The 71,926-nt window shown below is 31.9% G+C and overlaps 7 protein-coding genes and 1 non-coding gene across 12 annotated transcripts; 4 read left to right on the forward strand and 4 right to left on the reverse strand.

Annotated features, from left to right (window-relative positions):
• Positions 1–3,933: 3,933 nt before the first annotated feature.
• Positions 3,934–5,056, reverse strand: LOC100784896 (F-box/kelch-repeat protein SKIP4). Its single transcript, XM_026128063.1, has 2 exons — positions 4,920–5,056; positions 3,934–4,534 (listed from the first exon to the last, which is right to left on the reverse strand). The coding sequence occupies exons 1-2, from the start codon at positions 5,054–5,056 to the stop codon at positions 3,934–3,936; spliced, it is 738 nt and encodes a 245-aa protein (XP_025983848.1).
• Positions 5,057–10,739: 5,683 nt separating this feature from the next.
• LOC100785431 (putative ripening-related protein 1) lies at positions 10,740–30,222 on the forward strand. Its single transcript, XM_003521844.4, has 2 exons — positions 10,740–11,298; positions 29,735–30,222. Exons 1-2 carry the CDS (start codon positions 10,740–10,742, stop codon positions 30,220–30,222), a joined length of 1,047 nt encoding a protein of 348 aa, XP_003521892.2.
• LOC100787554 (putative ripening-related protein 1) lies at positions 15,056–21,926 on the reverse strand. Its single transcript, XM_003521846.3, has 2 exons — positions 21,367–21,926; positions 15,056–15,542 (listed from the first exon to the last, which is right to left on the reverse strand). The coding sequence occupies exons 1-2, from the start codon at positions 21,924–21,926 to the stop codon at positions 15,056–15,058; spliced, it is 1,047 nt and encodes a 348-aa protein (XP_003521894.3).
• Positions 30,223–41,581: 11,359 nt separating the features above from the next.
• On the forward strand, positions 41,582–41,655 carry TRNAV-CAC (transfer RNA valine (anticodon CAC)). The gene has a single exon. It is a non-coding gene; the product is annotated as a tRNA-Val (tRNA).
• A 2,026-nt stretch (positions 41,656–43,681) lies between these two features.
• LOC100789675 (riboflavin biosynthesis protein PYRD, chloroplastic) lies at positions 43,682–46,234 on the forward strand. 2 transcript variants are annotated; one of them, XM_003521850.5, is made up of 3 exons: positions 43,682–44,307; positions 44,996–45,294; positions 45,458–46,234. In XM_003521850.5, exons 1-3 carry the CDS (start codon positions 43,945–43,947, stop codon positions 46,071–46,073), a joined length of 1,278 nt encoding a protein of 425 aa, XP_003521898.1. In that variant the 5' UTR covers positions 43,682–43,944; the 3' UTR covers positions 46,074–46,234. The 2 variants fall into 2 exon arrangements, with proteins under 2 accessions (XP_003521898.1, XP_014628905.1); XM_014773419.3 differs by having other exon boundaries at positions 43,683–44,307; positions 45,079–45,294.
• A 2,875-nt stretch (positions 46,235–49,109) lies between these two features.
• Positions 49,110–52,417, reverse strand: LOC100790216 (UPF0187 protein At3g61320, chloroplastic). Of its 2 annotated transcripts, XM_014773420.3 has the most exons (5): positions 51,620–52,417; positions 50,449–50,616; positions 50,011–50,217; positions 49,484–49,668; positions 49,110–49,350 (listed from the first exon to the last, which is right to left on the reverse strand). In XM_014773420.3, exons 1-4 carry the CDS (start codon positions 52,406–52,408, stop codon positions 49,492–49,494), a joined length of 1,341 nt encoding a protein of 446 aa, XP_014628906.1. In that variant the 5' UTR covers positions 52,409–52,417; the 3' UTR covers positions 49,110–49,350; positions 49,484–49,491. The 2 variants fall into 2 exon arrangements, with proteins under 2 accessions (XP_014628906.1, XP_040870248.1); XM_041014314.1 differs by having other exon boundaries at positions 49,110–49,668.
• Positions 52,418–54,036: 1,619 nt separating this feature from the next.
• Positions 54,037–57,434, forward strand: LOC100306571 (uncharacterized). The gene is made up of 2 exons (XM_003520998.5): positions 54,037–54,340; positions 57,013–57,434. The coding sequence occupies exons 1-2, from the start codon at positions 54,218–54,220 to the stop codon at positions 57,127–57,129; spliced, it is 240 nt and encodes a 79-aa protein (XP_003521046.1). The 5' UTR covers positions 54,037–54,217; the 3' UTR covers positions 57,130–57,434.
• A 1,861-nt stretch (positions 57,435–59,295) lies between these two features.
• LOC100781311 (serine/threonine-protein kinase BSK3) lies at positions 59,296–66,533 on the reverse strand. 3 transcript variants are annotated; one of them, XM_006576274.3, is made up of 11 exons: positions 66,402–66,533; positions 65,101–65,372; positions 64,792–65,012; positions 64,180–64,315; positions 63,100–63,233; positions 62,918–63,023; positions 62,670–62,755; positions 61,905–62,093; positions 60,785–60,937; positions 60,475–60,588; positions 59,296–60,036 (listed from the first exon to the last, which is right to left on the reverse strand). In XM_006576274.3, the coding sequence occupies exons 2-11, from the start codon at positions 65,180–65,182 to the stop codon at positions 59,782–59,784; spliced, it is 1,476 nt and encodes a 491-aa protein (XP_006576337.1). In that variant the 5' UTR covers positions 65,183–65,372; positions 66,402–66,533; the 3' UTR covers positions 59,296–59,781. The 3 variants fall into 3 exon arrangements, with proteins under 3 accessions (XP_006576337.1, XP_006576336.1, XP_003521048.1); XM_006576273.4 differs by having other exon boundaries at positions 66,116–66,525; XM_003521000.5 differs by having other exon boundaries at positions 66,063–66,525.
• Positions 66,534–71,926: the final 5,393 nt, after the last annotated feature.

Below are 71,926 nucleotides of genomic sequence, written 5' to 3' on the forward strand. Positions count from 1 at the left end.
TTTTTAAATCAATTTAAAAACACTTTTTTATTCATTTTCAAAATAAAGAAAAAATAATTGTGAATTTGATATTTAATTTTAGAAATACACACTATTGCTACATTTGACAATTGCCCTCTCCTTTTACCATCAAAACTATTATTATTATCACCACAACCACCTTATTCATTGTTGTCATCACTTTTGATACCATGACACGATGACCATAGTAGTTGTCACTACTACCTTTGCTGCTTAATCAATCATGGTATCTCCATGGAGCATATATTGTCATTTGATTAAGTGAATATGTTAGACAAGAAGAAATGTGAGTATCCGTAATCAAACAAATGTAATTGTTTATGAACTACAAGTCTATCTCAACCTAAATGTACACACTATATTCTCCCCTTTCTCCTTTGTTATCAAAACATAGTTGTGAGCAATTCTTTCACTTTTCTGCAATAATAACAAATTTAGGATACGTACAGTGACTTTCCAAAATCCAATTAATATGACAACTCCTCATAAGACTTCCGTCAATGTTCTGCTGTGTGAGAAGAGGATAAAAAACAGATATTAATTAACAAAGATAAATCTCTCCAAGTTTTTTTTGGTCAGCCATCAAAACTTGTATATTAATGAAGGGCACAAGAGATACCCTTAAATTCTTAATTACCAGACAGAGAAAGGAAATCTTACATTCTCCCTATAACTAAGACCAGAAGAAACAAAAAGAAAGCTAACCAAAAGTAATAACATCAGACCATAATAAAATGAGCTGTCCAAGTGCTCACCTCGTGCTGCATGGGTATTTGAATAGCTCCCGATTAAGGAGATATTATGTTCCCTTAAACACCAATTACAGTTACACAAATTAAGCAATAACGATTTGTTACATAGAGGACTACATGTTTTTTTTAGCAGATTTTGCATATATTTTAGATACAGTGTAATTATATATACTTGAGCCTAAAAATAGAACTAGGAAATATCAGAAGAAAATTGAGAACATAAATGTTGTCATAGGCAAACAAATATAACTGAAACATGTGTTTTTGAGCACTAGATCAGCAATTCCAAGTTGATTAATTAGAGCTGAAACATAAATTATTATATTTATTTTTCACTTTTTTATAACAAATATTTATTTTTAACTTTGAACCTTCAAAATTTTTTGCCCCATGAAAATAGTTTTTGGTTCCACCCCTGCCAACATGTTGCATGCCAAAAGATGTTTTTATAGTGTGTTTGGTTTTGTAGAGAGCTCTCTCACTTCATGTTTTATAGCACGTTTGGTTCAATATAATGGAGAACCCTTTCCGGTGTCTCTTGTAGCATGTTTGGAGAACTTTTCTCTCTCTCTACATGTCTTAAAGAATGTTTCGTTCAGTGGAGAACCATCTCTTTGTCAGCACCCTACTCACTGCATACATACCCTATAACACAAGAGTTGAGTTTAGTTTCTACGTTTCTATCAATTGTAGAGTAGACTTTACTCTTTGCTTTCTTGATTTGTGGTATACCACGTCAAGAGTTTGACCATTCTTTTTTTCCTTGCTTGCATTTCAACATGACCATTCTTCTCACTATTGTTGGCAGATTTACAAGTAGTGTTCTTCCTTTTGAATCAAAGATTTCTCGCTTTTCAAGTCTTGTGTCCTCTTTATCATAGTTAAGGTAGGTTTTAAGATTAATATTTTTTAGCATTTCTTTCTAAGCTTGTTACCAGTGAGGCAGAGGTTGTATTGTTCTTCCATTTCAATAAGAGATCCTGATTGTTCTATGTTGGTTTTCTATTTTACATACGAAAATAAGGTCTTTCTTGCATATCTATTAACACCATGCTAATTTTGTTTCCTGCTTAATTGTGGTTCTCTAGGGCAGTATTTTCAGAATAGGACTGGACTGATCAATTAAACCAGAAAAATCGAACATAGAACCACTTTGGAGAAAAATTAGACAAAGAACCGAAAAACAAATCAAACCAGTTGAAAACTAGTTAAAAAAATCACAGCGGGTTGATAAAAAATGCTTAATACTACATCATTTTGATTGTTTTCTTAAAAAATGAAAAATCAATTTAGGGATGGGTTGATAAAAGATGCTTAATACTACATCATTTTGATTCTTTTCTTAAAAAATGAAAAATCAATTTAGGAATGTATTAAATTAGGATTTTAAAAGTCTCATCATATTCAATCAGAATTTTTAAATGATATAGATAAGTCTTGTGGTATTCAATTAAGACTTTTAGAATTTTTTTAAGGATTGCAACAAAATCTAATGACATTCAATTAGAATTTTTTTAACTTAAAAAAGTTTTTTTATTAAAAAGTATACAAATTTTGATGGATTATTTTTTAAGATGGATTTCAATGTATTTCATCTTAACTTTTTAGTATAAAATATCTATCAAACAATTTTACTTAAACCCTTGAGATTTTGTTTGATTTTTTATTTCTTTTTTTATTGGTTACCATACTTTCTTTCCTCTCATCAAACATACTTTTTTCTCTCTTCAATACTCAACACAAAAACGAGATCTACTCAATTAAAAGAGATACTGAACAGTCAAAAAATAATATTCTCTTCAAGATGTATGTGTTATATATGTTTTTTCTATTCTTTTGGAACAAAAAAAATATCAAATATACTCCTTCCTTTTGCATTTTCTTGTTTGCTTTCTAAATTAAATTAATGTTTGTCTTATGTGTCAAGACTAATCATGTTTTTCTTATACGGATTATGTCCATCAACTGCTCAACGCAATGTTTTTGTGACTGTCATTTTTAATTTGTCTTCCTCATAACTCATTAATCTTTCTACAAAATTTTTCACCCTCATTACTCGTTTTTAGTATATGTTTATTATTGCATCCATTTAAATATGTCATTGAATTTATCATTAAATATTTGTAGTAATTGAAAAAAATAAAAAAAATAATGTATAATTTTAAATTTATTATTCAAATCCAAAAACAAGAATGAGAAGATACTATTACGAAGGGTAAGAATGAGAAGATACTATTACGAAGGGTTAGTATAGAAGTACCTAAAGTTAGAATCAATTTAGCTATTAAAAGATTAAGAAATTATATCGGTTTTACTTTTTGTTTTTTATCCAAATCTCATCATTTTTTATTACTTTTTTCACTAACTCTTTTAATTTTAAATGTATTTTTAAAAATTTACAAAATACTTTTAAATTTCATAAATCTATAAAGTCTTTTCAAATCCTTTTAATTCTTATGATATAAATCAATTAAAATTCAAACTATGATAAAAATCTTGTAAAAAAATTTGATAAGTCATAATATTTTTACATAATTTTTAAAATTCACAAGATTTTTTTATATTAAATAGTCTTTTAAAATCATAATTCAATACACCTCTTAAATTATTTGTCATTTACTTTTTTATTCTAAATATAAAGTTGTTATTATTATATAGAGCCTCATAAAATATTATGTCAAGATTGCAAAGCCAAGTGAGTAAAGGAGATAGTGCAGGAAACTGTTGTAACACAATTTATGAGATTATTAACATTCATATTTTTGGGCAATCGAAAGTCGTTGGCAATGGCGATTGATCCTCAAATTGGAAATGAAGTTGTGACTAGAAATACCATGTTATCCTAAAGTGGACCGACCTGATAAGTTTGATATTAGTTAGGTGCCAACTAGAAGTCCCCACATACCTTTTGGTTATACTTTAAAAATATTTTGGATAACTGTGTAACAAGAAATGCATAGTAGTCAAACAGAGCAACCCACAGAAATAAGTATAAACAGACAACCCAAATTATACAACATACCACTAGGATTGGCAATGTAAAAGCCAGATTTGAGTAATTTACATATAAGTCACAAGTTCAAATTTCAGTACTATCATTGTAATAAGAAAAGAAAAAAAGTATCATGCAACATTGATACATGTATCTTAATATAATGCTTCAGATTGACAAACATTTAACACTTATCACATTGACATCAAATAATAATCCGGGTAGAGCAGAACCCACAATCATTTGATCCTCATTCCCCAAATCACCAACATCAACAACCACAGTGCTAAGCACTCTCCCAACAATAAAAATGCTTTTACCAACTGCAACAAGTTGAAAGGGTGGTCTAGCATTCGAAGGTAATAGCCTTCCAACGGGTATCCACTCGCGTCTCTCTTTAAGCGACATCATTAACCTAGTTCTTCCCAAACTCTGATCCAAGACATAAAGGGTACCATCAACAACAACTACAGGACCTCTCCATCCTGAAACCATGTCATCATCTGCATACTGCCATGTCCCACTAGATGGCTTATATACAACAGCAGATACATGAGGAGTTACAGGATATTTGCTGGTACATCGGACGTATATATTCCGATCAAGAACCACTGAATGTTTAATTTCAGAAACAATTTTAGGATCTGTCTGAGATGTCCAACAATTTGTCAAAGGGTCAAAAGTCTCCCAAGAATGATCACTTGAATTTGAACCTCCTCCCCCGATAACATACAGTTTTTCATCTGAAACTTCACAAGCAAAGTTGTACCTGAAATCTTATGTAGAAGAAAATAGTGATCTCTACAGTGCAGTAGGGGCTAAAATTAAGACTGAGTAGGACAACATGCAGTTTTGTTTTTAATAGCAAAATATAGACAGCTAAAATTGACAGAGATTTTCTTTGACCATATTATGAAAGCATGATGCCATATTAGTTCTTGATACATCCATCAGTTTCCTTCCTCCTTAATCCCACTTCCCATTTTTATTCATAAAAGAACACAAGACAGATAGATATAAAACTTTTTAATTCTGAAAATAATACTATGTTTGTGGCTTAGTTTCTAGTTTGCTGGTATCGTCGATTCGATCTCAAAGGTTCATGTAACTGCAATAACTACCTAAAATCTATGAATAGAAATAAGGATACTTACCTAGCAGTTGACAAGGAAGTAGCTTGAGCCCAACATTTTGAGGAGGCATCATATGAATAAACCTCGTCAGTAGAATCTAGAAACTCACTACAACCACCCAATAAGAATAGCTTATTTCCCAAAGCTTCAAAACCCATGCCTTTTCTTTTCGAGAGTTGAGGCAGAAGACCACCAACTAGCTAGTAGTTTCCTATATCTTCTGGAGTCGGTTGGATCCAAAACATAACACAAAATCTCCTTTGATTTGTCGTTCCACAAAGCATAAATCCAGGTTTCATCGAGTTTGTGCTTTCGGCGATAACATAACCACTCTTCACTGCAAATTAAGTCCCTCCATCTCTTAGAGACACACTTGAGGACAGAATGATATTTTCTAGGAATTCTTGCCAGGCACATAAGAGAAATATCATCTTGAAGGCCACAAATAATTTGATAATTTGTGGCTTCTACTTCATTGTCACTATTTGATGATTCTTTTCCTTATCTGCATGCTCCATTTGATAGTACAGAGGACCTGAAAAGGAAAAGAAAAATGTTGCTAAAACCATCAAAATTTCACTTGCTCTTTCAACTCATTTGTGTGTACATTGTACAACAAACATCTAGATGTTGTGATCCCAATCTGAAAGTAATGTCATGGCAGACCCAAACCTTAAAGGGTTTGTGTTAAGGCACAAACAAGATCAAGTTTTGTGTGACCAGCTCTGTAGAATTTTTAAGGCTTAACATTAAGACAGTGAGTGCACAAATCATGTGATTTGACCTTTTTTTTTTATTCACTTCAATCAACTTACAAGTCTCACTAAAAAGCCTGCAGACTGAAATCATGTGCAAGCTCACAAGCATTTAGTTAACATGTTGAAGAATGAAATATCAGACTCCAAAAATGTTTAGAAGTTTCTAGCTATTGAAAAACAATTTCCTTCTCCTTCAACCTACATTGTCCTTAATTTTTTTCACTATACCCCTCTACAGAACATGATTAAGTGCGACTTAAGCATGATGTGAAGTGTGGTCACTTTCTTGACAAAACACAATTTACAAAAATACGTCCATTCCATTTTTCAGGCATTAATTTTCAAAACATACAATACAACCAGACATTGCAAACATGCACAAATATACGATAAGTATCCGATATGACAATACAATTATTCTAAAAATATATAGGATTCAATATGTAACAAAAATAATTAAGAACTTTCTTGGACTACTTAAAATAAAATAAAAATATGAATCATTATCATCATAAATTACTTTATATTATTTACAGATACAAATAAAAATAGTATTATCAATCTTATTCCTTTCTTGAAATCATCCATAAATAGGGTAATTTTTATTTTTGATTTGTCAATGGACAATGTTTCCATGTTTCTATATTTGGATTTTCATAAATTTTATCATAGATTTGGATATTACTGGTAAAGTATCCAAGAGTGTCGGTATCGGATACAAATCTATGCAGCAAATTGAAGTGCTTCATGAGGAGAAACAAACTTCTTTTATCAAGTTATACCAAACACAATACTCTTTTAACTTCAAGCATAACATTTTCATCCTATTTAAGGGGCAAAGGAGATATATGCACAAGTTGCATCAAATCACATAAGTATAACAAAAACAAGGTTCCCAACTTCTTTACACACACCTTCCATGCTCTCACAATTTCACATAAATAGAAAACTCACTAACCGAAAGCAATCACTGCAACTCCAGATCTAAAAGCAAAGAGGAACACATTTTTCTCATTGATTGCCAAAGTTTTGATCATGCAAGTAAATGCTGAATAATCTATTAGACCTAAATGGAAGATCGAATGAGAGAAAGGGAAAATTCTAATTATTTATTTATTTTTGTGTTAGGGGTAATGGAAAAAGAGAAAGTCACCTTGTAACGAAACTAGGGATTCATCTGAGAAGTGCACAAACCAAGAAAAACAACTTCAACTCAGTCCTGGAGATATTTTTAGTATCTTACGAATTTCCTATTTATTTTATTAATAAAAATGCAGGAGGAAAGGTTAGGGCCGCAGTATAGGGCAGAAAAAAGGCCAGGACTTTAAGAATATTTATAAAATAAATTGAACCTTTGACATGTAACACACAAAAATCACAGAACTTTAACAACATTTATAAAGCTATTTATAAAATAAGTTGATTTTTTGGCATGCAACATACAAAACTGTCTAATAATAACGTGTTTGGTTTGGTGAGAAATTCTCTCACCATGTGTCTCATAGCATGTTTGCATGATTCAATGGAGAATCCTCTCACTGTGTGTCTCATGTCACAGTCTATCTTTTTTTTTTTTTTTTTCTATTTTTGTTTGTTTGTTTGCATCCGAACTCCTCATGTCTACAAGGATCGAGCACTTTGAATCCATCCCTTTTTTCTTGTTTTTTTTTACTCACTTTTGCTATTTTCTTTTCGGAAGAACTAGATTAAATTGCACTTAAGTTCAGTCATAAATGTATGTGGATAGCAAATACATACATAGGAATGCATAAAACAAGCTTAAAGCAACCAAAATAGAGGCTTAACAAATTAAAGATTGGTAAATTAAAGATATACCCCGCAGTGACTTTCCAAAATTCAAGTAATTGAAAGTTCCATAAATAAGGAGTCAGCATGTTGAAGAAAAAGCTATAGCTCAACTAAAATTCTGAAATACTGGAAGATTAAGAATAGAAAGGTCCATCTCTTCCCTAAATTCTAAAATCGTGGTTAGCATTAATGCATTATACACTGTCATATAAACCTTGGCTTTCAAAATGTAGTCTCGGATATAACTCTGTATAACAAGGTTGTAGGGCCATTCGCGTAGGAAGACTCGGATATAAGTGGAGAGTTACGCAGAATCTTCAACTCACGCTCACTCCATATCTGGTTCAGTTGAAGCAGTTCAAGGGCAGGAGATCGATAGACGAAGTGCACAGTTGCAGTTGAAAACTCTTGAGATTAGGGAGACAAACATCGCAATCACAAGGAATAAGGAGGCACTCGAGCTTCAAGGTGACAATTGTGGATAAACCAGCAGAAAGTGATGACTTTGAATTTCAATCTTGTAACCCTACGTGGATTAGGTCTAAAAATTTGTAAGTGATATGTAATGATCATAAATTTACAACTCTATTCATTGATATACCCTTTTTTTAAGCAATTAATTGGTATACCAAAAAATTTAAAATTATCATTTTTTTATTGGCTTAAATCTTTTATTTAGTCCATAAAATTTAGTATTTTTTTTCTTCATCTTTGTAAAATTTTTTTATTTTTAGTTCTTATAAATTATATAGTGTTTTAAATAAATTTTTTACTATTCAAACACTAATTAAAATGTTTTAAAGACTAAAAAAAATAAACATAATTTGGAAGGATTAAAAATAAAATAAAAAATTATAATGACTAAAAATATATTTAAAATTTCGTTATTTTATTTAAGTTTAAATTTTATTTCAAAGAAAAAATGATTTCAATTTAAATTATAAAAAAATGATTTTGAATCAATGATACAATTAAGTATTGAGTATTCTAAGGTCATTGTACTCTCTTTTCCTAGCCAATATTCTCATCACTCAAGGCAAGTACTGTTTCACAAGCCTCTCTAGAGGTAATTAAATGATTTCAATTTAAATTATAAAAAAATGATTTTGAATCAATGATACAATTAAGTATTGAGTATTCTAAGGTCATTGTACTCCCTCTTCCTAGCCAATATTCTCATCACTCAAGGCAAGTACTGTTTCACAAGCCTCTCTAGAGGTAATTAATGCTTCATAATATAAGAAAGGACATAATTAAAAATTGACCGAATACAGGGGTTGTTTGAAGAGTATTACAAAGAACATAGGAAAACAAGCTTGAGAAGACAATTCCATTGACATCGAGTTATAATGGAATTGTAGAGAGAATGAATCGTAACAATGTACCATCAATGATAAAAATCAGGTGTATGATCTTTCATGCAAAACTATCCAAATCCTTTAAGCAATGACAACTACAGCGAGTTTGATTTTTTTTTTTCTCCTTTTGTGCCACTGTTTCTTAATTATAGTCATTTGATAGTATTTGGCTGCAGTACTTTAGTTCACATTCCAAGATATGAGAGGTCCTAGTCCTAGCTTGATGAGAGATCCAAATAATGTGTCTTCCTAGGTTAAGTTCATGAAGAGTTTGATTGGATCCAATTGGTAAGAAAATTAGCAAAAGAAAAGATGTGATATTTCTTGAAGACCAAACCATTGAAGATTTTGAAAAAGTTGAGAAACAGATCACATCAGTTGACACAAGAAGTTACATTAATGTTGCACCTTAACCTTAAAAAAAATATATTTTGAATCTCTGTGATCAATTGTTAAATGATAACGTGTCAGTTAAAAATTTCAAAATTAATTTTTTATTGTTTAAAAACAGTCGGTATTCATTTAGATAATTAAACTACAATTTCTGGCTGTTTAAAATTGGGTATTACGAATCATGGATCTGTTGATTTTTTGTCAATACGGGCATGTGTCCCAAAGTTAGGAAAATGAAGAATGTGTTTCTGGTCATTTTTGTATTGATTTGTTAAAAGGAGTTTCCGAAAGTTTAGAAATTTAGCTCAATAACAATCTGGGTGGCTCTTGTGTTCTTAATTGCCGTGAAAAAAAATTGAGTGGATATTCTGTTGATATTTGATGATGGAAAGAAGTCAAGATTTGATTTTTTTTTTGTTTTTGCTTGAATTAATTCTGGCAATTTTTAAACCATATTTTTTCCAATCAAGCCTTCCCTTAAATTTTCAGTTACGTATTTCTATTAACCCATTACAATTTTGAAAAAAAAAATTAAAAGTTTTAGTTATGAAAATACTTTATATAACTTTATCAATAGTGTTTAAGTCTTTATCAATAACATTCTTAATCAACCTTTATATACCTTTCCCCAGAAAACAAAATTTTACATCTTTATAGTATTTTCTGAACGTGATCATTGATAAGCATATATATGCAGGAATTGTTTGTTTTAATTTATTTTTAAAAAAACTAAATAGGCATTTAAAGAGTGAGATAAAAAAAATTGAAAATTATATCCATATTTCTGTTATTGATTACAAAGAATAGCATGCTAAAATTTATAATTCAATAAAAGGTTAAATTAATAATAGTTGGTAGTATAAATTAACAATTTAGTAGTCAATTATGAACTTAGAAAATCAAGAAAAAGCATAGTCTAATATGTACGGTATTATTAAAACTGCAGAAATAATTTAATACTAATGATTCACCTTAAATTCTTAATTAAACCCGCAGCCCACATAGGTTGAACCTAAGGTAAAACCTATGGAAAGCCAAGTGACAAAATAGAGGCCTTTAGCTTAAACTTTGAAATATCAAAACTTGCTAGCTAATCCTTTAAGGACGAGTGATATGATCCATGTCATAGCTAGAAGCTTAGAACTCGATAAATTAGATTTTGATGTCAAACTTGGACCAAATAAATTGTTGCATGAAAGCAATGAAATTTACTTTCGACGGCACGTACAGGGACTCCCATTAATACAAATAAATTTACTAATTTTAATATATATGTAATTTTCGTTACAACAATTCAATATAGTATTGAGGCGTGGAAGCTTGAATTGGATGCTATAGTACTATTGTGGTCCTTTTCTAGCAAAATCCATCAGTGACGAAACTCCTAGTTCTAAAATAAACAAAAGACAAAGATTGAGAAAAAAAAAATTACACATTTACAACTATAAATTACCATCTAAATGTCACCCTTTTCAGCAAGCACACAGCAAAAAACAACGTAGAAAAGAGAGAACATATACAAAATGAAGGTTTCTAACTCAATAGCATCCTTTGTTCTGTTGCTGATTCTCATTTCAAAAAATTGTTTGTGTTCTGAAGCACAGCAGTGTCGTCCAAGTGGGAGAATCATGGGAAAGAAGCCTCCTCCTGGAGAATGCAACAAAGAGAATGATTCAGATTGTTGTGTGCAAGGCAAGGCGTACACAACATACAAATGTTCGCCAGCAGTTTCAAGGCACACAAAGGCTGAACTCACTCTGAATAGTTTTGAAAAGGGTGGAGATGGAGGTGGCCCTTCAGAATGTGACAACCAGTACCATTCCGATGACACACCGGTAGTCGCACTCTCCACCGGATGGTTCAACGACAGGAGTAGGTGCCTCCACAACATCACCATCAGTGGAAATGGCAAAAGCGTGGTGGCTATGGTGGTCGACGAGTGTGACTCGACCATGGGATGTGATGAAGACCATGATTATCAACCACCTTGTTCCAACAACATTGTTGATGCCTCCAAGGCTGTCTGGAAAGCCTTAGGTGTGCCTCACAATCAGTGGGGTGGATTAGAAATTACATGGTCTGATGCTTAATCTAATTAATGCTACTCTACTAGTACATGCCTGCCTTCTATCTAGCTATTCTCCATGTGTTGTGTTGGTTAATTAATTTGTCTAGTGTGTCATGTAAAAATTGTTGTATGTATTGTCATATATATATATATATATATATGATATTGTTATACATTTTCAACTATATTGTTATAAATTAGGGCTGCCAATTAATCAAAAAGGAACTCGATCGGAGGATAATTGTTCAAGTGGATTAGGGTACAAAAAATTAAACAAACATTTTAGTCCCAAAATATAGGTAAAACCAAATTTTTAGTATTCTAAGAAAATCTGATTAAAAATCTGAAACTAGGATAGCCAAGAACATGGAGTTACTATCAGTGTTTTCTTCTCTTTTTTTCAGCAGAATACTAGATTAAAAATCTGACACTAAACATTCATGCAAATTATTCCCAGCACTACAACGAAAAGCCGTGAACCACTCAGGAAATTAACATCATCATATGCTTGCTGCAATGTGATAGCAATACTACACAAGCATATAGTAGGCTCAAGAGAACAAGTGCCATATGAACCTACCAGAATCTGTTATAACAGAATTCTATCCCACTACCCCACCCATTTGGTTATTCTATTTTACCTACCGTGCAACAGCACTTGGACCTAGTCTCATATTATAAATAATGTACTCCACCAGAAGTAAAGAAGAAGAGAAGAATTATGAAATACCAGCTTAGTGTAGCTTAGCATAGAGTAGCTTAATTTCAGTTCGTATCAATTGGTCCGACCTGCCCTTCTCTGCCGCTCTTCAATGGCAGATGCCGAACCTTTTGACGCCAGCCTGGACCGGCTCGAGGCAGCCATGGCCAACCTCACTGCAGTGGATTCTGATCTCCATGCATCTCACCTTCATTTAGACACGCTCCACGCTTCCATGCTCTTCAAATTAGATCTCATTAGCCTGAAACTGGATACCCTGATCTCCCGCCAACGCTCCCCGTCATGACGAAAAGTGTAAGAAAAATCTCCTTTATTAATGATCCATCTTCAGGACAGTACCTTTACCATATCCTCCATCTCCGTCAGTCCCTGTTTCTTTCATGTGTCTTTGTAATTAATCAATCATGGTATTGATAACTTCATAAAGTATTGCCATTTGACTAAGTGCATGTGTGAGGTAATAAGAAATGTGGGTATAAGTAATCAAACAAGTTTAATTGTTTAAGAGGTGTGCAAAATAACCGGTTCGAACCAAACTATTTTAGGACTGAACCAAACCGAACCAGTTTAGGACCAAACTGGTTCTAAAAAAAGAACTGAACTGTTTTTAAAAACTGGTTCAGTTCAAATCAAACTGTTTTTATAAAGTGTGGTTCACTTATAACTGAACCTTTTTTTTCTCATTAACGAAGTTCTGGTTGCGTGACTGTCACCTGACACTTGCTTCCTTTTTTTACTGAACCTGATACTTGTTTTAATGCTGTTGATTGGAAAGGAATGGCTTATACATTTTTAACCCTGGATCCTGGATATTTACAAATGATGGCTTTGTGTTGATCATGGAAGTTTTATTTTATATTGTGGACGAGCTTTCGGCTTTGGTTTTCTTACCAGCAGTTATTTGATTTGAGTTTCTCTGCCTAGGATGAAGTGAAATTTTACAAAAACTTGAGTGTTGAGTTTACAACGAGTGTTTATCTGTCACACGAAGCGGTCAATGTTGTTGCTGCTCGACTTAGTAGGGTGGAACCCTCGCTTAGAAAGGAGGTAGTTGAATACATGTGTGACACAGATTCTCATCTCTGGAGTATGAGGCGAACTTCTACAGTCCGATGACAGTGTTTTCTGGAATTCTCTCAGTTGTAAGATGGTTAGGGGAAGTTTCCACATGGAAGCATCCTATAACAACAGTGCTGGTGCACATTCTTTTTCTGATGCTTGTGTGTTTCCCTGAACTTATACTGCCAACCGTGTTTCTATACATGTTTGTCATCGGCATGTGGAATTGGAGGTTCCGGCCAAGGTGCCCTCCTCACATGAACATCAGACTCTCCTATGCAGAAAGGGTGACCCCGGATGAGCTTGACGAGGAATTTGACACATTCCCCACCTCAAAGAGCCCCGACATTCTACGTTGGAGGTACGATCGGTTAAGAAGTGTGGCTGGGAGGATCCAGAGTGTTGTTGGAGATTTAGCTACTCAAGGAGAGAGGATCCAAGCTCTTGTGAACTGGCGTGATCCTCGTGCCACTGCCATGTTCATGGTATTTTGCTTCGTGGCTGCTATTGCGTTGTATGTCACACCCTTCCAGCTGCCTATTCTTCTGACTGGATTCTACTTGATGAGGCACCCCATGCTTCGAAGCAAGGTGCCGCCTGCTCCGGTTAATTTCTTCCGCAGGTTGCCTTCTCTCACAGACAGCATGCTGTAAATGGACACTCTTGGTGTGTTCTTGAATCTTGAAAACTTATCTGCTGCTGCCAGTGTTTGAATCTGGCATTAGTTTTTGGCAGTGGTTGTAGAATCATTGGAGCTATCTCACTTTGTGTTGGTTTATTGAGTGTTGACTGTTGATGCAACTGTATACTTAGTGTGGTAAAACTCCAATGTAGTTTTCATGTTAATCAGCGTTTGTGAACTTATGTTCTATGCTTGAATGGCTCGTGACTATGTTAAATGATCTGTCTAAGCTCTTAAGTGACTAAGAAAATTGTATTTCTAAGAGGAGTATTGAAATGATCTTTGGGCTCAATTTGTCACTCCTTAAAAAATGAGGGTATAATATTTAGAGATGAGTATTGTAATTATATGAAAATTTCTTTCTAAATATTTTTACTAATCAATCTTAAAAGAAATACCAAAGTGTGTGAGTATTTTCTTGTTAACATGAGGATGCTATAGAATTACATTGCGATTTCATATCTCCCTGATTTCAATTAATTTACAAACTAGCAGGTGGGTTTTGAATCTTTTGATCAATTCTTTAACAAACTTAACATGTACATGTGTGTTCACAAAGTGTAAAGGAAGTGTACACATGCATGTGTACAATAAAATATGAAATTATTAAAATTGTAACCGTTGGGAAATCCTATGGGTAAAATGGGGGGATTTGAAGTGTTGTAGAGTCAAAGTTATCAAAAAATGGATAATCAGAGGCGTTACAAGCGGGGGAATCAAACCCCTAACCTTTCTGTTCTTTTTTCTCCTTTTATTATCCAATTAATCATATAACTTATATGTTATTCAACCTTTTTATTTTTACTCAATGACCCTCACACTTAAATTCAACATTAATCTTTTCCCTTTTTCGGACTTAACACATTAATGTGAATCCGGCCACTATCAATTTGAACAACCCTTAATCTATTATTTGACGTTTTAAAATTTCATTTTTTTATTTTCGTATCAACACAATTTTTCTCTTATTATCAATATTTTTCTTTTCATTTTTTTATTTACAAAAATTACAACTACATTTGCATGTTTTACTTAAGAACTCAACATAAAACATTTCGATAAAATCAATTTTTCTTATCAACCAAGTTTTTTAAAATCATTTAGGGAAGAGTAAAACAACAAGGACAAATTTATTAATGTAAACTCGAAACACATAAGATTGAATCAACACAAGATTCAACACTTTTTTTTTATGTCTGGGTTTGAGGTCCCCCCTTATTATTGTACAAGTAGTCTTCTCTTGCGTGACAGAGATGTATGATCACATCCTTATTAAGTTATTAAGCTTTACTTTACATCTAATTGTGTATCATGCATCGGACCAGTGTATGTCTGATTCACCCCAGTCACGTTTTGGCACACCCAAAGCCTTCCAAACAGCCTTAGAGGCATCAACAACATTGTTGGGGCATGGAGGCAGAAAATCATGCTCAGCATCACACCCTCTTTTGGAATCACACTCATCAACCACCATGGCATGGACCCTTCTTCCCTTTCCAAAGATTGTGATATTGTGATGACACCTCTTTTTGTCATTGAACCATCCAGTTGATAATGCCACTACTGGAGTGTTGTCTGAGTAAAACTTGTTGTCACACTCTGAAGGGCCACCTCCATCTCCACCTTTCTCAAAGCTATTTAGTGTTAGAATTGCTTTTGTGTGATGAGAGATAGGTGGGGAACACTTGAATGTGTGGTAAACTTTTCCCTTTTTGCAACACTCAGACTCATTCTCTCTGTTGCATTTTCCTGAAGGAGGCTTTTTTCCCCTTAGCCTTCCACTTGGCCTGCAGTTAGCACCTGCAATGCTTATTAGCCAGAAACTGGCTACAAGAATTAGAAGAAAGAGAATGGTTTGAAAAGAAGTTGTACAAATTTTGAACTTCATCGTTCTCTTCTAATTTTATCTCTCAATGATGTTGTGTAATTAGAGAGTATAATCAGCATGGGTATTTATAGAGATACCAAGCTCAAATGACATAATCTCCTTGTCAAATAAGACATTCTATAACAAGTTCATTTTTCATTTACAATCCAATGAACATTGTTAAAATGTCACCACGTATTCAACGCTCATGATTATGTCTTATATCAAATGAAATTTAGTTTTTCCCCCATATATTCTCTCGGTTCCTAATTATGACACCCTTTTCAAAAATTTAATTTTTTTCCTTTTATAAGATTATTTTTTAATATATATTAATTATTTTTTCTCCTAAGCACTCTTAATTATTCTCTCAAAACATTAATGAGAATCAATTAAATGAATAGATTTTTTTTATAAAAAAAATAATAGTATAAATAATTAACACATTTAATGTAATTTATTAAATTAATCATTTTTAAGAGACGTGAATCAGATTTAAAAAAATCTTATAATTAAGGGCGAAAAGAGAAGATTACATTCTTGATTCTATCTCCTGGTGCTAATCTTAATTTTAATTTGTAGTATTTCTCTATGGAGGGCCCCATTTGTAACATTAAGATTCAAAGATTTTTTCTGTAATATTTAATGGAAGTAATTAATAAATCAATTAAGTGTTCGCTTGACCTTGAACACATGTTCCGATCCGACAAATTATTTGGCAAAATGATAATATGATGCATAGTCATCAGCATAATATAATAGAACCATCCTGACTTATGATCTATTTATTGATCCTCATATTCTTCACAAATATTGTGTTCAGATTAGAATTAGTAGATCAGAAGTCGATTTTTTTTGTTCCCAACGTTAATAACACAGCCACCCATGTTCCTATATAGTAAATATTTTATGTTACTTCTCCAAATTGAATACAGATATTAGGAACTTAGGATTCGGATCCATACGGTTGAAACTTGAAATGCAGTAATTGGCATTTTGTAATAGAAGACGGCAACATCAAATTCACCACTTTTTTGTTGGATGGAAAGGCCCCAAAAGATTAACTACAAAGTGTTGTTTGGCTAAACACCTATGGGTAGAAGTAACTGCTTGACCAAATGGTTTACCAGACAGCACCATCGATCAAAATTGATATCATTAATATTAAATATTGGGGGAATGATCAATTTAGTCTAAGAGAGATACTATAAAAAATTAAAGTAAAACTTTTTAAATTTAATTAAGTCATCAGACTAAAACCTAAAATATACACAAGGATTCAAATTCTGTTTTACTAGCCTTCCAATATTTAATGAAACTAATAATTTAAGCAATATTCCTGTACGCATGTTGGGGCAATGCAAATTTACAAATTGGATAATTTACTCGAACCATCTCAAGCCTCGAATGAGATTCGATGATTCTGTGGGCAGAATTTGTCTACAGGAGAATCTAGCTTATATATGATACATGCAAATGCAGGCCAATGGTTGTTTCCCTAGCAAGAAACTGGCTTCGCTATTTTTCCAAATTAAGGAAACAATCACCACACTTACGTTTGTCATTGTCTTTTATATGCTCATTGTTTTTCTTTACTTTTTCATTTTTTCTTTTCACATGGATTATAAACCATGGAGACGTACGTACAATGGCATGCGCAGCGTAGATGACCTTAATTAATAGTGAATTATTTGTCTACGAGCATTCAATAATCGGTTTTCTATTCCAAAAAATAATAGCAAGATCACAACAATATTCCTATATATTATTCGTATGGTGTGTGAAAATTAGTGTTAATGGCATCTTCCATATGGAAGTTAATGAAACAGGATTTGGCACTAGCTATGCGAACAATACAAGGCAAAGCCGTACTTAGGTCATCCTTATTATTCCAAACCATATAATAAAATTTAACAATAACAGGTTGGTTGGTTTTTTCTTTGTCTAAATCACAAATATGTTTTATTGTAGAAGTTTTGAATTAGATAAGACTATATAGACAATAAATTAAATTAAAATAATATCGCACCAATTAATCCATACACTCAATTGAAATCAAAATTTCACTATCTAACATGTAAGTAGGATACATGTAAGGTACCAGTACTAGGTAGGAGTACTATCTACTATGGGCACAAAATGCTAGATTTTTATAAAATCTAAGGTACAATTACTCTATTAAAATTTTTAAAAAATAAATACATATATAAAAATATAATTTAATATAATCATGAATAAAATTTATAAATAATATATAAAAAACACAAAACAACATAATTTTTAAAATAAAAGAAAATTAAATTCTTCAATATGACAAAAAATAATTTGATAGAATCATTTACTTGAATTTTTTTATTAAGACTCAACAATACATAGGACAAGATCGAGTTAACTCGATTTATTGTTATAATATATCTTTTAGCTTTGCATAGTTAAATCTCTGTAAAAAAAAATCATTGCATAGTTAAATAGTAGAATGAATGAATTTTATACAACTAAAATTAAAGTATATATTTCAAGATGAATAATATCAATACAAATATAAAACTATACGTACTCTTCCACACACATAATTAAGAAACATTTATAGAACAGGAAGAAGACATATATACATACACACTAATAGTATTAATGAATTGAATTAAGCATCAGACCAAGGCTTCCCACACAGCCTTTGATGCATCAACAATGTTGTTAGCACAAGGAGGTTGATAGTCATGATCTGCATCACAACCCTTGGTTGAGTCACACTGATCAACCACCATGGTGATCTTCTTGTGGCACCTGCTCTTGTGGTTGAACCATCCAGTGGAGAGTGCAACTACCGGCATGTTGCCGGAATGGTACTGGTTTTTGCAGTCCGAAGGGCCACCTCCATCTCCATTCTTCTCGAAGCTGTTTAGGGTTAGGTAAGCCTTTGTGTGACTAGTCTCTGTTTTGTACATCCTGCCTTGTTCACAGCAATCAGAATCATTTAATTTCTTTGTTGCATTGTTCTGGAGGGGCCTCTTTCCCTTTGATTCTTCCACTTGGATGACATTGTTGTGCTTTGGAATACATGCAATTTGATAGTAGGAGAAAAACTAGTACACAAGAACATGCTTTTGGGGAAAGACTAGTGCTCTTCATTCTGTTTATGCTCCTTAATTTGTTTGTGCCTCTTGTTGTTCTTGTACTTGTGAGTGCTTAATTTGTTTGTCCTTAAAGGGTATATATAGAAATTTCCGCATCAAGTAAATCATTAGGCTATGAGATAACAAACATATCCACCACAATACTATAGGACAATTAGTTGGTCAAAGAAAAAGTTTAACACACGACCGTGCATGTAAAGCCAAAATGACAAATACAGCATCTAGAAATTGATAACTACATATGAATATTAGTTCTCTCTCTCTCTCTTAGTTTATATATAAATATTTTTCTTAATTATCATTCATTTTGTACAGGGTACGTACTATTGAAACGATAGAAACGATCAATAGGTCAATGTCCTTAAATGGTAACAGATTACAATTCCAAAATGGCAAGTCTATGTTTGATTTTGAACACAAACTAGTACTTATACAATTATGAGATTATTGATTTGAAGTTTTTAATTGATAGTTAATCACAAACTAGTACTTTTACGCCACGACTTTGCGCCTATGCGTAATCACATGCCTCTCCACCACCAATATCAGCAAGCTTGTGCAGGAACGGTACATGTATCATTTCAACGAGTTGTGCGTAGCATTAACTCTCGAGACATCAAAGTCTTCCACTGCAACTGGCTCACTATACAAAGTGATGATCATCGTGGATATGATTTTATCTCGGACTACTTGGAAACTCATCGTTGGCCAAACATTGTGAGAGTCAAGGCTTATATGACACTGTATTTTGAAGTGAAACAGATTCTTTCCGCCATTCTTCAAGGGCTACGTAACGTCGAATTTCTGTCTTTGAATTATATTAGGGATGAGATGGACGCTGCTTCCACTCCTGATCTTCCACTGTTTAAGAATTTAGTTCAGCTAAGGATTTTTCTTAAAAGGGATGATTCCTTACTTTTTGAACTTCCTTCAAAGTGTCCCAAGTTTGAGGTTCTTCAAGTTAATATCATGCATAACCTATCAATTCTTCCTCTTTGGAAAATGCCTAGTAAGAAGAAAAAAATGAATTGAGTTTCTTCATAAATTAAAATAAGTTCTCCATTAGTTAATTATTAGTTAATTTGTAGATGTCTTCTTATTTTTTAGAAAAGTTATATAAAAGAGCTTTACAAATTAATTAATGAAAAACTCATTTTATCTTATAGAGAAGTTCATCTCAATATTTTTTTTTTCTCTTAAAAATGTTTCTGAAGAAGTTTACCCAGACCATAAGTATAAGCTTTCTTCTTATTTCCCTTGTTCTAATATTGTTAGACTCAAGTGTAGGTAGCCGCTTTGAGCTTTCACTCCATAAATTCCATTGTGTTATTTATGTTTGAATTGGATTGGATTTTACATGTAATAAGAATTTATCTATAAAATATATAAAATCTGTTAAAAAAAAGCATGTGGTCCATTCTATGTAAGTATGTAATAAACTGGTTGCTGTTGCTTTTGAGAAACTGCAGTACCATGTTCATGGCAGCATAATTGGAAGGTTTTCAAATACACAGGTCCATGCAGCACGAATCATGTTAGTGTTAATATCTGTTGTTTCACAAATTAATCATCTTCTCACACTACAGAACATTGATGGAAGCTTAAGTCTTATGAGGAGTTGTCAATTAATTGGATTACTATGATTGATTAAGCAAAAAGATTCCTTAGTTTGTTTGGACGAAAGGCTTAGCTTTAGAATTATAATAATATTCACACGGAAGTTGAAGTGAACAATGTTTCTCAAAATTAAGACTCTGTTTTGGTGGGTTTAAGCTTGCTTTTTGTCACCAGAACATAGCGTGTAAGTAGCTCTTTAAAATGTCAGAGGCGCAGACTATGGAAACCTTAAGTTTGACAGAGAAAATATTAAGGGAAATGCTAACGAAACTATTTTACTAACACTTTCTCTGTAATTAACTAAAATATGTCGGAAATGACCAATTTTGGGAACTCTTAGAGAATGATGGAAAAAAGCTTCAAAGAAAAGAAAGTGTTGCTAACATTTTTTAAATATTGTTATCCATAAATATGTTCCTGTGTATGTATCTGGTACCTATACACATTTGTGACTGGTTGGCGATGTTGCTTAAATGCAATTTAATCTAGTATTCCGTTGGAAAAAAGCACACTAATACTAACTGCAATTCTTAGCTATTCCTGTTTCAGATTTTTAGTAACAAATATCTATTATTTGCCTGCCTTTCTTGTTCCTAGTTGATATTGGAACATTCAAAATTATCTTTTATTTTCTCTGAATTGATATCACATATTGTTTTTATCCAACTAAATTGATGCCGATTTTCGTACAATACTAAAAATTTAGTTTAACCTATATTTTGGGACTATAATGTTTGTTTAATTTTTTTTGCCCCCTAAGTTCACTTGAATAATTATCCTATTATTTCCTTTTTGATTAATAGGCAACCAAACACTTCCAAATTTGATATCTAAAGATAATATAGTTGAAAATGTATAACAATACCATATAAAGGTATATATATACATACAACAATTTTTACATGACACACTAGACAAATTAATTAACCAACACAACACATGGAGAATAGCTAGATAGAAGGCAGGCATGTACTAGTATAGTAGCGTTAATTAGATTAAGCATCAGACCATGTAATTTCTAATCCACCCCACTGATTGTGAGGCACACCTAAGGCTTTCCAGACAGCCTTGGAGGCATCAACAATGTTGTTGGAACAAGGTGGTTGATAATCATGGTCTTCATCACATCCCATGGTTGAGTCACACTCGTCGACCACCATAGCCACCACGCTTTTGCCATTTCCACTGATGGTGATGTTGTGGAGGCACCTAATCCTGTCGTTGAACCATCCGGTGGAGAGTGCGACTACCGGTGTGTCATCGGAATGGTACTGGTTGTCACATTCTGAAGGGCCACCTCCATCTCCACCCTTTTCAAAACTATTCAGAGTGAGTTCAGCCTTTGTGTGCCTTGAAACTGCTGGCGAACATTTGTATGTTGTGTACGCCTTGCCTTGCACACAACAATCTGAATCATTCTCTTTGTTGCATTCTCCAGGAGGAGGCTTCTTTCCCATGATTCTCCCACTTGGACGACACTGTTGTGCTTCAGAACACAAACAATTTGTTGAAATGAGAATGAGCAGCAGAATAAAGGATGCTATTGAGTTAGACATCTTCATTTTGTATATGTTCTCTCTTTTCTATGTTGTTTTTTGCTGTGTGCTTGCTGAAAAGGGTGACATTTAGATGGTAATTTATAGGTGTAGTACTCTTTCATAATCTTCTTTTTTAATTGTTTTAAATTTATTTTGGAAAGATGAGTTTCGTTACTGCTGGATTGTGCTAGAAAAGGACCACTGTATATTGTACTAGCATCCAATGCATGCTTCCATGCCTTAATACTATATAACTATATATATTTATTTGCAATATTGGCGTTCCCTGTACGTCCTTTAAAGTAAGTTTCCTTGCTTTCTTGCAACAATTTATTTGATCCAGGTTTGACATGAAAATTTCACTTATCGAGTTCTTGGCTTCTAGCTATGACAGGAAATATTTCTCTGGTTCTTAATATTTAAAGGATTAGCTAGCAAGTGGTGATATTTGAAATTTGAAGCTAAAGGCCTCTATTTTGTCACTTGGCTTTCCACTGTCGTTGAACCATCTGATATGGCATCTATTTGATTATTTAATAATTTTTTATAGTTGGCCAAATATTGTGGAATATGGCATCTATTTGATTATCTAATAATTTTTTATAGTTGGCCAAATATTGTGGAAGCCAAGGTTGATTTAAAAATCAATATATATACCTTTACCCAGTATTGTTTTACATTTTTGAACTATATTATTAGATATGAAAATTGGAATTATATTGGGTTGCCAATTAATCAGATATGAAATCGGAGAAAAAAAAAATTAAACAAACACTTTAGTCCCAAAATACAGGTGAAATCAAATTTTTAGTTCTGTATGAAAACTAGCATCAATTTTGTTCCTTAATTACAAAATTCGATATCAGTTAATTCAAAAAAAGAAAAATTTTGAAGGTTCCTAGGAAATACAAACAAGGAAGGCAGGCAATAATAGATGTAGATACTTCTAACTGAAAATCTGAAACTAGAATAGCCAAGTACTGCAGTTAGTTTCTGTGTGGTTTTTTCTTGTTTTCTTTTTAGCAGAATACTAGATTAAATTGTATTTAAGTAACATGGATAGCACAGTCATAAGTTGCATTTATGGATAAACTTAAAGAGCTATGTACATGCTCCCATTAACTCTGGAGACAAAAAAAAAAAAAGCTTATAGCAACCAGAACAGAATCTTAATTTCCAGAAACAACATTAATTTTAACTTCCCTATGAATATAATTCTTAAGCTAAGTCATTCTCCCAAATTAACAAATGAATCTTTGTAGTGTAGAAATCCAAAGTGACTTTCCAAACTCCAATTAATTGACAAATCCTCATAAATGTTCTGCAGTGTGAGAACAGAATCTTAACAAGATAAATCACTTCAGGTCTTCACGTGTGCTGCATGGAACTAGTATTTGAACATCTTCTGATTAAAGAGTTATTATATTATGCAACCATGAACACGAATTGCAGTTACACAAGCAACACCAAGAAGTTGATTACATAGAATAAACCACATTCTTCTCTTGCAGATTTTATATATTTTTTAGATAAATTATAATCACAGGTAAAATCTGATCCAAATCAAATATAAATAACACTATGGAATTTATGGCGTAAAATTTCAAAGCCACTACCTATACTTGGAGAAATTATATCATGGTCCTGGCCAATTTAAGCACGACACATGATGGACATATAGGTTAACAGCAGCGTAACGGAACGTTTTAAACGGAATTGATATTAGATATACAAACACCAAATCTGCAAATAGTTTTACGGATTGATGTCAAATTTAAAACTTCCAAAGTAACTGCTTCATCATCAAATGTATGGACAGCCAAGCAACAATCTGGACTATTCCTTTCATCGCCAAGCTCGTGTGAATATCAGCTATTACACTTCCTGTTTCTTCCCTTTGTATAAATTGTAGTGTTGTGATGCTGATAAATTCATCTAGAACGACAAACTAAATGGTTGCTGCTAAGATACATCGACTTATCACCTATATGCCAATTTACAAGAAGGTTCTGCATAACCACAGCACAAAAACACATACAGTAACCAATTAGCCGATTACTTTCATTCCAAACACAAGAATATGACTATCAAATTCAAAAACCACACTTTTGGTACAAAAAAAGCCTTAAATATATCAAATTTTGAATGGAAATGAAGCGGTGGCTCTCGATCGTTGTTTCCAGTGTTGCAGATTTTGCTTTGTGTTGCAGTCAATATAATTTGAAATAATACAATCACGAAATATGCAGTTAAACTGAACTAATGAAGCTTGATTTTAAAATTCAGATGGTTCCGTCAACGCCGTTAACCCATTATCCTGGGAAGTGGTAAGCTGTTAGCAAGTACTCACCTAGTTGTCCATGATATATAATTTCTCCATGCGTGACACAGCAAATTCTCCCCTTTCTCCTAGTGAAATTATGAGTGCTTTCTTTAACATTTTCTGCAATTAACAAATTTAAGATATATGTGATACCCTACAGTGACTTTCCAAAATACGATTAATTGGCAACTCCCAGTAAGGCTCTCTCATCTATGTTTTAGAGTATGAGAAGGGGATACATAAACTAAGGGGGTCTATGATAGCAACATACAAATAGCAGAACACATAGAGTATGCAGCAGTTCCAAACTACACAGCAGACAACAAAGCTAACCAAGAGGAATCCACAGTTACGAATAGCAGAAGCAAACGCGATACTCACAGGCCCAAATACCTTGCAGATTATGTGTGAGAACATGGAAGACACAAGCCCGTTACACAGTTTCTAGAATCCTACTCATTAGCGCCAAAAGTAATTTCCCCACGTTTTAGTTGATACCTGTAATAGTTTTACCAATTTCAAAAGTCTGTTATAACAACTTAGCAGAAAATATCTTGTAAAAAGGATATATAAGGGAAGTAATAGAATAAAATGGGTATCAGAACCATTCCTATCAATTTTTAGCTTTACCTCTTAGTTCTTGTAGCTATCAGTCTAGCTTAATTGGTTGAATAAGATGTGTGAGTGTTGTAAACTCTTTGGTACCATGTTCAATTCTTACAAATAAAAAAAAGAAGGGGATACATAAAGAGATATTAACACTAAGATACATCTCTCTTGGTACTCACTCATGCCGCATGGACCTGTGTATTTGAATACCTTCTTATTTAAGAGTTATAATTCTGATACGAACATGATCACAGTTACAAAAGCAACTGTGGATTATATAGGTACCACATTCCTTTTTTAGCAGATTTTGTATATATTTTAGATAAAGTCTAATTACATGTAAAATTCAATCCAAATAAAAAAAATGACACAATAGAACTAATGGAGTTAAAGCTCAAACACTAGAACTAGGAAAATCAGAAGCAGAGTGGAAACAAAAGTAATAAGAACTCGTTCTGAGAATATATCAGTGTTGTTATACGTAAGGGAAACATATGTTTTAAAAACTAGATCACCAATTACAAGTTGGTTAGAGCTAAAACATAACTGAAAATAAAACAAAAACTTCCTAAAATTGTTGCTCTTAAACAGAAAACATAACAAAGAACAACTTAATAATATCTCTTAAAGAATTGGTCTTCTTACTAAGGCATTTTCCAAGAATGATTGTTTTAGGTAAAAAAGGAACAACTGATAGGTTGTGCTTCCTTACTCCTCCAGCAATATGATATCGACATCTCTGATTAATGCAGTTCCGGTGGTCATCCATGATGTTAACTTGAAGAACTTGAAGCTTAGGACACTTTGCAGGAAGTTCCTTAAATAAGGAGTCTGAATTTTTAGGAAAAAGTCATAGCTCAACTAAATTCTCAAAATTTGGAAGATCAATATTAATAGAAGGGTACATCTTTTCTTCCCAAAAATCACCCAATGACAGAAATTCAACGTTATGCAGTCCCTCTGGAGAATATGGTACAAACAATGTTTGGCTTTAGCAATGTTTGGCCAACAACGATTCTTCTTGGTGCGATGATACAGTGTTATATAAACTTTGGCTTTAACAATGTTAGGCCAACAACGATTCTCCATATAGTCTGAGATAAAATCATAATCATGATCACCTTTTATAACTAGATCATGAATGTTAACACTGAGATAAAAACACACTCGCAGCGGAAGAAAAATAGAGAGAGAGAGAGAAATAAATCACACACTCGCACTCACGTATACTGGAGAAGAGTTTCTCACAAGATCATTCACACATATTCATTCACTCTAATCTCACATTCATATCGTGATACAGGGAGTTGCCTTTTATAGGCATATCATAACAATAAAATAGTATAAACTTAGTGCCTAAGACTAGCTAATGACGATGGCACTAGCTGCACTACTTAAAGTCTCAGCAAATGATTATGTCTCCATGCAAATTACAACAGGTGGTGCAGTGATTTTTTTTTTTTTCAGCTGCAATCTTTGAATTCAAAGCTTCAAAACTCTTCGAGTTAGGCGGTGATAATTTCCAGCTTGATTTAATTTATTTAACCAACAATGAGATCGACCAGTTGTGGTGGAAAACTTCAATCTTCAACTCGTCGAAATAATGCTTATACTGTTTCTGCTTGAGGTGAAACAGTTCAAGAGCTGGAGATCCAGAGATAAGCTTGCTAATACTGGGGAACTGCAAGAATGTGTACACATGAAGGTGAAAACTCTTGAGATTAGGGAGATGAACATTACAAGGAATAGAGAAATCAAAGGTGACAAGTGTGGTGCAGACGAACAAGGCAGCCAAGTTGAAAACACTTGAATGGCACATGTACAAGGAGATATTCACATGCTTAACTTTTCTGGTTACCACTTCATCGACCCATTCCTCCACGTCGAATGAGCAACAATCATCGCTATTACATTTGAGACGAAACCTCATGATCTTTCGTGTTCTTTGTCGACCCAAGAATTCATCCATGCTCCCGTGGTATTCCATGATTGGTTTGGAGCACTCCATGTCGAGACTCAGAAATCTCCACCTGCTAGACAACAAGGATGTAGTAACGGCTTTCTTGATCGTAAGGAACCAAAGGATGTAATTCTATCCTCTCCTGCTGCTTTTCTCTCCTTCCCATTATCATCTATAGCCTCGTTTTTCTGCAATCCCTCCTTGTCGATGATGAAAAATCATTGTCCAAGAAAAATCAGCAAAAGTGATGAGTTCAATTTAAAATTATGATTCCTTCGTATTTTATGTAAGTTCATCAAATTTGATTTTGAGATAAAAGTTTCTGTTAGATAAATCAATCAAATGAATTAATTATATTATATATCAATCTATCTACTATTTAATATATATATATATATATATAATTTATTCTATGAGATAATGTCACTTCATTTATTTCCTCCAAATGATTCAATTTGTGCAAATTGTATATTTATTTTATTCTATTCTATATCTAATAAAATCTTAAATCAATTATAGAATATTAAATCAATTAATAAGAACCGCATAAAATATAAATTGGAATATTCTGATTTATTCTATTTTTTGAATTTTATATAGTAGATATAAGAATCCGTATAAATTAATATGGTTTATTTTTTGTTGATCAAATTAAAAAATATGAAAAATATCCAATTACATGTATATTTTAAAATATACTAATTGTCATTAAAAGTAAATCTTATAGTGAACACAACTAATCAAGAGTTTTCTATGTTCTTTTTAATTTGCACAAGTAAAATTTAAATTAATTCACACAAGTATATTTACTAAATATTATATATTATGATTATGTTCGGTAAAACTAGCCGAAAAAATAATTAGAAGCTGAAAGCTGAAAAGCTAGACGGTAGTTGAAAGCTACAAAACTAACTTATTGGATTAGAAGTGTTCACTAAAGCTAACTAATAAAGTAATTGAAAAGTATAAAATGATAAAAAAAATTATAAAATCATGATTTATTTAAAAAATGTAATAAGGAAAATGAATAGATATATCGAAGATAAAAGTGAAAGAAAATATAAACAACTAGAAGCTAGCATTTTAAGAACTGCGGACTACTTCAAGTAGTGTTTAAAAAAATACTACAAACTACTTAAACAATTACTAAAAAAAACTTATTTATCGAACATATAAATGAGTTTTTTCAGCTAGGAAAAAAAGTTAAAAGTTAACTCAAATATTTTGTTGAACATAGTCTATATATGGAGAGGGTGAGAAGAAGGAAAAGAAAGGAAACTTGTTGGCATCAAGAGGAATAAGATGTCAATGAATGGGAGAGAAGAGATCCAAAACAAGCTTCATTGATTTGAAGCTTAGTTTCTGAATCAACTATGATTTCATGGGTTACACCTCTATTTATGTTGATATTTGTTCTGTACAACGATAAATTATTAGGTGCTACAAACCATCACATCATTCATGATTCTGATCATTAGTAATGTGTCACAATAAATTATTTTGAACTAGAGTGTTTTCAGCTCTCAATCTTCAGCATGGGCATTGTTACTTTGTTAGGGATTTTTCTTAACCTTTTGTCTTTTCCAATCTATCATTTTCACTATGTTTAGTTCTAACTTGAATTTCACTATTTTAAAATAAATTATCAATAATTAAAAATAATATTACATCAAATATAAATTATTTACCATGAAACTAAAACATAAGTTATAGGTTTAAAATAATTATTTATTAAAAATTTGAATTATAATATAATTTATATATTTAAAGTATTTATTTTTTATAAATTTAGTCATATAAAATAAATATTTATTTTGTGTAATATAGAGTCTAAAAAATATTCAGTAAAGGTAAAATGATAATAGAAACTAGAAAATAACCTATGCATGCATTTACAATATAAAATAGATTTACACTTTAATCTAATCACAAATTATTATATACGATAAATTTGTTGATTTTTATAATAACTATCTAAAAAAAAACAATGTTATTTTTATTGCTTATCAGGATACCTTAAAATTGTTATTGTAAAATAAAATTATACTAGTCATTTATTGACAAAAATAAATAAATGACCTAATGTGTACAATGTTAAAATTGGCAGTTTTGGTACTAATGTTTCACCTTAATTAAATTCTAAATGAAACCCACAACCCCCAAACTCCAACTTCAGATTGACTGGTAAATGATCCACCTTAAATCTTAAATAAATTAAGAACACGTGGAGGATGAAATGTTAAGCGACAAATGTTCTGATGTCACGCCAGTAGTTTTGAATAGATGCCATACCATATGTTTCGACGACTATGGAAAGACAAGTGACAAAATAGAGGCCTTCAAGTGTTACAAGTTGCTAACCAATCCTTTTAAATATTAAGGACAAGGGATATTACTTGTCATAACTATAAGTCTTGAACTCGATACATAAGTGAGCTTTCATGTTAAACATGGATCAAGCGAGAAAGATATAAGATTCATTAGGTGATTAAAAAAAATATTAAAAAAAAAGTTACAGGTTCAATCTCTCCTATTAGCACATTAATAATTAATATTTATCAATAAAAAAACGTTAGGACACATCGCCAATGCAAAATAATATACATTTAATATGTAATTTTCGTTACAACAATTCAATATAGTTTTGAGGCATGAAGGTTGAATTGGATGCTAGTACTATAGTGATCATTTTCTAGCAGAATCCATCGGTAACGGAACTCCTAGTTCTAAAATAAACAAAAGACAAAGATTGAGAGAAAAAAAAATATTACACATTTACAACTATAAATTACCATCTAAATGTCACCCTTTTCACCAAGCACCGAGCAACACATCATAGAAAAAAAGAGAACACATACAAAATGAAGATGTCTAACTCAATAGCATCCTTTGTTCTGCTGCTCATTCTCATTTCAACAAATTGTTTGTGTTCTGAAGCACAACAGTGTCGTCCAAGTGGGAGAATCATGGGAAAGAAGCCTCCTCCTGGAGAATGCAACAAAGAGAATGATTCAGATTGTTGTGTGCAAGGCAAGGCGTACACAACATACAAATGTTCGCCAGCAGTTTCAAGGCACACAAAGGCCGAACTCACTCTGAATAGTTTTGAAAAGGGTGGAGATGGAGGTGGCCCTTCAGAATGTGACAACCAGTACCATTCCGATGACACACCGGTAGTCGCACTCTCCACCGGATGGTTCAACGACAGGAGTAGGTGCCTCCACAACATCACCATCAGTGGAAATGGCAAAAGCGTGGTGGCTATGGTGGTCGACGAGTGTGACTCAACCATGGGATGTGATGAAGACCATGATTATCAACCACCTTGTTCCAACAACATTGTTGATGCCTCCAAGGCTGTCTGGAAAGCCTTAGGTGTGCCTCACAATCAGTGGGGTGGATTAGAAATTACATGGTCTGATGCTTAATCTAATTAATGCTACTATACTAGTACATGCCTGCCTTCTATCTAGCTATTCTCTATGTGTTATGTTGGTTAATTAATTTGTCTAGTGTGTCATGTAAAAATTGTTATGGTATAATGTAATATACTAGCTAATATATTTCTTTACATGGTATTGTTCTACATTTTTGAACTATATTAGATATCAAATTTGGAAGTGTTGGGCTGCCAATTAATAAAAAAAATTAGGAACTAGTAGGATAATTATTTAAGTGGATTAGGGGAGAAAAAATTAAACAAACATTTTAGTCCTTAAATATGAGTGAACCAATTTTTTAGTATTCTAAAAAAGTTGGGATCAATTTATTTCCTTAATTACAAAATGATATATCAATTACTTCAAAGAAAGTTAAATTTAATACGGTCATTTTTCTCTGGATTTTTCTTGTCATAGATGTGGATATGCTGAAGAAACTCATCTTCATGCTATCAGGGACTGCATCAAAGCTAGAAGGTTTTCTGTTGCTTGAAGATACTCGTCAGGATTTTTCTCTGTCAAGATTTAATACAGTGGCTTATTTGTAATCTTACTGATGTGCATTCTCTAAGATTTGCAACCATTTGCTGGTTCATATATATGGAACTCCAGAAATGCTGAAATATTCAATGATGAAGTTTGGCCTATATGGCTTCTCAAGAGTAAGGTAGAAGCTTTGCTGAACATCACTCCTGAGGATATTTCTGATCCAAATCAAAGGTGACTACACATAGAACTGTGTTTCGATACCTCCAACAGATCTCTATAGTTCTTGCGCTAATAATAACCACTAGTTTTAACGCCGCCGAGCTCTAGATCTTTTCCATTAAATATGATTTAGAATTGGCTTGGAGTCATGGTATTCGTTATTTGATTTGTGAATCTGACTCTATGCAAGCTATCCAATTCATTTCTTCAGGATTCAATGATCTTCACAACCATGCTCCCTTGATTAATTTTATAAGGGACTGGTCTCTCTCCTTAATTTCAACATATTTACACCCTAGAACATGGAGTTACTATCAATGTTTTCTTCTCTCTCTTTTTTTCAGCAGAATACTAGATTAAATTGCAATTAAGCAACATGGCCAGTGCAGTCACATAGATGTATGTAGATTAGTAGATACCAGATACATACAAACCAGATATTTTTTGGGTAAACTCTGAAGTGCTCTAGAGACAAAAAAAGAAAAAAGAAAAAAAAAAAGAAGCTTAAAGCAACCAGAACATAGTCTTAATTCTAGAAACAATGTTAATTTTAACTTCCATATGAATGAAATCCTTAATCTAAGCCATTCTCCCAAAGTAAGAAAATAATCTTTTTAATTGAAAAGTCTTCATAAGAATCCCATCAATTTTCTGCAGTGTTAGAACTGGATAAAAAAAAAATTGATATTAGGATAACTTCAGGTACTGACTGGTGCTACATGGACCTGTGTATTTGAATACCTTCTGATTAAAGAGTTATTATGCTTCCATGAGCAGATTTTATTTGTATATTAGATACTTTCTAAGTACATGTAAAATCCAATCCAAATAAAAAACAAATTACTAACTAGAATTTATGGAGTAAAAGCTCAAAGCCCCTGCCTACACTTGAGCCTAACAATAGAACTAGGAAAATCAGAGGAAAACTGAGTGGAAACAAAAGCAGTAAGAACTCAAGTCCAGAGAATATATGAATATCGTTGTTATAGGGAAGGAATAAGACAAAAAAAAAACTATATGAAAAATATATTGTCAGGGAAATAAATATAACTGATGAACTGATGAACACGGAATAGAGAGATCAAAGGGACCCTTGAGGTTCAAGGTGACAATTGTGGTGCAAGTGAACAAGGTGGAGAAGGAGAGCACACTTGTATGGCACATGTTCATGCACAAGGAGATATTCACACGTTCAACTTTTCTGGCTACAACTGCAGATACCCATTCTTCCGTGTAACGTGAGCAATAATCATGGCTATTATTATTACATTTGAGACGAAACCTTGTGATTTTTTTTTCTGTTCTAAGTAAACCCAAGAATGTTTTGACTTTCTTGTGAAAATTCATGATTGGTTTGGAGCACTCAGTGCCAATAGATGGAGCCATGAGGAGAGGAAAGGAAGGGATACGATATTAGAGTATGATAAGAACAAATAAGTTTAATCTTATTTAATATTTGATGTGGAGAGGATAACAAACTACGTAACAATAGGATATAATATAGATTGTTTCATCAAAATTACATAAAAAAATAAATAAAATACTTTTAATTAACTTTTTTAATTATAAAAATTATAATATTAATTAAATTTTACAAAATTATGTTTTATTTATGCAGTTACTTTTCTTAAAGTTATGAATAAATTATATAAATTTTTTAAAATTATAATTATTACTCAAATAATTTTCTTTAACACTTTTGAAAAATATTATTTATTTTTAATATTTTAAATTAATATTTGTCAAGGAAAACTCATATCTCATAAGAACTTAAGTTTAATTCTTGTCTAACTCAATTGACTAAATATAATAAGTTATATGAGATTTATTTATTTTCTCTCCAATCAAGATATCTTCTCTTTCACCCCAAAAGAAGAAGAATTGAATCATAAAATATTTGGAGCATGAAATGTAATAAAGTATAATTCTATTTTTTTATTATTAGAAGGGTATCCAAATGATTACTTGAAATGATGAATAATTTATGGTTAGCTTGATTGAACCAATAAAATAAAGTACTCAGGTTCTTCTAGAAAAAAAACTGGTAATATATCCATAATCATCACTTCTATCATATTTGTATATTTTCCAAAAATTATTTAATAAGAAATTCAGAAAAAAGAAGTTATAACAAAAATACATGGGGTAGTGTTACATATGTATGCAGTGAGAGAAATTTTTACATGAGTGACAAGAATAAAATTGATAATTGGATCTTAGAGGAAGATAACAACTTTCTCTCTCTAACAATCACTTAATTATTGATTACTAAAGATAACAAATGTTGGTAAGTTTTACTTTCATTTAATGACTATCACTTTTAATTATTAGTGAGACTTACAAAAATTTGTGATTTTGAATAAACTTAGTCAATAGGAAAGAGAATGTTGCTAACCTTCCTTTAGATCTTATTATGAACCGTTAAAATTAAAATGCATAAATTAAGTAAATTTAAAAAAAAACACTCACATTTTTTGAAAAAATAGTCAGGAATCATTTAATTTTAACTATTTATATTTAATCATACTCACATTAACTGTGAATAAATTGACAAATAGAACCTGAATTGAGCAAAAGACAAAATTAACTAGGTGTTGATAGATGTCTAGGATGACCTTATTTTCTTATAGATAATTGATTCTTTAAATTTGTTTTTTGTTTTTCTTTTGCAACTTGGGTTGTTTTAGCATTTTCACATAAAATAAGCCCAGTGAAAGGGTTTCTCACTGAAACAAACACTGCAAAACATGTAATGAGAGGCTTTACTATCGAACAAAACAAGTTATAAGACATGCAAAGAGAAGGTTCTCCACCAAATGAAACTTGCCATGAGACAAGTAGTGAGAGAATTCTCCACTAAGCCAAACATGCTTTGAGACACTCACCAAGAGCATTCTCCACTGAAACAAACGCACTATAAGACGTGTGGCCGGTGAGAGGATTTCTCACCGAACCAAACACGCTATTATTAGACAAGTTCATATGTTACATGTCAAAGGTTCAACTTATTTTTAAAATATCTTTATAAATGTTCTTTATAGTCTTTGTCGGTTTTGTATGTTACATGTCAAGGGTTCAACTTGTTTTGTAAATATATTTATAAATATTCTTAAAGTCCTATGGTTTAATATGTTTCGTGTCAAAGGTTCAACTTGTTTTATAAATATTTATATAAATGTTGTTAGAGTCCTATTATTGTTTTTCCTTTAACTGTGACACTATCCTCTCCTCCTAAATTTTTATTATTAAAAGGAAGAAAAAACATTAGGAAATTGGGAAAGATACTAAAACTTTCTCTGGAACTGAGTTGGAGTTGTTTTTCTTGTTTTGTGCACTTCTCAGATGAATCCCTAGTTTACTTACAAGGTATCTTTCTCTTTTCCATTACCCCTAACACAAAGATACATAAATTGAATTTTCCATTTCATTCATTGGATCTTCTATTTAGGTCTCCTAGATTATTCAGCATTCACTTGCAAGATCAAAACTTTTGCAATCGATGAGAAAATTGTGTTCTCCTTTGCTTTTAAATCTGGAATTGCGGTGATTGCTTTCGGTTACAGTGTGTTTTCTATTTATGTGAAATTGTGGGAGGTGTGTAAAGAAGTTAAGAACCTTGCTTATGTTATACTTATGTGATTTGATACAAGTGCAACTTGTGCTTTGATCTCCTCACCCCTTTAATAGGATGAAGATAATTATGTTTGAAGTTAAAAGAGTATTGTGTTTTATGTACCTTGATTAAAGAAGTTTGTTTCTTCTCATGCAGCATCGATACTTCAATTTGTTTCATGGATCTGTATCCGATAGATACTCTTGGATAATTTATCAAAAATATCCAAACCTATAATAAAATTTATGAAAATCCAATAGAACTATATGAGACATATAAACATGTATAATATAGAAACATGGAACATTGTCCATTGATAAAAAAAATAACCCTATATATGGATGATTTCAAGAAAGGAATAAGATTGATAATATTATTTTTATTTGTATTTGTAAATAATAGAAAGTAACTTATGGTGATAATGATTCATATTTTTATTTTATTTATAGTGATGTCCAAGAAAGTTCTTAATTCTTTTTGTTACATATTGAATCCTATATATTTTTAGAATAATTGTATTGTCGTATCGGATACATATCATATATTTGTGCATGTTTGCACTGTCTGGTTGTATTGTGTGTTTTGAAAATTAATGCCTATAAAATAAAATGGACATATTTTTGTAAATTGTGTTTTGTAAAGAAAGTGACCACATTTCACATCATGCTCAAGTCGCACTTAATCATGTTCTGTAGGGGGGTATAGTGAAAATTAAGGACATATGTAGGTTGAAGGAGAAGGAAATTGTTTTTCAATAGCTAGAAACTTTTAAACATTTTTGGAGTCTGATATTTCATTCTTCAACATGTTAACTAAATGCTTTGAGATTTGGGACTACCATGACATTACTTTCAGCTTGGGATCATAATAGCTAGATGTTAATATGTTGTACAATGTATACGCAAATGAGTTGAAATAGAAGTAAAATTTTGATCTGATAAGAGTTTTACTAACATTTTCCTTTTCTTTTTCAGATCCTCTCTGTACTATATATACAATGGAGCATATAGATAAAGGAAAAGAATCATCAAATAGTGAAAATGAAGTGGAAGCCACAAATTCTCCAATTATTTGTGGCCTTCCAGATGATATTTTTCTTATGTGCCTGGCAAGAATTCCTAGAAAATATCATTCTGTCCTGAAGCGTGTCTCTAAGAGATGGAGGAACTTCATTTTCTGTGAAGAGTGGTTTGTGCAGGGACAAATCAAATGAGATTTTCTGTTATGTTTTGGATCCAACCTCCTCAATGAGATATTGGAAGCTTGTTGATGATCTTCCACCTCACATCTTGAAAAGAGAAGGCATGGGTTTTGAAGCTTTGGGAAATAAGCTATTCTTATTGGGTGGTTGTAGTGAGTTTCTAGATTCTACTGATGAGGTTTATTCATATGATGCTTCCTCAAACTGTTGCGCTCAAGCTACTTCCTTGTCAACTGCTAGGTTAGTATCTTTATTTCTATTCTTTTTGGAAGCTAATTCAGTAAGTGTGGGAGTATATTAGAGAAATAGAATTGGTTTCATCATTGATTATAGCAAGGTAGAGTTGTTGCAGTTACTTGAACTTTTGAGAATTGGCAAATAAAGCCACAAACATAACTATACTTGGAAAGAAAATGTTTTATATGTATACGATATCCATATAATTCCTTGGCATGTCTATTCACTTCTATATGTAGTGTGTGTGTTTTTTTTAGGATAAAATATGTTTTCAGTTTCTGTATATAATATGAAACATGATTTTAGCCCCCGAACTTCACTTTCATCAATTAAGTCCCTAAACTTTACAAATGTAATAGTTTTTTTCCATCTTTATGGTGAAAAATGTCTGTGAAAAGGGACAAAAATCACTGTTTTTCTAAAATTCAGGGACCAAATTCAACAAAGTTAAAGTACAAGGACTAATACCAATTTTACCAAAAGTACAAGGACTAAAAACATATTTCACTCTTCTTTTTAATGAATAAAAATGGGAAGTGGGAATAAGGAGGAAGGAAACTGATGGCTGTATCAAGAACTAATTTGGAATCATGCTTTCATAATATGGTCAAAGAAAGAATCTACTCTACTATATATTTGGTTTGTCAATTTTAGTTGCCTATGTTTTGCGATTAAAAAATGAAATTGCATGTTGTTCTCATCAGTCTTAATTTTAGCCACTACTGCAATGTAGAGATCACTATTTTCTTCTACAAAAAAATTCTGGTACAATTTTGCTTGTGAAGTTTTGGATGAAAAACTATATGCTATAGGGGGAGGAGGTTCAAATTCAAGCTATCATTCTTGGGAGACTTTTGACCCTTTGCCAAATTGTTGGACATCTCAGACAGATCCTAAAATTGTTAATGAAATTAAAGATTCAGTCATTCTTGATGGGAAGATATACGTCCGATGTAGCAGATATCCTGTAACTCCTCATGTATTTGCTGTTGTATATGAACCATCAAGTGGCACATGGGAGTATGCAGATGAAGACATTGTTTCAGGATGGACTGGTCCTGCAGTTGCTGTTGATGGTACCCTTTATGTCTTGGATCAAATGTGGTTGTTGATGTTGGTGATTTGGGGAATGAGGATCAAATGATTGTGGGTTCTGCTATACCCGGATTATTATTTGATGTAAATGTAATAAGTGTTAAATGCTTGTCAATCTGAAGCATTAACTAGTTTGTGTGTGTTGTATTATGTTAAGATACAATGTATCAATGTTGCATGATACCTTTTTTCTTTTGTTGGATACAATGATAGTACTGAAGTTTGAACTTGTGGCTTATATGTAAATTACTCAAATCCGACACAGTTTGCATTGCCAATCCTAGTGTTATGTTGCATAATTTGATTATTTGTGTGGGTTGCTCTGTTTGCCTCCTTTGTATTTCTTGTTATATAGTTATCCAATATATTTTTTTTATTATAACCAAGAGATATATGAGATTTCTAATTGATATTCAATTACTCTCTCTTGTCAGGTTGGCCCACTTTGGGAGTAAAGTAATATCTCCTCTCATGATTTCATTCTTAAGTTGAGAATTGAACCTCAATTCTTGATTAAGAAACATAGGTATCATATCACTTGTGTCAATGACTTTCCATTGTCCAAAATATGAATCTTAATAGCATTTTCTCATAATTTGTGTTAACAATAGTTTAATGCACTATCTTCTTGTCCTGCTCTTGAAGGAATCTTTATGAAATTCTAAATAACAATAGCAAGTTTATTTTTAGAAAAAAAAAGTAAATGATAGGTACTTTATTTTCATTTTTTTAAGAAAAGAATTAAAATGATGTTTTATTAAGCAATTTTTTATTGGCATGCTGTAAATTTCTTTTTTCAACTAGTTTTATTAGTTTTTCCGTTCTTTGACCAATTTTCTCCAAAGTGATTCTGTAATCGATTTTCTGGTTTGATTTTTGTTGAGATACACAAAATTGCACTATTCATGACTTTTATTATGAGAATTTCTGTTGTGTTTTGGATCCAACCGCTTCAAGAAGATATTGGAAGCACCTTTATGGTCTTCCACCTCACATCTCAAATAGAAAAGGCATGGGTTTTGAAGCTTTGGGAAATAAGCTATTCTTATTGGGTGGTTGTAGTGGGTTTCTAGATTTTACTGATGAGGCTTATTCATATGATGCTTCCTCAAACTGTTGGGCTGTAGCTGCTTCCTTGTCAAATGCTAGGTATATATCCTTGTCTATTATTCTTTTGGAAAGCCAAGTCAGTAAGTTTTGGAGGAGATTAGTGAAATAGAATTGGTAATATCAATCTGCTAGGATTTTCATCATAGATTTTAGGTAGAGTTCTTACAATATTGCTTTTACGTGAATTTATTGAGGATTGTGGATAGCAGAAAACTAGAAACAAAGCCACAAACTTATTACTATATTTGGGAAGAAAGTTTTATATGAATATGACATCCAAATAATTCCTTGTGGTGATTAGTGACTTCTTTCTATCTTACAACAACAATAAAGTCTTATCCCACTAATTAAGGTCAGTTTCATGGATCACATAACACCATTCGACTCAGTTAAAGGTCAAAGTTTCAGCAATGTTATTTACCATGAGATCTCTCTTGATAATTTCCTCACATTTCCTTCTTGGCCTCCCTCTCTTCCTTCTCATAAGACCTGTTTATTAAGCTTGACAATATTATAAGAAATTGAAAATCACTTTAGAATTTTAATTAGAGCTGGAAATGAATTTAGACTTCTTTATTATATGTCCTAATTCTTTGTACTACCCAAAGAATTGGAGTTTAAATTAAAATTCTGAACTGTAATTCCCATTCTGTCATCCAAATTGAGTCTTAGGGATTTATGCCTGACTTGTTTGACAATGGCATCATGCTCGATCTTGTAATATGGTCAAAGAATGATGTACTATTTTGTTTGTGAATTTTAGCTGTCTATATTTCACTATTAAAAAATGAGATTGCATGTTTTCTTTATCTGTCTTAATTGTATCCCCTAGGGTAATGTAGAGAGCACTGTTTTCTTCTACTTCTACAAAACTTTCAGGTGCTACTTGACTTGTGAAGTTTTGGATGAAAAACTATATGCTATTGGGGGATTAGTTTCAAATTCAAGTAATCATTCTTGGAATACTTTTGACCCTTTGACAAATTGCTGGACATTCCATATAGATCCTAATATTGGTTCTGATATCAAAGATTCAGTGGTTCTTGATGGGAGGATATATGTCCGATGTGCCAGACATCCGGATGTAACTCGTCGTGTTTTTGTTGTTGTACATGAACCATCAAGTGGCACGTGGCAGTATGCAGATGCTGACATGGTTTCAGGATGGACAGGTCCTGCAGTTGTTGTCGATGGTACCCTTTATGTCTTGGATAAGAGTTTGGGAACTAGTTTAATGATGTGGCATAAAGACCAAGTTGGAAAGCTTTCACCATGGCTTACTAGACCAAGTTTTCGATGCATGGTGATTTGGGGAATGAAGGTCAGGTGATGATGGGTTCTTCTATACCTGGATTATTATCTTATTTCAATGTAATTAGTTGTAAATGCTTGTCAATCTGAAGCGTTGTGTATTATTAAATAATTTCTGAATTTCAATATTTAAAACCTCTTGCTTCTGATTAAAGAGTTAATATTATGCTTCCATTAGATACATTCTAATTACATGTAAAATCCAATCCAAATAAAAAATAAATATCAAATAGAATTTATGGAGTAAAAGTTCAAAGCCACTACGTACATTTGAGCCTAACAATAGAACTAGGAAAATCAGAAAACTAAGTGGAAACAAAAGCAGTAAGAACACACAAGTCAGTGAGAATATATGGATGCTGTTATACAGAAGGAATAAGACAAAAAAGAAAACTATATGAAAAATATATATATATGTTGGAAGGCAAAGAAACATTAATGAAACATATGTTTTAAAAAAATAGATCACCAATTGCTGAAACATAACTAAAAATAAAACGATCCTGCTAGAATTACTGCTCTTAAACAGAAAAACATAACATAGAATAACTTGATAATATCTCTCGAAGACTTGATCTCTTGACCAATTTATTCAGCAACATCCCAACTGAATATTAAGGCATTTTCCTACTATAGGTTGGTTCTAGGTGTAAAAGGAACAATCGATAGGTCATGCTTCCTTACTCCGCCACTAATATGATATAGACATCTCTGATTAATACCATTCCAATCATCCATGATATAAATCTTCCCTAAAATCACTCAGTGACAGAAATTCAACGTCATGTCGTAGTTCTTGGAGAATCCTGGAAACAACTGTGTTCACAATCATATGAAAATTCTTATTATTATGCCAGTCATACACTGTGATATAAATCTTGTTGTTCCACCCAGTATTGAAAGAGTTTAAGATAATATCACTATCATGTTGTACAACAAGGCCATACATTTAGTAGACGCGGAATATCATGATACCTTGAGAGTTATGCTTAAGAACAGTATTGCACGTAAAATTCTCCTCCACACAACCCTGATAACACTCGAGTTGAAACAGTTCAAGAGTTGGAGATGCAGAGATAAGCTTCCTAACAATATTGGAGGAGATAAGCTGGAGTTGAAATGTTCCATAGAAATCTCCACCTTTTAGACAACAAAGATGTAACTATGGCTTCCTTGATCGTAAGGAACCAAAGGATGTGACACAGAATATCATTCGATAATTCGATAATTCTATCCTCTTTTGTTTTTCTCTCAATTGTCATTGTCGCTCCCATGATCAAGTGTAGGGTTTTTGTGCAGTCAATTGCTCAAACCTGGATGAAGAATGACAAGTTTCAATTTGAATCTTGTATGTATCCCTCTAGATTGGCTGAACACTCATCAAAATTTGTTAGCAGTATACTTTAAATCAATTTCACTTTTTAGCCAACGAATGATATATACCCTAAAAGATATAATTACGATTCCTTATTTCATGTCATTTCAAATTTTATTTTGAATTAAGAGATATAATTTATTTGTTTCAGATAAACATCAATCTACCAAGGAGATATATAGCCCAATTGATTGAGGAGTACTAATTCTATCTTTGATTCATATAGAACACATAAACCACGAGAACTACTAACAACACATATTAAGTGCCACTTTTCAACTAGTATAAATAAAGATGAATTGTTTAAAAAAAATATTATAATAATATTTTTTTTCTTAATCCTCCAATTGAAAAAAATAGTACACGTACATTAATAGGTGTGTCCAATCATTTGGTTTACACGACATCTTTTATACATTCTATTAACTCCTTTAATTATTTGAAAACATTACATTATATACTCCTATAAGAAATGTTGATATAAAATTAAAAAAAAAATAGGTGCAATCTAAAAAAAATTGAAGAAATGTTGGTATAATTTACTATTGTTATTTATTTTTTTAATTCAAAAAGGGGAAGAAAAACTTAATTTTATGGTAGGTGAGTTATTAACTGTAATTAGTTGGTCATATTGTAGGAATAACTTATTCATTTTTCATAAAAATAAATTTATTTAAAATTAGATTTGTATAATATAGTCTGGGTGGTGTAGTTGGTTATCACGCTAGTCTCACACACTAGAGGTCCCCGGTTCGAACCCGGGCTCAGACATGTTGTAATGTTTTCTATTTTTTGTTTATGTTGACAGGCATTTGCTATTATTAGGTTTATTTTTATGAAAAATCGTGTATATATCTGTCATCAGCAAAATGAGTGGATTATATCAGCAGCTTCACAGAACTGAGTTGAATTCGTTCTTTTACTATGGAATTCAGCTAATCTTGTCTATACTAATTGAATTGGGTTGAAGTCAGTGATGGTTATTCTCATATGAAATAAATCACCAAGGGACTTTCATTTCATGGACTATATATCTAATTAGTATCCCTTCCCATGTACGATAATTAATGAAGCTAGCCATTGTCCAAAATTATCTTCTGATTCTAGTGCATCTTCTAATAAAATTTTTCGTTAGTGTTTTCTAATAAAATGTGGATGAAATTCTCACAAACTCAAACCTATTCTGAATTCTTTAAGCGCTGTTCAATTTACATGAGAAGTGGACCTATATAGATGGAAACAAGCTGAAAATAAAATAGTGGCATTGAAACAAAAGTAGATGGGTGACTAGTACTGCACAAGGAGTGCCAAGGGAAATCATGAATGGAAAAAGGTTGGACATCTCATTCATTAGTGATTTTCTTCACATACTCCCTTACTTTTCAAATAGAGTCTCTAATTGAATGAAAATTTGAACCTCCCATTAGTATTATAAATTATAATTTTAGTTTTCTTAATTAATTTAAAAATCTTGTAATTATTTACTTATAGATAAATTATTTCCACTATATTTTTAGATTCACTTTTATTCTTTTTCATATTATGTATTCTACTGTTAATAATTTTTTTATATAATATTCTAGTGTTAATCTTATATTATATTTTAATATATTTTTAATCAAATTTTAAATAAAGTATAAGAAAATAATAAAATAAACTCAAATAGATATTATATGTTTATTATCTTAATTAAAGTAATAGTTAAAATAAATTGTGAAATATAAAATTATTCAAAAAAAATTAACCTCATCAATTTCATGAAGTATAATCTTAAAATACTAAATTAAATATTATAAGTATTACAATGATTAAAATAAATAATGTATAAAAAAAATATGTAGAAGGAATAAGTGAAAAAAATAAAATAATAAAAACTAAAAATTTTTTCTTTACAGAATAAAAATTAGAAGTAAATGTTTTAAAAAAGAGTAAATTACACTCGTATTTCCTTTATTTTTTTTAAAATTGTATCCGATATTTCTTCCTTTTTTACGTTACTTTTACCACCTCTTATTAACGTCGTTAACTAACTTCAATTGAAATATGTGAGCAAAAGAAATTATCCTAATAAATCACAAATTAATAATTGATCCTATAAATGGACCTTTCTTAAGACAATAACAGTTTTTCTTTTACTATTTAACTCCTATTTCATGTTGTTAACAATTGAAGAAGATGTAACTCTTGATCATGATATTATATCAAACACTAAGCTATCAAAAATAAATATCTTAAAGAAAGGAATTAAAAACACATATGCAAGAGCAAAATACTAAAATTTGAGCAAAGGATCATATTCAATCAATAAACATTACTGAAAACACATCCAACAAAAATGCAGCAATCAAATGACCCAATATGCACCAAAAAAATTGAACTAGAAAGAAGAAAAAGAAGAAAGAAGGATATTAAAACGTATGTATCAACAAGAAGATAGATTCATGTCCAACAAAAAAATTAGGTTCAAAAAGTCTAATTAAAAAAAAAGAAAAAGAAGAATTTTAAAATATTTTCATGTTAAAAATAGTATCATATCTTTTATGAAGTTAAGAAAAAAAAAATTGAAGTATTTTAAACATAAATTTTCATTAAAAATTATATAATCAATATCTCTATTAAATTATTAAGCAGTATTTGAAAAGGTGAAAATTTAAGTGTAATATAAATTAAACAACAACTAGTTTTTTTAAAAAAAGAAAAAAAAAGTATGAAGTGTAATTTAAAAAATATATATATAAAAAATGGGAGTGTAATTTATTCATTAAAAAATGTTGCTTGGGAAAACGAAACGTCCACGGTTACATTCACTTAAAAAATGGTTCACGGACGAAGGCGATTTCACGTGCAACAAAACGCAGACACGGTGCGTGAACTGTGCCGTGACCGAACCTTACCTGGGATATTTAGGAATCGTCGAATCTCTCTGTATGGAAAACCAACAACTTCGTGAAGTTTTTAATTGAGGTGTCAATTTGTGGTTCGGGGGACAAGAAAAATAGAAAAACACAAGTTGTGAGAGACTAAATCCAACAAGAACAACCTCGTTACATTCACAACACTATGCAAGCACTGTGTCCTTCATTCCCAGATTGCAGCACTCTTCGAGTGCCCAGATTCTCAATCAGTGCCACTCCTCCAAATTTTGCATCTTTTCTGAGCCCCTCCAAGGCTGGAATCAAATTGAGTTGTGGGATTCACAAACCAGTTTGGAGGAGTAGGTGTGATGGTTTAAGGGTACAGTGTGCAGCCTCCAATGGAGAAAATGATGATGATGATGGGTTTTACATCAGAAGGTGTGTTGAGCTTGCAAGGAAGGCTGTTGGGTTCACCAGCCCCAATCCATTGGTGGGGTGTGTTATTGTAAAGGATGGCAAAGTTGTTGGTGAAGGCTTCCACCCTAAAGCAGGCCAACCTCATGCTGAGGTACCTACCTTCTGTCTCTCTCTCTAAATTATTCTATTGTTATGTAAAATAAAGGGTAATAAAAATATTTTTTTATCAGCAAATGTTAATTGTTAATTGTTAGAATATTAGTTTTGTTAGCCAAGGGGATCGAACTCGTGATCTTACCCTCCTTTCCTTCTCTCTTAACCATCCAACCCACTTTAATATCTCCAAAAGATAAAATTATTTGTATGTTGATCCATGTAGCAGACCTCACCTAGTGGGATAAGGCTTTGTTGTAGTTGTTACTTGTTTGTGTGTTCATTATATGCTCATTAATTATACTGTATTCTTTTGTGGTATTCTTTCTTGTTGGTTTCATTGAATTAGCATTTGAAATTGGTGATAAGCCTAATTTGAATTTCAATGGTGATTGTTCTAAGAAAAGAAATTATGAGATGTTTTGGGCGAGGTTTTAAAAGACTGTATGCAATTGCGATTTAGGCTGCAATGTCAAGGTTTTTGGTGTGTTTGTGACTGCAATTGTAGCCGCATTGGTCACAATTTCCTGCAATATCAAGGAATGTGATAAAAATGTGACCGCAACTGCAATTTAAAACCTTGCCGAGTAACATGTTTTGATTGTGAGATGTTACTATGTCTTAGAATTTAGATAAAGAATCTGTGTTTGTGGCTGAAATGTTGAGTCAGGATATGAGATTGTCAGGTGTTTGCTCTGAGAGATGCTGGTGATTTGGCACAAAGTGCAACGGCTTATGTGAGCTTGGAACCTTGTAATCATTTTGGCAGGACTCCACCTTGCACTGAAGCTCTAATTAAAGCTAAAGTGAAAAAGGTTGTTGTCGGGATGGTGGATCCAAATCCCATAGTTGCCTTCAAAGGGGTGGAAAGATTGAGAGATGCGGGAATTGAAGTTATTGTGGGTGTAGAGGAAGAGCTATGCAAGAGCCTCAATGAGCCCTATATTCATCGCATGTTGACTGGAAAGCCTTTCCTTACTTTGAGGTAATTAAAATTTCCCTTTGTACTTTGACACTCCCACTTGCTTTTCATTAACAATTCATGTATGGCTGTTCTTTGGGTGTATTTTGGAGTTTGGTTGATTAGCATACGTTTTAATTCTTAGATAAACATGCATTTCACAGCTTAGAGTGTTCCTGTATTGCAGATATTCTCTTTCTGTCAATGGAAACTTTTTGGACTTACTTGGGAATGGAGTTACAGACTGTGGTGGATACCACTCAAGGTTATTACAAGAATATGATGCAGTGGTAATCTCTTCTTCCTTATTCAGTGAAAATTTGTCAGTTCCTGCATCTCAAGAACCTGGAGCCAACCAACCAATTCGGATTATAATACATAAAGATCCTGGTTCTTCAAAACAAATTCAACTAGCCATCAATGGTGTTACTGGCAAAGTAATAATCTTTACAGACAATAAAACAGTAACAGCTCCTGAAGTGGCTCAACAAGGAATTGAAATTGTAGTTCTGGATCAAATAAATCTGGATGTGATCTTGGATTATTGTAATTGTCAAGGATTGTGCAGTGTTCTGTTAGATATTAGAGGGAGTTTTGGTGAGTTTGAAGAGCTTGTTAAGGAAGGTATCAAGAAGAACTATATTAATAAATTTGTCACAGAAATTTTGCCAGTTTGGGACGGATTGGCTGAGCCAGATCCTCTGCAGACATTGAAGAGCTCAGAGCAAGGACTAAAAGTGGTCAATTTGAAGTCCATGGCCTCAGATCAGAGTGTTGTGATTGAGGGATATTTTAAACTTTAGTAAATGGGGTCATGATTGCCCACAAACTCCCTTTTACCATTGTTTCAGTGTCATGGATTTTGCCAGTGATTATTTGCTGTAGGCTAAATTTACAAAGCAATTCTTGTATTTTGCTGGTGGAAACTTGAGGATATTTTCAATAACAATCTTTATTTTCATTATTTATGGGCTAACATTTTTCTTAGCTTTAATGTTTTGCTTATATGCAAATACTTTGTCTTCAAATTTAGAAGAGATTTGCCAGTCAGATGTCACCTTGAAGTTGGGCTGCATGTTTAATGTGGAATGTAAACTGTGTATGTTAGCAGTTTGATTTGATGTGGATAGTTCATGTGGTAGTTTAACAAAAAAAAGTAGAATACTTGATTTGAGCTTCCTTGTGCACTGTTTCTCTCTTTGAGAGTAAAGCAGCACATTAAATAATTCAAATAAACTTTGATGAATTATTATAATGAGGATATAGAGTACATTATGAAATTCAAATATTTGTATGTTGCAGCACTAAAAAATGATAAATTCTGCAAGGATTTTTTCCCTTTTATTTGAGGATCTTAGTGCAAAGATAAGGATTGCTTATTCTTCCTTTATAAATTTATTGTTCCATTTTATTGGTTTTGCTGTTGAGAACAGTGTATCTGAACATGGAGAGAAGGCTCCAAATGTTGTTTATAAAGAAAGCTGGAGAATCAAATGATGATTGTGGTTTAATAGGCATGCTTGGCCTTATGCTCATCAGTCTTTGGTAAATTTCACCTGCCCCAATTGGTTACTTCATTAACCTTGTTCTTAACTCTCAATTCTCCTGTTCATGACCTTGCATTGCTCAAATGTATTATTTATGTACTAGAGATGCAAGGTAGATTACTTATGTTGATAAGTTTGACTAATCTAAATTTGTCTTGCCATTTTTTATTCAAAACCTGCTGTTTAGTTAAATGAAATTTCATGTCACAAAATAGATCTCCAGTTGATATTTAAAATAAATCTGAATCTGGTAGGTGATTAGATCCTTCAGATCTAGTTCACGTGAGATTTTCGTAATTATGACTGATTCTTTAGATTATTAATACCAATCTGGTATTGGTCAAGAATAAGGTATTTTACACTATGATTTAAATCTTATTCAAGTCTATGGATGAATCACTTTTGTAGCAACACCTCTGGATCTCACATATTAAGCTGTTCTGTTTGATGTTTTATTTGGCTTCTAATGCTAGTTTAGTTATTAAGAGTTCATTGTTTTATATGCAGTTCATAGATGCTGGAACAATGGTTTCTCCAACCGTCTACGCACGGCGCAGTTTGTGTTATCTCATTAGTGGCATGCCTCACTGAACGATGCAATGCAGGCACAAGTCATTTCCCCGGTATGGCACACAGCATCTTATTTTCAGTCTGTTACCCTCACAGGACTTGGGATAGAGAATGAAGCCCAAGCAGCACTTAAAGAGGGCACAACACTGGATCCAAACGGAATGCAACTCCCAAGCAAAAATGAAAACATTGTACAGAGACAAATTCTTGCTGATTCTGTTCTGCCTGATGACTACCCCCAAGACATTGATTTTAAAAAAAATCATCTTGGATACCAATAGATTCAGCCTCCCAAAAAGTTGCATGTGTTCGAAGATTTCTTCAAGAAACAAGATTGGATGAGTGTTTACAACACCCCTTCCCCCTTTTTTGTTGGGTCGGCTAGGATGTTCATATAGTTCTATGATTTGATTGGTTGAGCATGAATCCAAACTTAAGCATTTTTTTTGTTTTAATTTATTGAAGGTTAAAGTTGTGAAGAGTTAAAAGCTAATGTTCACGGCTGTGTACTTAGTGTTGACTAGTGCCAAACAATATTTCCTTTGTGTCGGGTGCAAATCATTGGGTTTAGGACCCCAAAATAGTGTTCATTTCCTACTTCCCATGCTCATGAGTCATCACCCTAAAATGTTGTGACTATGATAATACTTCCTCTCAACTCATATATAAACAATAATAATTAATTTTGCATTAATTAAGAAAACTAATTAACATCATTTAATTTTATTAATCTCAAGTAAAAAATAAAATTATTTCTAAAATATCTTTCATTAGAATTTGTTATCATGAACAAAAAATAGTCATTGAAAATAGAGTTACAATTAAATAAAGGATTTTTAGGAATGGTATCATTAAATAGGGATAAAGTTAGTTAAATTTGTTTAAATTTAAGTCCAAAATATAAGATAAATATGAGAGGGAATGAGTCTTTCATGTCTCAATTTTTCTATCCACTTTATACCCTTCTCTGATTCTCTCTTTGTTTACTGCTTTCTCTTTCTTATTAAGGTATATACATCCTAAAATGAGAAAAAAAAAACTTTTTTGCAATTACAAGAATACATACCTTTGTTTCAATTGAAAAGCAGAATTATGTGGTAGAACTTGTCCAATTAAGTCCTCATAGTTTAACTAATACAACGGATACCTTTTCAAAATTGGCACCTTTGAAATGGATGAAATTAATGATATTATTTGTGGATTAGAATCCTCAAGAGTTCAAAAAATTGTTATGTGCATGGCATTATGATCCACAGGCTTGTAACAATAGAAATTGAACGTCTGTTTGTTCTTTGTAGAGAGGCTAATAGATTAGAACTTTGGGAGATTTAGTAAGTTCATGACTCTAGAAGATCGAGAACTGTCAATATTGAGCTCTAATTTTGCTTTTCAATTCTATCCTTAGGATACTTTTTAAACAATTTATAATTATTTTCGGTAGAGCTTGCCTCGTTTTTTGCTGTTGATCAGTAATAAAATCTTGCTGAGATTTGTAGTATGACATGAATTTGGAATGGGAAGATGTCTTGAAATTTTAGTTACCAGAAACACTTGTGTTCTATTTTATGCTACAGTTGCGTAACTATAAACTATGAATCTATGGTTTGAGAAATGTAGCTTTGGCATCTCAAAATAATGTCATTGCTTACCAAACAATAGGAAGAAAACGTGTAACAAAATAACACAGAACTTCAAAGTCTACAAATCAAAATAGAACCCGACTTTAGGAGAAAAGATCCTCTCGTGATTCATTATACAATTTCTTATGTACATGCTGTAGAGAAAGCAAATGTCTATTAGAACCTCTGGTTCGTTCTGAAAGTAAAAAGAGTCTATAAAATTAAAGGCCTGAATTGATGACCTTATATGTACATGAATTATGGATTTCTGATATATACAGACCCAGTTCGTGACTAACATACATTCACCATTCTGGCCATTTTGAGGTATAGACTTTGTCAAGCTGGTGCAAGTGTAGCACAATTATCATTAGTGACTACATGATATAATTCCTAACTACAATTAACTTGGCTAAACAAGTACCAAGTACAGAGCCACCTCAAAAGCAAAAATTGAAGACATTCATAGTAAAGTACCCTTTCATCTATGAGTTAGGCCAGCCATTCGGTGAATGCTCTTCGGCATGGCTCTTTTGCTTTGCAACAAGGCGTGCGTGAATTAAATTTCCAGACGCAATTGCTTCTTGGATGTCTGTCTGTGCCTTTTGGCAGAGATCATCAAGTGCAAGTGTTGCAAACGGCTCCTCTATGAGAACTCCAACCTACAACAATCATTTTCACATTTTTGGATTAGCTTTCTTCTAACCAGAAATCTCTGGAGTTGCATTTCAAAGAAGAGTACTTATAAACATACATCTACTTTCTCTTCCATCTCATTTCCACTTTTTTTCCCTTCCTATTATCTCACTCTTCTTTTCTCGTCACATCATTTATCACATCTATCAATTTCTCTCTCTACCTTTTTTTTTTCTCTTCCTTCCACCCCAAAATGGGGTGAATGTTTATATTTTTCCTTCCAAGAATCCATCCATCAATAAATTACAGAACAACTTATTTTGATACATTAAATAGTCCAGGAGTCAAGGTAAAGGAGAGGATCATACTTCTTCAATGCAAAACAAAGAGGCAGCACTAATAAAGGTAGCAGGAACCACAATCCAATGGCAATCATCCCAAAGTATGATAGGGAGTGTCAAATGCCACAAGACAAGAAACCTTGAGGTCAAGCGAGTATATGCCAGTGGAATGGGAATACCCATAAGTTGGTCACATATGCCGATACCTTCATGGAAACAAGTGATCTTTGATTCCTGTACAACAATGAGGGAAGTGTTATTATACAAACAAGGAATTACCAGAGTGAGCTGATATGTTAACAAATCCATATCTACAATACAACATCACCAAATTACTGAGGAGTCACAAATTTACATTCTTGACAACTTCACATGCAACAATGTTGCCTAATTTAGCATGTACTAAAATGCTAACAATCAAAGATTTCAACACAAACCTTGCAAACAATTCCAATTAGCACATACCAGGACATTTCTTCTAGACTCCTCCAATTTCAGCAACCGGATGCTCTGCGATATAAACTCAATAATGCAGCGAGGCCGGTGCTCTGAATTCATGACCACCACCAGATCATCCACTTCCAGCAAATGCTGAAGATCTCTCCTAACATCTGAACCATACAACACGTGGCACTGCAATCAAAAAGCAAGTTTCACTATCCACTGCAAGTCTGCAACTAACTACCAACCTAAAAATCCAATCACAAACACCATTCACATGACATAAAAAAAGGCCCAAATTGATAGAAACCCACCAAGTTAGATCTAGGTTTTAGAAAATAGTCACTGTGACTGCAATCAACCAAATTAGCTGGCTGCATTTTTCTACAATTTACTAAAGGAAAAATCTTAGATGCATATTCATAGGCATTTTTGGTATTGTTTTCCAATCAGAAATAGAGTTGCATCTGAATAATCTTCATGCAAACATTTGTTATGCGGGTTACCAAAATGAAACCCCAACTCTGATTAAAAAACACCAAAAATACTTATGGAACTGTTTGCAAGTTTTGTCCTTTACTAAGGGTCTATTCAGATAAACTTCTCCATAAACACTTATAGAAGAAGAAGAAATCTCACAAACATCTCCGTAAACTAAAATTAGTTTATTCATAAGTGCATAAAATTCAGATTTTGAAGAAGCTAATATGAGAGCAAATGCATAGGCTAAATTAGTTAATGGAAAAGCTTATTTCATTATTTTCTTCTCTTAAAAGTGCTTATGGACAAGTTTATCCAAATAGACCCTAATAGAAAACAAAATAAATTTCTCCATAATCTAAAAATTGGTTGTTTTTTTTTTTTTGTTGCAAAAGCTATTATGAGAGAGCTGATACAAACTTATGCATAAGCTAATTTTAACTCACGAAGAAACTTATTTCATTGTTTCCTTCTTATTTTCCTCTACAAATGCTTATGGATTAGTTTATAAGTTTATCTAATCAGCTCCTAAACCCTAACTACTGCAATTTAAAACTTTGGTTAGAGGGAGATATATAAGGTTGGTCTAGTGGTGAAGGAAGAAGGAAAGGGGGAGAGGTCGTGGATTCAAATCCCCCAGACAAAAACTAATCATTAGCATTTGCCCATAAAAAAATAAAAGAAATAAAAAAAAAAAAAAACTTTGGCTAGAGACCTTAAGCGCAATGGGGAAGGCAATGATGTAGTGCAAGAGCGCGTGCTTGATGGCGAAGTTGTTGCCGCCGCCGCCACCGTCGTCAACGATGGCGGCGACTTGTCTCGCGAAATCGTGGGTTCCGGCGATGACGTTGGTCCAGGCCTTCTTCCCCTCGACGAAGCGGGAGTAGGAGGCCTCGGTGCGGAAGACGAGGAGGAGGGCGAGGGCGGGGGCGGTGAGCTGGTAAGGGAGGGAGGAGGTGCGGAGGAGCGGTAAGAACTCCGGGAGGAGGTGGAGGAGGAGGGCCTCGTTGTAGGCGGCGATGGCGGCGGAGAAAGCGGTGAAGAAGAGTACGGGAGGGACGAGGGAGAGGATGACGCGGGAGGAGAGGCTGGAGAAGACGTGGCGGAGGTGGCGGAGGGAGCTGCGGTGGTCGCGCCAGTTCTGGTGGGTGTAGAGGGCGCGCTTCTTCTGCATGCCGCGCTCCTGCACGGCATCGGCCCAGTCCGGGATGGAACGGAGGAGCGAGATTAGGGTTTGGGCCGGGCCGGAGGTGGGCCCCGGAGGGAGGGAGGCCGAGATGGTGGGCTTGGCGGGCTTCCAGGATGGAAGGAGAAGGATATTCTGATGGAGAGGGCATTTTGGGGTGAAGTGGGAAGAGAGAGTTGTGGGTTTGAGTTGAGTTCTTGGTTGGTTGTACATTGAATTGGAGCAGAACAACAACAACAACAACAACAAAGCATACACAATGTAAATGGGTGGCTCTGTTTTTCGAACCAAACCACTCTTTCTTACTGTTAATGCCATGCTCCAGTAGTGAAGCCTGTTTTTACACGTTTTATGCCTGCTCACAATTTCTAAAATACACAATTATTATTTAAATATAGAGTTAAATATATTTTTTTGTTTTTTTATCTATAAATATTTCTTATTTATTTTATTATCTGGTATTTTTAATTTTTGACGAAATTTAAAAAATCTAAAGTAAACTATATATATATATATATATATATATATATATATATATTTAAACCTTAAACTAACAAGTTATTTTGAAAAAATTACTATTAAAAGAAAATGGGCTGGTTGATTGGTTGGTTGGTGGGATGGGTGGCTTTTAAAGTTTCAATCTACTCTTTAATGCCATGGTAGGTTATTTTTTGTTGTTGAATAGGACAAGGATGATAGTAAATTCACGTTTTTACCCTTTTTAGACACTCCTAAGTCCTAACTCGCCAACTAAAAATCAATATTAACAATAAATAGGGAAAAAAAATTGGGATATCTACGCCCCGTGAAAACTATATCTTTATTAGTAAATTTCGGACACAAGGTTAAAATTCTAACTAGTGTGGTATATCTTATTGATGACTCCATCTTATGAAGGAGGTCTTCATTGTCTACCACAACAAGTGCTTATGTATCTAGGCTCTTTGTAAATTTTAGGTTTTAAGTTGTTTTAATAAAATAAAAATAAATTATACTAATTATCCTTGGGGTTTTGTGAAATCACATATATCTCTTAAGTTTGAAAATATAGAATGATGTCATTTTATACATTATCCGTGGCGTATGTTTTACCATAAAATTAATCTAAACACAATATAAGGATGATTAAGCAAACTAATATTGTTATAGTAACAAGTATCAATGAGCCATTTCAATAAAAGAAAATAAAAAATATATTGAGTCCCTAATATTTTCAAAACGTTGCCTTAAGTCCATGTCGTTAGTCTGTCCGTAATTATTAACGGCTTACGTGATCGTTAACCGGTCACACAGGCATGTCACATGTGGTGCCACGTCTGATTTTTCTTTGACTGAGATTACATGTGGAAAAAAAAAATTAAGTATAAAACAACGACGTTTTGCATGTCAAAAAAAATCTTTTTTTCTTGTTTTCTTTCTTTTCCCAATTTACTTCCCCTTTCTATGTTGAGATAAATCTACAGACAAACTTTGGAGACACTTCCTCTTCCTCTTCTTCTTGTTCTTCGTCGTCTTCTTCATGTTCTTCTTCTGGTTCTACCAAGGCAGGGGCGTAATATTAAATAAAGATCTTAATTGCATTATTTAGATGTTATGCTAGATTATCTTATAAATACATCGTTGAAAATACAAACGCAAAAATAAAGATCATGATCTAATAAGACATAAGTTTTATCATTTGCATCTAATCAAAATAATTAAAAATCTTATTTTTTTTTTCTTACATAAATTAGTCTGGTCATTAGATTTGTGAGATCACTTTATTATTAAATTCTAATCTTGAATGATCAATTTGATAATAATTATATTTTAAGAATCAATTTGATATTAAATTATAAAGTGTAAAAATAATCTATGTACAAGACAAATTTATCGCATATTTTAAGTATTTAAAAATTAAATTTAAATTTTTTATCTCTTAAAAACCAATAATTTATTTATGTCTCAACATTTTCAAGGACGAATTTGATTTTAGAAAGAAAAAAAGTCACACGAGTCTATTGAGAATAGAGTGTATCAACCCGTAAAAAGATTCCCTTCCGTTCTGAGAAAAACTGCATAACCTAATAATCCAAGTGTATCAAAATTGAGAGCAGTGGTTGAAGTGAAGCAGATCGTCAAATAATCATGAGTTTAATGAGTCCGAGAACAGAGAAGCTGGTGAGAAGGCTAACCTTTGTCACCACTGTTGCTGCTTCCTATTTTCTCTTAACCGCTGATTACGGCCCCAAACCCAATGCTCTCGATCCTGTAAGTCCCCTCTCAAAGCAACATTTTTTATATGATTTCATCGCTACCCAACACAGCTTCACTATTAGTTTTTTAAATTCCCAAGTGGGTTTTCTGTTTCTCGTTACCTACACCATTTTTTAAGTTGATTTTGTTTGTTATTATTATTTGTTGCAATTTTGAATTATCGTCTTTCATTGGTTTGAAGTAGTCTTTGCCTATTGGATTTCATTCTATTTGCAAAGTTTTTTTTTTTTAATTTTTATCGGCAACTAACTTAGAATGTTAATTTTGTTAGTAGAGGAGATCCAACCCACGACCTTTCCCCCTTAACCATACAACTCATCTTATATCTCCTATTATATTTGCAAAGTTTGATTAAGGGGAATTCTGTGGTGTTGGAGCCCCTTTGATGATTGTTAAATTGAACTAAACTCGTATTCTAATGGTGAGTGGTGTAGGTAACATTTATGAAAGGGTTTGTGAGTATGTCAAACAGTCACTGTGTAACTTGGTTATTGAGGGTGGTTCCTACCTTCAAAACTATTCACACCATCAATAGTTCCGTCTCTGCAACTACATACGTGTCTGTAGGGACCATGCTTTAATTAAATGGTTCGAATGGAAAAAGAATGGAATCAATAGAAAGAGAAAAGGGATTTCATGGTAAATAATGCATCTCTAAAGATTTGGTCTTACAAAGCCAAATGACATCAGGTGATTCATGTAGTCAACCTCACTCGGTGGGATAAGAATTTTGTTGTTGATATGAAGGTCTAAATTGCAGGCATAGCAGCTTCGGTTAGATTGACATTGGGAGGTGGGAACAAACAGCCCTCTGAGAGACTTGGTAGCCACTTTAGTATAGCTCTTGGCTTAGGCAATTTTGGATCCATAGGTAGCATTTGGTAGACGTGTTAAAACAAGATAGAACATAGCGTATGAGTCTGCTTCAATCATGCATTTCAAAAATGGAATAGAACTGCTCGAGGAGTTAAAAGTAGGTACATTTTGGTTTCACTAAAAAGGGTGGAACCAAGGAGTAGAGAACATCATTATTCTATTCTGTTCAATTTCATGCTACCTAATTTGACGAGAAAAGTAAAAGGAAAACTCAAACCTGATGCCAGGCATTATGCTGTCCTCTAGAAATTGCATTAAGAAATAAGAATATGGCATAGGACTTCATCTGGAATTGCATTAACTTTACTGTAATAGCACCATAGATACAAAGTTGAAAGCTTTGGAAAAGCTAAATTGCCATTTGGTTTGAGAAAATGTTTTCTAATTTTGACTTTTAATTATAAAAATACCACATTGTTTTCATTTTGTTTTCTATTTTTAAATATTTTTGTTTTTTTTGAGAAAAAAGTTTTTACCATTACCCATTGAAAATAGGAAATACAGTGGAAAGACGTTTTTATAATTAAAAGTAAAAACAGTGAATGAAAAGAAAAAACATTTTCTCAGACCAAACAACCCTTAAAAATATTTTAGAAAACACAATGACTTCAAGTGCTGATAGGATGCTATTAGAAGTATGCAAATTGTGTTTAGTTAGATGATTGCAGCTAGAGGTATTAATTGGAATATTCATTTCGTCTGTCTCAGATCAAGTTGATAGGTAGATATATGGCAATGGTCAGAGAACAATATCCTAATTTATGTTTATTTCCCTTTATAGTGTTCTGTTCGTGAGGGTTTATTCACTTTCTTGGCTTAGCATCAACTCTACTGTTTTTCATGTAAAATGTTGATAAAACAAAAGATTTATAAGATTTTTCTCATTTACAATATGACTGCATTTACATTAGTTCGTCTCTTGTAAATTTGAAAATTAAATCTAGAGAAATGGCACAAAGCAGGTTTTGTGGACTTGCATTCCTGTATGGCAGAATTGTGAGCCATGAGATATGCCCCAAGTAGGAGATTCCTTGGTGGATTAGAACCTGTAGTCTTACAATTGCAGATGAATAGGTGCCCTTCACAATTAGAAAGGTTCTTCATTCTCTTTGCCATTAGTGGTCAGGATGTTAATACCTTCTAAAGTAACATTTTATAAACTATACCTTGATGGACAACTTAGAGGTTGCAAACTTTGCAGCTCATGCTTCACTTGCAGGACTGTCTGAATGATTGGCCTGGTAGATCCAACCGAAGACCAGTTTAGCTTTGTTTTAGGCACCACTGCTATCTAAAGCTTCCCTTGAATGCCACAATTAGTTATTTTGTCCTTTTGTGGGGCTTCTACTCGAATTTAATTTCTATGGACCCTCTGATGGGTGTTCTATTCTCATTGTAAACAGATAATGCAAATTTATATTGGCCACTTGAAAGTTGTCACAACTCTTTTGGTTCTTTCTGTCATAAACATTTTCTGTTTTGGTTGCCATTTTTGAAATTGTTATTTCATAAAATTTGGTGATGGGTTCTGACTTCTAAACCAGATAAGAAGAAAGCAAAATCTTTACTTAAATCGTTAGTATTGCAAATGAGTTGCCTTTTGCTGTTTTCTTACTATTACTTAACCATTTAAAATTTCATTTATAGTTGACATTAGTTTCTTGTTTTCCTTATGGTTCAGATAATTTAACTTCAATTTTAAGTTTTTTAAATGGAAGATGTTGTAATTGAATTCTATGGGAAGTTTTTTTTTTTTTCTTGCTTCTGATGGTATATTTTCTCAATTGCAGATTAAGAAGCAAATACTTTCTGCACAGAGCACTGTTAAAGAGTATATTGTGGGATCAAAGAAAGAATCTCAAGAAAGCCATGTGGGGAGATTGGACAGCAATAAAGATAATCCATAAATTTATGATAGTCTTGTATAGGAACATCTGAGTCAAGGTTTTCTTTTAGCAGCTTGAACTGTAGTGTAATGGAATGGTTCAATGAATAGAGGCTGAGAACGAATAAACAGTAGATTCACTTGTCAGCATTATCATTGCCATTAATAAGACCATTACATCATAATCATGTTTCGGCTGCTGATCTCTTCCCCCACAACTCATTATCTTGTTATATATTTGCATCTGTATTGTTTATCTTTCCTTTGTTTTTCTGTTATATGGATTTGAGATACAAATGTGATTGAGAAGGGTGTTTTGCACATCAATTAAGAAGTTGCTTTAGTCAAATCCGAGATTCTAAAAGATGTGTTAATATTTATTGACTTTTGTCTAATGATGATTCATCGATTTTTTTCTTTTATGAGTGATTCATTGATTGAGTGTACAACTACCGGGTATGCAAATTTTGTATAGGAGGGGTGTTGCAGGTTTGTTAGGCTAAACCTATCATCCAATCTAATCAATCTTTTTGGGTTGAATTGCAGGATTTTTCATTCATATTTTTTTCATCAAGAGAGTTTTATAAAACTCTTGGGACTCTCAAATTTGGAATATCCTATTTTCACGCAATTCACATAGTTCAACAAGTAAACGATATTTCACGATCAAATTAGGGTTGTGCAATTTTTTTTACATATATGATTCAATCTAATCTAATCATAAATAGATTTGGTAGAATTTGATTAATCGGTCTCTATTTAAAAATTATTTTTATATAAAAATTGAAGTTTTTTAGAATAATAATTTATTTTTGTCTAAAATTTTGAAAGTATACAATGATTAATGCACTTAAAAGAGATGAAATTGTAATAATATTTGACTAATAGAATTAATGATCTTAATGTTAATAGTATTGTATTAGCATGAAAAAATACAAACAAAATCAGGATAAAGATAAAAATAACAACTTAAAAAAGAAAAAAATTATGAATGATTTAATTTAATAAATCAAGTGACCTAAAAATTAATGTTTTGTATTTAATAATTAATTTATATATAATAATAAATTTTACACTTAAATATATTTTTTATCCTTATAATATAATATTTTTTTCATTTTCGTTCCAATAATTTTTTTTCTTTTTAGTCCTTGCAAAAATGTGTGTTTTATTTTTTATCTTTAAGTGTTTTAAATAACACTTGGAACAATAAAAAAATATTTTAAACAGTGAAAAAAATATTATCTAAAACACTTTAAGAAAAAAAAATCTCATTTTACAAGAACTGAGATGAAAAAAAATTGTAAGTGCAAAAATGACAAAAACATTAAATTATAAGGAAAAATGTATCTAAATCTAAATTCAATTATATGATATAAGTTGAATCGGATTAAAAATATAATCCACTATTTAATTTGTATATGATGGGTCCCAATTGGGTTGAATAGGATTGAATCCAAACACTAAAAAACTCAACCCAATAGAATTGGATCGGATTGACTCATGCTATCAACACCCTTAAAGCTTTGAGCATGGAAATAACTGAAGCTAACATAGGCTATGCAACTGTAGCATAAAAATACAACGCAAGTGCTTCTGCTAATTAAAAAAAGTCGTCCTCCCATTCCAAATTCATTACACACTACAAATCTCAGCAAGATCTTATTACTGATCAACAGCAAAAACCGAGGCAAGCTCTGCCAAAAATAATTATGAATTGTTTAAAAAGTATCCTAATTCCTAGGGATAAAATTGAAAAGCAAAATGAGAGCTCTATGTAGACAGATTTCGATTTTCTAGAATCATAAGCTATCTAAATTTACCATAGTTCTAATCTATTAGCCTCTCTATATAGTACAAACAGACGTTTTTGAACTCTAGAGGATCCTGATCCACAAATAGACATTAAAACATCAATAATTTCATCCATTTTTAAGGTGACAATTGTGAAAAGGTATCATTACTTGTATTAGTTAAACTATGGGGGACTAAATTGAACAAGTTCTACCACATAACTCTGCTTTTTAATTGAAGCAGAGGTATGAATTCTTATAATTGCAAAAAATGATTTTTCTCTCCCCACATTTTGGCAAGTATATACCTTAATAAGAGATAGCTAAGGAAGAAAGGGAAAGCAAAGCGATAAACAAAGAGAGAAACAGAGAAGGGTATAAAGTGCATAGTAAAATTGAGCCATGAAAAACTTCATATTGATACTATTATCATACTCCACAGCATTTTAGGGTCATGAGCATAGACAGTAGGAAATGAACACTATTTTGGTGTCCTAAACCCAATGATTTGCACCCGACGAAAAAGGAAATCTTGCCTGGCACTCCAAAACTAAGTACACAGCCGTGAACAACAGCTTTTAACTCTTCACAATTTAAACCTTTTATAAATTAAGACAAAAAAAAATGCTTAAGTTTGGATTCATGCTCAATCAATCAAATCATAGAGGACTAAATGAACATCCTAGCCGACCCAACAAAAAGGGGGAAGGGGTGTTACAACACTCATCCAATCTTGTTTCTTGAAGAAATCTTCAAACACATGCAACTTTTTGAGAGGGTGGATCTATTGGTATCCAAAAGATGAATTTTTATAATCAATGTTTTGGGGGTAGTCATCAGGCAGAACAGAATCAGAAAGAATTTGTCACTGTACAAAGTTTTCATTTTAGCTTGGGTGTTGCATTCCGCTTGGATTCCAGTGTTGTGCCCTCTTTAAGTGCTGCTTGAGCTTCATTCTCCATCCCAAGTCCTGTGAGGGCAACAGATTGAAGATAAGATGCTATGTGCCATACCGGGGAAATGACTTCTGCCTGCATTGCATCGTTCAGCGCTTCCTGAGGCATGTCACTTATTAGATAACACAAACTGCGCCGTGCATAGACTGTTGGAGAAACCATTGTTCCAGTATCTATGAACTGCATATAAACCAATGAACTCTTAATGACTAAACTAGCATTAGAAGCCAAGTAAAACATCAATATGGTAAAAGAGATTCATCCAGACTTGAATAAGATTCAAATCATAGTGTATTGATGTGCATCTCTAGTAAGAAAACTAAAGCATTATTCATTATTATGAAAGTCTCACATCTAGTACCTATAAGATTCAGTTTTATTTTAAATATTAACTAGAAATCTATTTTGTGGCATGCAAATTAATTTAACTAATCAGCAGGTTTTCAATATGGTTAAGTTACCCTATATGACCGGTTGGTCACAGGTTCAAATATGCAAATATGCAAGGGGCAAACAGCACATAAGTTTTAATCAGCATTCAGCAGGTTTTCAATAAAATAAAATAAAAAGGGAAAGCCAAATTTAGACTAGTCCAACTTTTCAACATTACTACTCTACCTGCGAGTAGCACTCAATTGCCAGTCTAAAATCTTTCTGCCGAAATGCAACATCTCCCTTTTTCTTGCAATTTAATGTGTCCTGCATTTGATCAGTCCACATCTGAAATGATAACTGCAATACCAGAATAGTAGAGAGAATACACAAGTTAGCCTCCTTTAAAGAATAAATATATTATATTTGTTATTGTTTCATCGCTGGAAAAAGATAACCCCGAGAAGAAATAAATAAATTAATAAATAATCAAGGTTTTACAGGAAAAATGAAAAGGTATGAGGCATTTCAGTAAAATATAATTTAGATAGAGAACCTCATTCGCCACTCCTTCATCATCTTTATAGCCAAGACTTTCCAGAACTTCATGTATGGCAGTCAAGTCCTTTCTTGAGCATGCTTCACCAAGAGGAGATAATGAAGCAAAAGTAGTACTATGCTGGATGCCCATCAAGATATGTGAAAGAACCTAAAAAAAAATGAGAATCAACAAATTTTGGTAAGAAAAAACAATCACAACTTGAACTTCCAAAATTGCTTAACGACATTGTTGTCATCAAGTACAACATGCATTGGCGTGTGAAGATATGATAGTCTGAATATAGATAATACATTAATATGCCTAATAGAAGACATGCCTTAATCCTAAAGTAGAGCCTAAAAAAATGTTTGTTTAATCTTTTGATATGTTGTGCACACATTACGAGAACAAATGCGAGAATAAAATTTAGTTTTTGCCCACACAACTGTTGAGGTCACTTGAAATGAATAAACAAATTGGGAAGTGTACACTTCAGTCTTGATCCGTTTTTAAGCAAAAAATCATCTAATCTGATCATAAAAATAAATTGTGTTTCGATTTAGATTGGTTTGAATATGATATCAAATCCATACCACTCAAAAATTGGTATTGGAGTGAATTATATCTTTGTGTCTAAACACGCAGCTAATATTAAATAAAAAAAACATATTAAATATTAATTTAAAATATCAACTATCACATCTAAATCTAAATCATAAATATTACTCAAAATAGTCTTAATTTAAAAAAAAAAAACAACTAAAATTAATATGCATCTTTATAAGAAGCAACAGAGATAATGAAATTAATATATTTCTACTTATACATGTATGAGTTGCATGGTTATTTTATAAATAAAATTATATAAGCGTATAAGTTTGATTTGGATTGGATCGGTTTTCAAAACTAGATCTAAAATTCAGTCCAGTCCAATTAAATTTTTAATTTTTTTTCTGTTTATGGTTTATTTGATTTTCAGTTTGTTCAGTTAAATTTTGGCAGTTTGCATTGAATTTGACCAATTAATGAACATCCATACAAACAGACTTGCACTAAGCAGAGATTTCAAACGAGATACTCAATGGTAACTAATAGTATGTGATGCCTTACTATCACATAATAATTCTAAACCTACCTCTGTTTCCTTCTGAAGAGGAGCCAGAGCAGCTACCAATGATTTTGGATTAGGCCGTTCTCTAGGTTCATACTGTAAACACCGAGATGCCAAGCGTACCAACTCAGTTCCATCATCATCGGAAAATTGTCCTTCCAAGCAAGAATCTGTTAGCATCTGAAGATTTCTTCCACGAATCACATCGAGGGCCTGCACCAAATTTTCTAATAATTACACATGCAAGTTTACATATGGTAATATATAACTAGCTATTAAAGATTTGTTGTAGATGGCGGACATGGGAGAAGAAATGAGGGAAGGGTAAGGTTTTGAGTAGACTTCTTTCTTATTATGGAAATTTCAAATGAGAGAGAAAATCGGGGATGATCTTGTAACCACCACACCAGAATCATCCTTAATTTATTTTTATAAACATTTTGAAGTTTCCCAATTTGTACAAATTTCAAAGATTTTAGCATCAAAACAGAAAAAGAAACTACCATACTGTTTATTTCCCTTTCATTTGCTTTTGGTTTCTTTCCTTCCTTCCCTCAACCAAACAACTTAAACTTTTGGAATTAGGCATGGAGCCATTTGTTTTGTTAGGAAAAAAGAAAAGGTCGATTTATGAACAGATTCAAAAATTGAGTTTACCAATCAAACCAATTAGATTCGCTTGGAACTTTTAGGACCCAAACTGAACTCATAAACCATCTGAATCAACCTGTCAGGTTGACCAAGTTAACCTGCACCCATATTCTTTACCGGATGATAAGAATGACTTACATGACTTGGGGGGATATGCTTCCCACTGAGAAGGTCAAGCAGAAGAGTGCCAAAACTATATATTACACTTTCTGGTGTTACTCTCCCTACAAAACAAAGAAGAGATATAAGAAATCATGTATCACTCCACTCTACTAAAACATAAATGATTGTAAATTTTTAAATGCGATACAGATTTTCAATTGAATATTATAGTGTTGAACATAAGCCAGAAGGAAAAAACTAACAAAAACTGTTATAAGGCATACCAGTTCTGAGATACTCTGGAGGGGTAAATGCCAAATTTGTGCTATAACTTTTCCCATCCCTGCTATTTTTCATAAGACCAAAACTCGAAAGCCTAGGATTACCATCCTGCAAAATTCTAACACATTTTTTTATTAATCTAATTATAGGGACATGTATAAAAAGGGGATACACAAAAACTTACCTCATCAAAAAGAACTCTATATGCATTAAGGTCATGATAGAGAGCACGCCCTTTGCTTGTGCAGTACTCTAGAGCTTGTGCAAGATGTAGAACAACTCTTAGTCGCATTGCCCATTTCATAGGTTGTGTTTCCCCTGATTTAGACACATGACTATTATTTCACACCATAATAACTCAAGGGTCTGGCATATAAAGTATCACTCCAACAGCACAATCATAACAATATAGCAAAGAAAGCAGGAGATCAGAAGAGACAAGGAGCAAACATCGTGGAATCTAGATATGCACATAAACTCAGTAAAAGATCTATCTTATAATGCTTTGTTCAGAATTTGAAGGACCAGAATATATGTTTGGGTAACAATGCAAAGACTAATTCTAGGTTTCAAAATTAGCACTATTAAAAAATCCATTACTTCCAACATCCAAAATCAATTTGGACAGTGGACACTTCCCAATACAGCATATTTACATAGAAGTCCTTATAGAGATTGATGATCATTATACAGGTGCACTTCTTGGTAGTTTTACCCTCAAAAAAAAGTTTTATGTAACAATATTCCAACAAGTTATAGTCAACAAAATCTTATAGAAGCAATTGTCCTCTAGAATCTAAATCAAAATCCAAACAACCTAAGACTGAAATCTGTTTACACTTTATTACTTCTCTTAGAGAGAAAATAATACTTGCAATCTAATTAAAAACATATTAATCTACAAAAGCAATTTCTAAAGAAAAATTGAAAAATTTAAATTATTAAATAAAAGCTAGTCATGTGATAATAATCATAATATACTGTACTAGCATCCTCTCTAATGTCTTAAGATTGTCCAAGCCCAGATAATAATCAACATATATAAAATAAAAATGGACAACATCATGAAAATTCCAGAAGGAAAACATTAGAAATTTGGCAGCTTATGTACTAATCAAGTATGTTGAACCAACAAAGCACAATATTGACCCCACAGCAAAGCAAAAGGCAACAAAACCGTAAACTACATATTATTAAATTTAAGACATACCAATCAGATGTTCAACACTTAAAGGATTAAAAAATGCATAAAAGGAGCTCTTACAATGAAAAAGGTGCTTTGCAAGTGTTTCATTGGGCATATATTCTGCCACAAGCAACCTCTCCTCCCCTTCACAGCAACAACCAAGCAAATTTGCCAACCTTTGGTTACGAAGCTGACCAACTGATCTTGATTCCTCCTGCAGTTATGAAAGAAAATTCTTTTGAATAATTGAAAGTGAAAAGAAAAGATGAAAGGTGTAGCACAGCACAATCTAATGCACACCATTAGCTTCACAGAAACAATGAACCTAAACATCTTAGATTATTATCAGCCCATTGAAAGAAAGTATATACAGATACTATTTTAAACATTAGGCAAACTTGCATGTTACCAACACAGCCAATTGACCAGACAACAGAGGAAGATATATAGGATAGCCTATTACCATTTGAAAAATTGGTTACAGCAGAAAATGACTCAGAGAAAACTTACTATGATTTATTTACAACAGATGGTTCACTGGCACTAGTCTACACCTATACCAAGTGTTTGAGTAATGCAAAGTACATAAATAATGCATCTGTGCAATGCAAGGTCATGAACAGGTCTACAGGAGAATTGATAGTTAAGAGCAAGGTTGAAGAAGAAACCAATTGGGGCGGGTGAATTTACCAAAAACTGCCGAGCATCAGGCCAAGCATTCCTATTAAACCGCTTAACAGCAATCCTCATTTGATTCTCCAACTTTCCTTTATAAACAACATTTGGAGCCTTCTCTCCATGTTCAGATACAATGTTCTCAACAGCAAAACCAGATGTTGCATTCTTGAGTTGCTCAAGTGTAAATTCACGGAATGTAGGCCAGTTACTGGCCTCACTACTATCCTCAATTTCTGGAACAAATGTTAAAATAAACATATATCCACATTTCCTTATAATTAACTGGAACTATACAAGACAAAAGAGTATGACTTTACCCACCAGCATCTGGAGTTTCAATAACAGATGCCTTAACTTGTGAATCCACACAGCATGGGATGAGTCTGGAGCACTGAATACCCATTTTGGTAGGCTGAAATCAAACTTCAAGTAATGAAAAACCCCTTCCACTTTCAACGATGTTCCTTTACTGAAAATATTTGAAAATGACAACCAATCCACTCAGATCCACCAGAACTTTATCAACCTATGCACCGTCACAAGAAACCTTCATATTCCGCTTTGATGACTGGTTACCAATGCGTATTATGTATCTGTAATTGGAGCCAGAATTGTCTATGAATCACTTCAAAAGCTTTGTTTAAGCAAAGGTAAAAGAGTAAAGTAACAAAAAATCATTTTGATCTTGGCACAATTTATGTGTCAACATGGTCTTCAATATTTACAAACAAACAACCAATCGAAACAGAATAAATGTGTAGATTCTGTACTTGATTTTCAGATTTTACCAGCATCAGGAACCCTTTGGAAGGAATAAGTAGCTGAGAAAAACTAACAATCAATAAAAACAAAACAAACCTAAAAAGTACTTCCTCATTTAAGCACAAGGTGGAATATAAGTACTTTTTTTGTTGCCAAGTTCATGTTCTCACAACCACAACTAATGACAGCAACAGCCCCAATAAAGATGCTCTTTATATATGACAGTCTAACAACTACCATCTTAGCATTAAAAGCTAAAGAACATCAGACATGAAGATTCACTGGATTCCTCCAAATGTGTAAGTAATAAAAGTAAAACACAAACACTCATATGCTGAAGATTCAACTTCATATGATAGTCTACCAACTAATATCTTAACATCTATCTTTTCTTTCATTTTTTTTTTTTTGTTTTTGTTACAGAGTCAACTTAGTTGCACTCAAGTCTTCAAAACCAAAATGCTGAGTAAAAAAGCACCAACTTTTTTTCCAACCTACTCAAAAGGCTACTACTACTTCACCTTTTAAGCTTCTTCTAAACCTTCTCCAATGCCAGAGGAAAAAGTTGAATCACCTGAAGCTGAAAAAAATGTTTCTCTTTTTCTTTCTCGATCAAATCAACAACACCTTTTACAAGATCCACATTTTCTCCCCCCCAAAGACCCTCGTTTTGCAATCTGCAAAGTTCGAGTCTTTCCCTCGATCCAACCAAAACCCACTAATATTTTCTCCTCAGAGAATCCGGATTTTACAAAATCACCCCCTCTATGTTCCAACAGATCAAGTAAAAAATATTCAAACCCCAGATAAAAAAAAATCAGATTTTTATGAACAAAATCAATGGAGGAAGAGAAAAATACAGGTGTTGGGTGAGAAACTCAAAGGTGAAGTGAAGATCTGTGTGAGAAGCAGAAGAATAATAAGAAGATGCTGATGATGAATGATAGAAGCTAAAAGGCTTTGGTTTTCTGACATTTCTTTTTTAGTCTTTTTCGGTTTTAATAGAATTAAATAAATAAATAAAACATAAAAAAAATAAATTATTACCGACATGTCATGAGTGTATGTCATGAGTATATATTCAAAGATCAGGAATCTGCATGTTGTTTAAACAAGTTTTTTAATACAAGAATTTGTTGGCACAACACATTTGCTTGTGGGTTTTATTTTATTTTATCATATTCAGTTCAATGTTTCAGTTTTATTTTTTATTTGTTAGAATTTCTTTTTATGATGATGGTTAGTTGCAGTCAAACCTAACTGTGATTCTAAATAAATTTTACGTGCAATATTGATTAATAACCGGAATTATAATACTTTAATGAGATTTTATTATGGAGATATAGCCATAGTATAGTATAATCTAAGAACTGACAAAAGTAAATAGAAATTAAATGTATCAAATTGAGTTGCAAGGAGCCATTGAATTAGAACTAGTTAGTTTCTCTAGAAAATTCAAATCTTAAACAATTTAAAGCGGATTGAATTAGTTTCCAGTTTTAATTCTATTTTTTTATTATTTTTTTAGAAAATACTAAATAAAAGATAAAATATATAATAAACATAATAACAAATAATTCCAAATATCAAATATTTTATTTATATATAGTTATATAACTAATAATAAAATATTTGTTAACTCAAATAATTAATAAAAATATGTTTAATTAAATATATTTTTCATAAACAGATATAATTTATATGATAATTTTATAAATATAAAAGAAATTAAAAAAATAGAAACAAATTATATTATAAATTTATAAATAAAAATATGTACATATGAATAACTTCAGTTTAAATCGATTTCTGAAATCAAATCCAAAATCTTATCAGATCCAATAAAAAGTTCCAGTTTTTCAACTTTTTATCCATTCCATTTTCACTTTTTAATCAATTTTTCGATTCACATTCGATTAAATCGGTTTATTAACACCTTATATATATATATATATATATATATATATATATATATATATATATATATATATATATATATATATATATATATATATATATATATATATATATATATATATATATATATATATATATATATATATATATATATATATATATATATATATATATATATATATATATATATATATATATATATATATATATATATATATATATATATATATATATATATATATATATATATATATATATATATATATATATATATATATATATATATATATATATATATATATATATATATATATATTTCCACCGCCAATTGTTTTGGAGGATTATCTGGTACATGGCTAAGGCTTATCAAGTCAAATACTTCTTGCTGGCATGGCAACCAATCGATGTGTGCATCTTACAGGTGCATTTTACAAAAATTAAAGAGCATTTATATGCGTAGGAAAAGGGCAAGGAAAACGCTAGAAGCAGTCAATAATGTACCAAATTGTTGAAGTAAATCGAGTTTAATGGGGACAATTTTATTTGTAGCAAATCCAAAAAAAAAAATTAAAAATACTACTGTTGTACAGTAAACATGGTGAATGGCCTTATTGTAACTCACTATGGTTATCTTTGACTCATTGTAATTTAAAAATATATAAACCATTAGTTATTGTGAGTTTCTAAAAATTCTTATATCTTACTTATAAACTTAAAAGAAAAAATTCTCCAAATAAGTCAAAAATAATTATTGGTTGTTTGTGAATATTGTAAATTTTATAATAAAAAATTAATGCTCTTTTATCATGTCATCATGTCTTCTTTCCATGTTGACTGAGAAATAGCAACCGAAACTGATTGAAAATTTTGTCACATACATGCATTGAAATATGCAGTTAAAGGTATATATTCTTTTGCACACAATGATGTTTTAATTCAGTGTAGAAATTTTGCTTGTATCTGTCTTGCTTTAGGGAAAACACAAAATGATTGTGTTTAACAATTCCAACAGGATTTCTCGAGCTTAATTGATTCTAATTGTGAGCTATGCTTATTCAACTCTTAACAATTCCAACTATGCTATTACGCTTGTCATGTCTTTTCTCTTCCATTTTTCATGGTATAAGACTGTATAGAACACGTGATATTTTAAAGAGTAATGTACGTTGATTAAATTTATGAACCTTGTCACACCTTATCTTTATAGTTGAGAAAGTATGGTATCATCGACACACACAAAGTGGAAAGCAGAAACAAATTAATGGCTTAATATATATATATATAAGCAAAATAATACTAGCTCTAAAGCTACCAACAAAAACTAGAACCAAGAAACATTAGGTGCACTATTGAAGTTAATACAAAGAGACGAAGGAATAAGAGAATATTTTAGTGTGTGTTTGATTTGATACTAAATAATTAATTTAAAGTTTATAATTAATTTTAAATATATTTTTATATGTTTAGTTTCATGTTGGACAATAATTTAAAATTGATTTTTGGTTGAAATAACTTTGAATAAATTTTACATTGGATCTAAAATTTTATACTGAATTTTACTTTTAACTTGATTTTTTAATAAAATATCTAAACATAAATATCATCATTTCAAAATCAATTTTATCAATATCCATCAAAACACACACTTAACCCTTATGGTAAAAATTATAATATTAAATTTTCCTTTAGTTTTTATTTTTTTACAATTTCTTCTGTTGAAAAATATAAACTATTTGATATACCATCAAAAACTAAATGTAAAACATTTAATACTAGAAATTCAAACTATAGTTAATTATTAATTCCTTTTAATAGATCCAACCTTTATCAGTACATTAGAGTCTTTTAATAATATAAATATATACCCTTTTAAAAATACAATTACAAAATTATTTTCTTGCATGCATCTTGTGATGTAAAATTAGTTGTTAAATTTGTAAAATTTGAAAAACTCATTTTCATTAAAGTTACATTCATAGGAACACTAAATTATCTAATACAAGCTATCTAATAATTTGAAGAAAAAATATATTAATAAATTAATTTTATATAGAGTTTTAATTTTTATATTTATCATAACTTAAATTATTTTAATTCTAAATTAAGTTATAATTAAATTTTTAATTTTCAATATATATGTACTATAGGTCGATTTGTTTATTTATTTAAATATAATTAAAATAAATATACATATTGTTTATTACACTTATATATTCAATATTTAATAAGTTAATAATCTCACATAATAAATGAACTAAATTTGATATATAAAAAAAAGTAAATTACTATTAAAATAATTTTTAACATTGTAAGTCATAACTTTTTAAGTTCGTGACTCAAGTCTGAAACGTGAGCGTGATAATGCCTCCTAGGAAAATTAAATAAAAACCAATTAAATATGCAGGGAATTTCCATGTTAAATTTTTACAACTGCAAGTTAAGTTTTTGGAATAAATGTATTATTTTTTTTAATCTTGACATGAAGTTAATTAATAGACAAAGAATCAAACGATTGACAAAGAATCAAACGACTGACAAAGAATATAGCATTTATGCATAGATTATTATATCGAATTGAAAGACGTAATTGTGTTGATTATAAGTAAGTATTCTAATGACAGTCATTTTCTAGTTTTCTTTGTTTTGTGGAGACGTTAATACTTAATAGAGTCAATTGTTGAAAAATTAATATGTTTTTTTATTTACTGAGTTGTACTTTGGAAAGTATATGAAATTTAAATTTGTATACCATGTTCTTTAATTAATACTCTATCACTTCTGTTTCACATATTTAAAATTAGGTTCGTTGATCTTTTGAACTTGTTGGCCTATTGGCCTACTTACGTGTCTTAATATAAAATAAACATTTAAATAGGTTAGTAAGTCAGATTAATCTTCTAAAAAGGTCAAAACAAAGCTTAAAAAAGCTTTCAGTAAATAATAGGGTAGATTTAGATCTTAATTTTTTAAGATTAAATAAGTTTTTTAGTCTCATATTTTTTTAGATTTAATTTGTTCTTTAAATTTTTTTTAGGTTTAATTTAGTCCTTTAATTTTTTAAATTAATTCAATTTAATTCTTTAGATTAAATTATAAAAAATTATACTTTGTGACGGTTTAAAATCATCATTAAATAATTTTAAATTATCACGAAATACATATTTTTTTTTTAAAATGAATCGATTATAAAATTAGAGGACTAAATTAAATCGATTTTAAAAATTAAATGATCAAATTGAATCTAAAAAAAATTAAAAGAATAAATTAGATCTAAATAATAAATTAAAAAACTAATTTACACCATTTTATAAAATAGAAGATACCTATTTACACAAAGTTTAATTAAGGTGGCTTATTCCCCTATGATCAAGGTACGATGATGTGAAATTAAGGAGATGTAAGTGAGGTAAGGAAAAAAAGAGGAGGAAACAAAGAGTGAGGTAAAGGAAGATCATGTGTAGGTAGGTGTGAAGAAGTAGAAGAAAAATTCCATTATGGTATTTATGAAATAAAAAAATAAACCATGATATATTGGTGTTTATTAAATATGTTATTATCACTCTGGTATTTTATGTACGGAATGTTGGTGTAACAACTCAAAATTTTATGTTTTTTTTAAGTCTACATCACCTCTCTCCTAATAATTTATAATCTATATTATTTTTTAATTTAATTTCTGAAATATGCTATTTTTTTTAGAAGACTTATTTTTAGAATCCCACTTTTCACTTGTGTTCTTTTTAGTTAGGAAATCGGATTGGACCAATCCGACTTTTCTGGATATTTCTTTTTGTAAATGTCATTTTATTAAATTTAATTTTATAAAATATTTTTTATTTATATTATTTAATTTTTTAAAATTGATAATATTTTTGGTTTAATAATTTGTTAATAGTCTTAAAATAATTAATTAATAGTCTTAGAAAAAGTAAAGTGATTAAAAAGACATTAAATATATCATTATCAAATTTCAGTTATATTATATAAAGAAATTAAAACACTCAAGTAACCAAAAATACTAACAATTAGAGAGACAAATATAATAAACAGAACATAATAAAACAAAAAAAATGGAATACACTTATAATAACAATTGAAACACAAAAATGACGAAACTAATCATAGTTTGAAAAATGTACAACAAATATGTCTTTTTCCATTTTAATCATTCTAACGAGTTGTTCATCACGTGCAACATTTGTATCAGTTATTGTAACATGTTGATCAATTACTAAGGTTGGTTGGGTTACTGGTTTGTTAAAAATAATTAAAATTTATAGTTGGATTTTCCTAATACCTTTAACACATCTTCATTATTTTCGAACTCTGTTATTTCATATTCAATTAATTTTTCTGAATATTTTTGTACGGCCTGATTGTCAAACGAATAATTGTGTGATCACTTGTGATTTGTGAATTCCATAAGAGGAAACTCCTAGAGGTGCAAATTGCTTGATGACATCTTTGA

Source organism: Glycine max, chromosome 3 (assembly GCF_000004515.6).
Source record: "Glycine max cultivar Williams 82 chromosome 3, Glycine_max_v4.0, whole genome shotgun sequence".
Lineage (NCBI taxonomy): Eukaryota > Viridiplantae > Streptophyta > Magnoliopsida > Fabales > Fabaceae > Glycine > Glycine max.

Bases quoted from the DNA above. Each gene is read 5' to 3' on its own strand.
- LOC100787554 (XM_003521846.3), bottom strand. From the start codon at position 21,926: ATGAAGATGTCTAACTCAATAGCATCCTTTATTCTGCTGCTCATTCTC. The intron at 15,543-21,366 runs TGCTTAATCTAA...CATTGCAGGTGC, and splicing joins TTAGAAATTACATGGTCTGA to TAACTGCAGGCCAAGTGGAA.
- LOC100784896 (XM_026128063.1), bottom strand. From the start codon at position 5,056: ATGGGTTTTGAAGCTTTGGGAAATAAGCTATTCTTATTGGGTGGTTGT. The intron at 4,535-4,919 runs GTAAGTATCCTT...ATAAGATTTCAG, and splicing joins ACTTCCTTGTCAACTGCTAG to GTACAACTTTGCTTGTGAAG.
- LOC100790216 (XM_014773420.3), bottom strand. From the start codon at position 52,408: ATGGCATTAACAGTAAGAAAGAGTGGTTTGGTTCGAAAAACAGAGCCA. The intron at 50,218-50,448 runs GTATGTGCTAAT...ATTGTTGTACAG, and splicing joins AGTCTAGAAGAAATGTCCTG to GAATCAAAGATCACTTGTTT. The intron at 49,669-50,010 runs GTATGATCCTCT...TGATTGTTGTAG, and splicing joins CTTTGTTTTGCATTGAAGAA to GTTGGAGTTCTCATAGAGGA.
- LOC100781311 (XM_006576274.3), bottom strand. From the start codon at position 65,182: ATGGGTATTCAGTGCTCCAGACTCATCCCATGCTGTGTGGATTCACAA. The intron at 63,234-64,179 runs GTAAGAGCTCCT...TGTCTAAATCAG, and splicing joins TGCAAAGCACCTTTTTCATT to GGGAAACACAACCTATGAAA. The intron at 62,094-62,669 runs GTAAGTCATTCT...AATTTGGTGCAG, and splicing joins AGCATATCCCCCCAAGTCAT to GCCCTCGATGTGATTCGTGG.
- LOC100306571 (XM_003520998.5), top strand. From the start codon at position 54,218: ATGAGTTTAATGAGTCCGAGAACAGAGAAGCTGGTGAGAAGGCTAACC. The intron at 54,341-57,012 runs GTAAGTCCCCTC...TCTCAATTGCAG, and splicing joins AACCCAATGCTCTCGATCCT to ATTAAGAAGCAAATACTTTC.
- LOC100789675 (XM_003521850.5), top strand. From the start codon at position 43,945: ATGCAAGCACTGTGTCCTTCATTCCCAGATTGCAGCACTCTTCGAGTG. The intron at 44,308-44,995 runs GTACCTACCTTC...TGAGATTGTCAG, and splicing joins CAGGCCAACCTCATGCTGAG to GTGTTTGCTCTGAGAGATGC. The intron at 45,295-45,457 runs GTAATTAAAATT...CCTGTATTGCAG, and splicing joins AAGCCTTTCCTTACTTTGAG to ATATTCTCTTTCTGTCAATG.
- LOC100785431 (XM_003521844.4), top strand. From the start codon at position 10,740: ATGAAGGTTTCTAACTCAATAGCATCCTTTGTTCTGTTGCTGATTCTC. The intron at 11,299-29,734 runs ATGCTTAATCTA...GTTCTGAAGCAC, and splicing joins ATTAGAAATTACATGGTCTG to AACAGTGTCGTCCAAGTGGG.